Source organism: Meriones unguiculatus, chromosome 5 (assembly GCF_030254825.1).
Source record: "Meriones unguiculatus strain TT.TT164.6M chromosome 5, Bangor_MerUng_6.1, whole genome shotgun sequence".
NCBI lineage: Eukaryota > Metazoa > Chordata > Mammalia > Rodentia > Muridae > Meriones > Meriones unguiculatus.
The window spans coordinates 112,128,784-112,184,042 of NC_083353.1; the positions used below are offsets into that span (position 1 = coordinate 112,128,784).

Genomic DNA, 55,259 nt, shown 5'->3' on the forward strand with positions numbered 1-55,259 from the left:
GACCTCCCTTATCAGTGGACTTGGGAAGGGACATGGCAGAAGATGAGGGAGGAAGGGTAGGATTGGGATGGGACAAAGGAGGGGGCTACAGCTGGGATACAAAGCGAATAAACAGTAACTAATAATAAATAAATAAATTTTAAAAAGAAAAGTAATTTTTAATCTGATAATAAACAGTATTTATTACCAAAAAACACGATCCCTCAGATATATAAAAGGGACCATTTGTGGTCAGCTGCAGCAAGGTGGGGACTTCAGATCTACATGTCAAGGGGATGCAGCCCATAGTGGTGAGTAAAGCATTGTGGTTAGGGATGTTTACATCCAAGGATGCAAAATCTTGTGAAAGGGATTCCTCATCCTCCATGGCTCAAGAGGTTTTGTCTGGGCTAGAATTCTCAAACTTCACCCCTACTGCCAGCTAGGGCCCATATTCCAAAGATTTCAACACCTCACAGAACAGCACCAGCTTTGGACCGACCAGTTGCTCTAACAGCCTGATGGGACATTTTGCATTCAGACCACAGTGGAACTCCAGTCCGTCAGATAGCCAGGAATGGCACTAAGGGCCTCTCTTTTCCTTTGAAAAAGCTGTTTCTACCTGAATGCTTTATATCACCTCTTTTCCACTGTATTAGAAAATGAAACCACAGACCTAAAAATGGTCAAGTATTTTACCATCAAGCTGTGATAATTGCCTCTTGTTATTTTTTTTTTTTGACAGGCTTTTGCTGTGAAGCCCAGGTTAACCCGGAACTTGCTGAGTAGCCTAGGTTGCTCTTGACTTTGCAACTCTCCTGCCTCATCCTCCAGAAATGCTCTGACTGCAGGCCTGAATCACCATTTCTTGCTTGTTCTATTGTCTTGTATCACTGAGGCACCCATCGTGTTTTTCTTATGGAGGTAAGGTTGCCCTTGTGTCAACCTCCATGTTCTGAGGTGTGTATTATTAAAGCAGCTGGAAAGTGCTCACATTTTTAAAGTACGTGTTCTCCTGCTGGAAGATCATTTCTGTTCATTGCAAATGTGGAGAATAGTGCAAGGCACTGAAGGAGCATGGAGGAAATTTGGATCAAGTGAAGAAAGAATCAAAGACAGAGATACTTTGAACTATGTATTTATTTACCAAGCTTGTTAAGTATTTGTATTGCAGAGACAAAGGAAAATCACCATCTTGAAGGTTCCCGGGTTCCGAGATTTCAGCAATGCCTTATCCACAGATACAAGTTTCAAAAATTTGGTTTCTCTGTGTATATGGAGAGAAGAAAGCAACTCGTAGGATGAATATACTCTAAGTGGGAGCAGACAGCAGTGTTTTCAGCAGGAAAGAAAACTGTCTATGGGGGACATGGGATCCATCAGATTTTCTACCATAAGCTACGATATACTTGGTAAGGGAGTTACAAGGATCTTCCAGGGTCAGCTCGCTGATCTAAAGGTGTACATCTCTGCATTTTCACACTGTGGGAGGGATCTGAGCAAGTCTAACCAAAGTTCTGGGTAGTTGTGAAGGGAAGGAGGTCAGAGGCGGGCTGTGGGAAGGAGCGCCTGGGGCTCACCTGTGCTGCAGGGCATGCTGTATTCAGCGAAAGCTGCTTCATCTGGAAGACAGGGTAGAAAAACGTGAGAATGAAAGTTTGATGAGAGGATTCTGTGGAGGTCAGCTGACAGGCTAGGACTGAGTACTTTTCTCATTCAGGACATGGATGATGGCTGAAAAGTTTTCTCTCTGTAGACATCAGACAAACCAAGCAAAGGAGTTTCTCCCCTCACAACCACCATTTTATCCTGGGCCACCAACATGGCTTGGTGTGGAAAGGTGCTTGAGCCATGTCTGATGACCTTAGTGAGTTCACTCTTCAGGATCCAGATTGCAGAAGGAGAGAACCTTTCCCCCAAATTCCCTCTGACCTCCACAGGCACTGTGCCTGCCTCCCTTGAAATAAGTGAACACTCATGTAATACCAGAATCATTTACCCTGTGGAGAAAATCAAAGTGTGCTTATCCTATAGGGTTGGAGCAGAAAGGACTGGCAGCAATCCTTGTAGAGCTATATACCCTTTTAGATCCCTTTCTCTCTCTCTCTCTCTCTCTCTCTCTCTCTCTCTCTCTCTCTCTCTCTCTCTCTCCTTCTCTTCTGTTTTTTAAGACAGGGTTTCTCTGTGTAACCCTGGCTGACCTAGAACCCCCTCTGTATACCAGGCTGTTCTTGAAATCACAGAGATTCATCTGTCTCTGCCCCCAATTGCTGGGATTGAAGGCGTGTGCTACCACCACCCAGCCCTTCAATATTTCTTGAATTCTTCTAGTCTGAAACATTTGACATATACTTCTTCACTCAACAGAAAAAAAAACCTTAATTTTCTAGCTCTGGCTTTGTTCTCTTTCTTTGAGCATCAGTGGACACTCAGGCTACAATTCTCTCTCATCTTTTTATTCCTACTATAATTATTTGTATAATTCTTCATCTTTGCATTGCTATATTCATGAGAATATTTGTGTGTCTTTCAGCCCACAGACAGTTTTTGGTAAAACATTTGGTCCTTGGTTTCTTCGGACATGTTTGGTCCCACATGACTGTTTGGACAAACAGGTAGGAATCAGTGGCTGAATAAGTTGAAATTTTATAAACGTTTGTTATACTCATATTTTTTTTATCAAGAAGTGACTTAGTTAGTCTGGCCTATATGTATGTCACTATCTGAGAAACAATTGTTTTTTAATACTGGGTGTGATGGTATGTGCCCCTAATATCAGCAATTGAGGGGGCTGTGTCAGGAGATTTAAGAGTTTGGGGCCACACTGAACTTCATAGTGAGAAACCGTGAAAACAAACAAACAAACACCCACCCCCAATGAAAAACCAACCAACTAAACAAACAAGAAAACAAAAGAATAAAAAGGAAAAAGAAAAACCAATCACGTTGCTTTAGGGTCCTTCAAAGTCTCTTGCTCACCTGTCTCATAGTAGTCATAGACTTTCACAATGGCAGGCTGCAGATTTTTAACTGGGATTTCTTGTTGAATGATGAAGGAGAAGGCCAGGGTCTGATTGGTCACCTGGGAAAGAGAGACTAATGATCCAGACTCATGGAGGTGGACACGGTTTTTCCTCAGCAGGACTCAGTCCTTGGTATTTAAAACACAGTTATTGGTTGGATCCATTTAACCTCATAGTCACCGTGTTCCCTAATGCCACATATATGGATGGTGAAACAGAATTTAGAGTAGGGACCCAAGGAACTGAAGTGGAGGCTCCCGGGAGGATATGAAACTTTCCTAATCTATTAAACTTTTCCAAAAATCCATAATCCTCCTTAATATGCAATAGATCAGTCTCTTCATTGTGAGAGTTAAGCACTTTGACTTGATGCCTTGGGACATTATGGCAAGTCCCAGGAAAGCCAGCAGTGAAGAATGAGAAATTAAACTTTTGTATTACTGTTATTATTAATTATGATGACGATGATGATGGTGATGTGAGGGTGTGTGTGAGATGTCCATACTGATGGAGGCCAGAAGAGGGCACCGGATTCTCTGGATCTAGAGTCCCAGGCAGTTGTGAGTTGACTAGGTCCTGGGAATTAAACTCTGGCCTTCTGCAAGAGCAGTAAGTGCTCCTAACTGCTGAGTCATGGCTCCAAGCTAAAGGAAAAGAATTCAAAACATCATCCAGTATGAACAGAGGGAGCTTGCCTTTCCAAAAGACTTCCTTTAGAATTGCTTTGCTCCTGCTATATGCTACCCACATAGACACAACAAGAAAGACTGTCCACTCAGGCATGTCTAGGGAGGCAGGAAGGACCCTCCCCTGACCTACACAGACCAAGGACTTAAACCCAGATGTGTCTAGGGAGGCAGGAAGGACCCTCACCTGATCTAGATATAACAGGACATTGGTCATGCTCACTTCTGTTCTGCTCACATGCTCAGACCTTTCAAGCTGAAAATGAGAGAAAACATCAGTGTTATCAAAGGCCTCGGGGTGAAAGAGGTGTACAAATGGTGGGATTGGAGGAGATAAAAGGAAGATGTCACAAATTCATTTAAATGAATTGCAAAAAAATCTTTTCTAGTAAGAATGAAAATATACTTAAAAATTGTGAGTGCCCTCTACTGAAGGCCTGAATGAATATTGTCTGAATCATTAGCAGGTAAAAATACTCCTATATTTTCAGTACCTATCACACATTCTCCATGAAAGTACTTTTTGTCTCTTTCAGACAGGGTTTCTCTGTGCAGCCTTGGCTGTCCTGGACTCACTTTGTAGACTAGGATGGCCTAAAACTCGCTGTGATCCTCCTGCCTCTGCCTCCCTGAATGCTAGGATGAAAGGGGTGCACCACCATGCCCGGCTGCCTACAAACATCTTTCTCTCTACTCTCCTATTGATCTTAGGTTGTTGCTAATTTTCATACTTCTTAAAACCTCTTTACTACATCTACAATTTTGGCATGTACTAATGTTTCCCCTGAGTAATTATTGACCAGGTTCATTATTACACTTTAAAGGTTGTCGTTAGCCAGATTGTGGACTCAGTGAACTCAGCACCTTTTTTTTCTTTTGCTGGCTGCTGTCACACCCATACCTGTGTTAGTACTTACAGTGCTGTAACACAGGTTGACATTGTTATGATGAAGTGGTAGGCTCCTAGTCTGAGGACACAGAGAATCCAAACATGTGGTGTCTGCTTACCTTCTTCACTGTGGGTTTCAATGGAATGAAACCAGATATCATCTTCACATCAGCAATCACCATGTTGGAGGCTGGACGGCTCCCGGTGTAACTGCAGACCAAAGAGTTACAGAAGAGGCAATTTTAATAGGTCGAATCTTGCCCTCTTTGAGGTCTAGCAGTAATCCTGACACAGCCTGCATGGCTTTTCATAGTTAAATCATGTGGCCTTTACTGTCTTATAAATAGTTGTGAAAATAGACTGCATGACAGTGTCTTTTAGAGAGTGCATTAAAACGAGGTGGACACTAAGTCTTCCAGGCTAGCCAGCAGATACTGGGTAGCGGGCCCAGGCCAGTAAGACAGCTAATCTCAAAATAAGGAGTTATGGAACCTGAGGACTCTCCTGTGTCGTGTACACATGTGTGTGCACACGCACAGACCACATGCACAGGGACACACGCACACATGTATACACATAAGCATGAGTACACATGCAAACACACACGCTGTGGTGAAACATGCAGTGATAGGTTCCACTTAGGATGTCTGCTTTCCATCCGAGATCACTTTGGTTTTTGCCGTTAGATCCTGTTGCTGGTTATATTTTATACAAAGATTGTGATGAGTGTCCGAAGAAATGAATATCTTTTTTTAAAAATTATTCTTTAGAAAAACAAAATTTCACAAGACCAGACACGCTTTTCTTTTTTGGTGAAGAAAAATAACCTGTGTGAAGGTCTCATGGAAAAGAATAACATATTATTTTATTATGAGAGTGAGCAAGAAAGGAATCCTAAAGCAGGCTAACTAGAAATTGTAATTCTACAATTCTTCATTGATCACTTTGCTGAAGTCAAGTATTTTTGTTTGTTTGTTTTACAGACAAAGCAAACTTTTACTGAAGAGACTCACTTCAGATACCTCTGAACCCACACTGTGAAGTGTTTTAGGGAGACAGCGCTGAAGGATACAGAGACAGAGACAGAGACAGAGACAGAGACAGACACTCATACCTGATTTCCAGTGAGATCTGGAAGCTGTTGTGGCCTTCGGGGTTATCACAAGTTAGAGGTACTGTCTGCACCCGGAGAGCAAATGCAGACTGCTGCTTCTCCCAGTGCACGTTGTATTTCAGCGTCGTCTGGGAGGTAGTGAGCAGAAATCCTTTACCTCCATGGCACTGGGCCCTTGGATACATTTCTCCCGATTTGAGCCTCACGTGTGCAGGCAGGCTAAGGAGACTTCCCATCCTGGGGAGGAGGCTCACACCACACACCCACAACTTGCCCAGAATATTACCTGAGCATACACACATCCTTCTGTCACACTGATTTCATAGTCCCCAGGAAGGTCAGGTAAAAGGACCTGCTGCAGTAACAGGCGGTTACTGTCCTCTACTTGGAACTTTTGGGAAAACGTCCCTGAAGATTGGATGGTCACCAAAGGAGTTTTCTGACTTCTGGAGAAAGTAGCTGCTCCATATTTGGACAGAGCATGGAGGGCCACCACAGTGTCCTGAGAGGGATGAAGAAAACATTCAGGAGAGCATCAGGTGGTAAGGGCTTCTGCTCTTCCCAACATTCATTTTAGCTGTGACAAAAGTCTCATGAGGTCCTGTCTCTAATTGTTTGTTCTCTAGACTTTATTTCAGGCTTGAATCCAGGATATATGGGAAAATCAAAACATTCCTATGAATTGTCTCCCACAGAGAGTGCCCTGGCTTATGCAAACTCCCCCCAGCCAGTAGAAAATATAAACACAAAATAGATTTTCCTCCTAGCACTTACTGTTTCTCTCCCTTTGTCCCTGATTCCCATGGTGGTGCCACCATCTTCTCACAAAATCACATTCCTGCTCTCATCTCCAAACTTTCCTCTGCACTTGGGGAGGAATCAAGCGACACCAACACCATGGCAAGTGCTGGTCACGACTCTCTTATCAAATAGAAAACGCTGTGAGCTAGTGTTGTCCTTCGCTGCCTTGCTCCTTGGTGGCATACTCCAGAGAGGCTCTCTCCCTCAGGATCCTTCCTCATCCAAGACAGCTCCAGATGCTGCCTGACTACAGAGCCCAAAAAGGGAGCAGAAACTCGCAGTGAGGGTTTTAGTATCACAATGCAGACACTAAAGGAAAGACTGAAAGGACTGGATTTCAAGTGCAGGGATCCTAGTGTCATGGATAGTTTCCTGTGAACATTTTATTTCTCCTTTAGAGAGAAATAAACATGTCTCTAAACTTCTTTGGAGATTATTTCTGCATTATTTGCCAAAATTTCCAGAGAATTAATTACTGATATTGTGGTAATATTTTTTTTTTTTTTGCAGAGAGGGAATATTACCTCATGAGAGTTATATTGACCAGATGATAAAACAAATGCTTAACAGTCTAGATTGTTTCTAGTATCAAGAAGTAAACAGGGAAGCAGGAGCTCCTGCTAGCTTAGAGTAAACCTGAGGGCAATGTATCCATACATAAGATTAGGAGAGTCTGCCAGGAGAAGGAAACAGCTGTAAGTAAGGGCAGCAGGGCAATAAAGATGTGGTTTTGGACAAAGAACATCTCCTAGGTACTCCACGTGCTATTCTAGGGGGAGAGAATTATGTCTAGGATTCTGGAACCTCCAGGACTTTCACCGTTGCTTTATATTGAGTCTTGAGTCTGGGTTGGAAGTTCAGAGCAACACAGGCCTGTTTCACTATGGCATGAAGAGAACTCCTGTGGCTGGGCACCAGACCTAGGACAATTTATTATAGAATGTATGATCCTTCATTTCCTACAGAGTCAGCATACCCAAGAGTAACACTTGCTTGTTTTCCTCTCCTCTTCCTGTTTCATTTTTTCACTGTTCCAGCATCTCTTGTTCAAATCCTCTAACTGCAAGGGAACTCTGCAGGAAAGTCACTGACCTGAGTGGAGGAGAAGCCGCCATAGGAATTCTGCTGCTTTGTGAGCCACTTCACGATTCTCACTGCCAAAGCCAGGTCCTTAGGGGTTGGTGCTGGCTGAGCAGAGAGGACAGCAAGGAGGACATAGGCGTTCATCTCCACTTCAGCAGAGGGAGCCTGGGGTTCGTACAGAGACATCCCTGCTTTCCTGGGTTTCTCGGGTCTTTCCCAATGGACAGAATTACCTAGGGGTGAAAGTAGGGAAATAATTAAAAGTACGAGTAGTCAGTACATGACTAATTTACATTAGAGAGAAAGAAATAAAATGGTTGTAGTTGGTTTTATATTTTTCCATCACAGTATCCTCAGAATTAGTAATTCTCTGTAAAAGTCTGCAGTTGGTAAGATGGGTTGTGGCTAAGACCATGGACAGAAATTTACAAGATGTTAACTAAATTACATCCTCAATGGTGTGGTCTCAGAGTTGGTGAGGAGACAATAGCAGACATTAACTCCTTCACACCCAACAAAACATGGCTTGTTCAGTGTTCAGTCCAAAAGGCTTAGAAAAGTTTTCTGTTGGTTTCAAAGTTGCAAATGAAATAGCAAAATCCTGAAGCATATTTTCTTTTTTGTGTTCTTCATAGCCTTTGCTGCTCCTCTTCCTAGGTATATATGCATCAGAGAGAAAAAGTTAAGTGTCCACAGCGTTTACCTTTGCTGCAGCTGTGTACATTTGTTGATTTTGGTCACACTCTTAGAAAACACTAATGTTGGTATAATGTTTTCTTTTCTTTTTTTTAATGTATACACCTTACCCTTGTTCATTCAAATAGTGATTTTTCCCCCACCCTACCCCCAACTCTCTGGTTTCAATCTGGATATTGCATTGTGATACTCATTCAAAGCATCCTTTCTCAACTCTTGTGTAAACAGGACAAAATAAAGCAACTAGACACAATGTTGAGCATGCAGAAGCCAGAGGACAGGAAAGAGGGGAGGAGCCAGAAGGCAAGAGATGAGTGGGGGGAGAAGCGGTGAGAGGAGAGGTAGGAGAGCAGAGCTGGAGGAGAGATCTTGGGGGACGTGGAACATGAACCAGACCTAAGAATTCACAAAAAGCAAGTATAATGTGGGAAATCTAAATGTTAGGAAACAAGGCTTTGAGGTTTAGGAGGGAGTAAATATTGCCCAGCATTGTGTTCTAGGTTAACTAAAAACCCAGTCTCTGTGTGGTGATTTGGTTATACAGCTGTTTAAGATTAACAGCAAGCTTTACCAGAAGATAAACCAAGAGTAAATATTAATAACTGCCTACAACACAGTAAACAGAAGGCTTTTGTACAGAAGAAAGGCTAATTTCTTAATGGGTCAGTCCAAGGAGAACCGTCAGTGTGCAATAGGGATGGGACTAACCTGTAATACTATTTCCACACTCCTTATAATCCCCTACTTGCCATCACTAGAGCAGGATGGAGATAAACATGACAACACACATTCTTACCTTCCTTTATAGCTTCATTATCAAGTGATTCCAGGATTTCATTTCTCTTCTGCTGGTTCCCTGCCAGAGTGAAAGCATAGGCCAGCAGGGCCTTGGTGTACACAGAGTTGCTCCTTCCATTTTGTTCTGCTGTCTTCCAGGATGACTCCAGGCAACTCAGGGCTTTGGAGACAACAGGATGCTGTTGGCAGAACAATGAAACCAAAACTACGTGAAAAGGGTTCTAGCAGGTCCTGGGACATACACAGAGCTTATAGGCATTTGTGTTTTTCAAATCAATCCTTCCTCTTCCTTCCCTTGTCCTCTCTTCTTCCCTCTCTTCTATATTCTACTCATTATTGATTATCGATTAATCTATTCTGTCTTTGGGGAGCCATTCCTTTTATAAACTACGTTCCATTTAAAACAGAGACTAATAGAGACAGTATCAGAGCCTGTGTTTTCGAGTTGATTTTTGAAACATATCCAGGTTTCATTGAGTACCAGGACGCTCATCAATGGAATCTGACAAATACAAAGCATTGTGTAAACAGAGAGCTGCCATGTGGTCCAGAGAGGGTAGCAAGCCACAGGCTTTGCAGCAGTTTGGGAAGCTGGGGAAGCAACTTGGCACCTACTGTGTCTGGGAGTGAGCTCTCCAGAAGGGCAATGGTTATGTAGGCAGAGAGGGTCACTTCATCGTCTACTCCCCCCTGCAAACAAAACGAAGGGAAAAAGGCAAAATATTCAGCCAGCAGTCCACCAAATGTCCCCCCGCTCATGGCCAGTCCACTGTATTCAAAGGAAGTTCTACTCATATCCCCTTATTAAATAGTAGATTCCCAATCTACAGACGTAGTCCTTTGGTAATTAGTATGAGGGAACTCTCAGGTGTTAGTTGGTCACTGTGTTTATCATGTTCAGAACAGATCACCTTTATGTCATTGTTGAACAGTGATCCGGAGCTCCTGAAACAGCCATTGTCCTGCTGCTGCTGGGAGAGCCAGTTGAAGGCGTGGGTGATGTGTGCTTCATCGATGAAGATAAAGGCTTGAGCTTGGGCGAAAGACTTGAGCACAAAGGCTGTGAGCCTGGTGGGGGAGGGAGAGTGGGGAGATGAAGCTTTTGCTGGGAGGCAGTACCCCCATGTGTGGGTTTGCAGGTGTCCACACATGTGTTAATCGGTCTAAGGTTTTCCCAAGTGCATGCAGCTGGGCAAAGTCTCAGCTACTGTAAAGCAGTCTTCCATTGCTGGTTCCCTTGGATGTGAACACAGCACAGTTTTGTTCCTGGGGCTTCCTGGTTTTCTTTCCCATTTCTTCTATCTTGCTCCCTCTGGTGTTTTCCTAATATGCGTGCACCCACATGTTAAGTTCGTTTTCCCACTTGCCAATGATTTCCTTCTGTTATTAAGAAAACTCTCCTCTCCTACAACCGCAGCTACATATTATCTGCCTCAAAAATATTGTCTGTCTCCTTGGCTTACTTCCTGTTTCCACCAGTCTCTATTTCCTTTGTCACCTGTTTGCTTTCTCTCTGTGTGTCCCTTCTCAACAATGCATTCTTATGTAATGCAAGGTCACATGAAGAATGTCAACAGCTTTTCAAGGCTCAGTTATGAGCATCTTTTGAAGCTCAGTAATATGTAGCCAGGCATTTAATGATGAAAGATCTTTGTGAGAAATGAAAACACCAGTGGATTGAGTTCAGTAAAACACAAGATTCAGAGTCAAAGCAGATGAGGCTTGAGACAGTCTCAGTTCTGCAATACATGCTTTGTGCTATGTCAGACATTTCCCTCTCAGGCCAAGGTATCAGTTATGCTTCCATGAAATAAGTTGCATGTATAGCTGCCATGAGGGCCAAGGGTTGTACAAGGCCTGGCACACAGTGGACTCTTCTTACCAAGTGTTTCCTTGACTCTTGCCATTTCGATCCCCGAAGGCACTGTAGGAGCCATCCTTGTGTTTGTAGTTCAGCTCCCTCTGATAACCTGGAATAGAAGGATTTGGGTGTGTTTTAAAGAAACAGATGCATCAGAGAACAGTAGGATTGAAATCTAAAGCCAGAGACCCTCATAGCTGTGGCTTAAAAAATTTCCCAGGAACCCTGCTCAGCTTCCCCCTCCAATGCTAAGTCCAATTCTAGAGATAATATTTACAAGAAAAAAGTAGGGTTTGTTAGCTTTACTGACCAGCATTGAGGTAGTCAATGGCCTTGGTCTTGATCTTCTGAGTCAGCTGTTGCGTTTCATTGAGATATTTCAGTACGTAGATGTTAGGAGCAAAAAGGACCATGTTCTGCTCCCCACAGCCATAGGGCATATGAAGAAGATTTTGGATGTTTTTAATGGCTGAACTCAGGATATCACCTGGAGGTGAGAGAAGTGACATCAGAATAGCCATTATCTTCAGGAAAAAAATAACACCTTCAATAGAATCGCTTCTCAATGATGTGAAGGAGTTTCAAGGGTGAGAGGTGCTGGGGGAAAGCAGTGGATATTGAGGGGATAGAGACCAAAGAAGCATGGTAGAGGTCAAGGGTAATAGTTCAGAAGCTGCATTTGGAATCACGGTGGGGCCGGACAGTGGTAGTGACTGCTGTCCCAAGTCCTCCAGGGACGGACTGACTCACCCAGCACAGAGAAATGGGCTCTGGCTGAATCGTTCACTACTGTTGGTGGGAGCACCAGGGACAATTTTTCAGATAGCTCAGCATCTTAATAAGAAAGGAAAAAGGGGAGATAATCATCTCTGTTGTCTGCATTTCCAGAGTCCCCTATGGCCAGTCGTATTAGAACCTTGCCTTAGACTTTGATTACTTGCTTCCCCAGAAAAAAAATGATCTTGATGTAAATATCACAAATCCACATTTTCTGGAACTGCAGGTTTGTCAGGCTCAATTGTCTCCCCTTTATCACCCATTGTTTTGAAGCAAAGCACCTGTCCAAAATGAAAGTCTGAGTCTCTGTGATCTGTGTGCCTCTGCTTCTATCAACGTCTATTCAGTTAATTTAACAAACACATGAAAATGTGCTTATTCATTGAATTTTGGTTTAGGTAAATTCTGCTTGTGTGTGTATGTGTGTGTGTGAACTTTGACAAATATTAGTGTTTTCAGGGAATTAGGGACCCTCAGCTGAGAAAATGCTCCCATAGCCTTGGCCTGCAGGTAAGTCTTGGGGCATTTTCCTTTAGTAATGATTGATGTGGCAGGGCCTGGCCCAGGGTGGGTGGTGCCTCATCTGAGCTGGTGGTCCTGTGGTATATAAGAAAACAAACTGAGCAAGTCAGGGAGAGCAAGCCAGAAAGCTGCTTTCCTCCACGGCGTCTGCTTCAGTTCCTACCCTGAGATACCTGTCATGTCTTCCCTTCGTGATGGACTGTGATCACTAAAGCTGAAATAAACCTCTCCTCACCACGCTGCTTTGGTGTTTTATCACACCCATGGAGACCTGAAATGACGCACTCGGTGCATGAACTCCAGTATGTCAGATTGAGGGGTGGATAAATCCCAAGCCAGCTTTTGTTCTTCCTGAGTACCCTGAGTGGCTTTGGAGGTTTCACTGTTTACGGCTACACTGCTGTCATGGATGGCTTTTCTGTGGCAGGGTGATGGATGGAGTACTTTGTGGAAGTGTAAGTATCAGGAGAACCAGAACTGACCCGTGGGAAGAACAGTGCATTTTTATCTTATCCTGGCCACTTTTCCCCAAGAATCTCCAGTGACCCCCTTCTTGCTCTCTCTTTCATGGAAAACTTTTAATGAATTTTAGTAGTGTATGATAATTTTCTCCTACCCAGTGTGTTATATTAATTTATACCTTTTACAGAGAAATATCCTCATTTCATCTTTTGTTAACTTTCATATCATAATGGATTTTATTTTAACTTATCTATTATTCCATTTAAAAAGTCCTTTTGACCAATATGTTTTGAGCAGGCACTATGTCCACACACTAATAGAGGTCCTGGCAACACAGCCATTATTTTGAGTGGACAGCCTCTGCTCTTATGCATGTCCTTCACAGGGGACAGTGAGCTTTCCCTTGTATGACATGTTGCTGTATTTCCTTTGCGATAGTCAGCTTCCAGTGAGGAGCAGGGATACAAGAGCTGGTCATAAAAACAACCATTACAGAAAAGTGTTAAGCTAAGTGTACATCACAATGAACTAGGTTTATATATGGAATTTAATTCAGCCATAAAAATCTTTGTTTTCATTTATGATCTAAAACAAAATAAAGATGGGCCTTCCAAAGATATCCTTTATATTTCCACCCTGACTCCCTCTGCCATTTTTTTTTTTTTTAGAAATTTTAGATTGTGACTTCTTCTTAGCTATTCCCTGCCTATAAGTTTCTAAGTACTGAGATGGGATAGATGAAAAGATTTCTGTGTTCTAAAGAAAAAGGCTACAATGAACTCTGAAGTCCCAGGTGGAACTATGACTATACTCTTGATAGCTACATCAAGCAGGTGTCAATCTTGATAATTTCTAAGACTCAGTTTTGTTAATTTTATTGTGGTTACAAGGTAGATAGGATCTTGGTTTTCTCACAAGAATATTGCAGGAGACCTAAGTAGACGACTCAGTTACTCTCTCACTGCCGTCTTGAGGGCTCCTCACCTGATGCACAGAGCAGGGAACTGAAGGTGTGCTCCTCCTGAATTCCTTCAGGCTTGGATGGAAAGACACAAAGTTCAGACATGGGAAATTACTGAGTGTGAAAACACAAAAATTCTGAAGACTTTTTTTTTTTTTTTTTTGAGTGACAGTTTCTTTACCTGTGTGGTCATGGGCTGGAATTAGATGATTAATTTTCCACCTTTCAGGAATGGCGTAAATATTAAATTTGGACACGCCAGGTGAAAAAGAAAGTAATAAGGAAAGATAGCAATGAAAAGAGAGGGTGCACAATAAGATTGAAAGAAGGAGGTATAGCTCTAAGAAGATAACCTGGCATAGACCATCCCCCAAGCTTCAGCTCAGAGACTAGGAAATGAATAAAAAACCAACCAACTAAACAAACAAACAGAACACGTGCTGATGGCAAAGCATGGGCTTGCCAGGTGCCATGAAATATCTCTAGGTCACATGTTATCATCTTTTATTTTTCACCTAGACATCGTCAACATTGCTTCATTTTCTGGACTCAGCACACTGCCAGTCGAGGAGGTTACTCACCTCAACAAGCAGGACTTTGACAACTGTGTCCTTTCTCCCAGTATCAGGGACTGTGGCCACCTCAGAACCACAGGGCTCTGGGGACTGCAGTGCCTCTGCAGTCACAGAGAAATTCACATTTCCTGAAACAATGGTCCATAGAGCTGAGCTCAGATGTGCCAGGAACTTGGCATTTGCCAAATCCCCAAGATCTGCAAGGAATCCTCAGTCCTGAGCAGCTCAAGGGCTTGTCCTGTGTTGATGAAGGGGGTAAGCACGGGCCAGAAGCAGCAGTGACTGACAGCTTCCCCTTGGGGACCCAATGAGAAGGATGCAATCTAGGAGACCTGCCTACACCCACCCTTTCTGGGTAGAGTCCCCTTGCAAACTTTTCACTCACCTAGAGACTTGGGAGTCACCAACCAGGACGTGGTGTGCCTTCCGTTGGCACAGAGGCAGTAAGAATCTTGGGCTTTCTCCACCGGGACAGCTGTGAAATCTGGAGAGGCTGCCAGCTGCACACCCAGCTGTGGTCCCACAGGGGAAAAGAAATAGCAAAGATGTTACTATGCAAGGACAGCATGCATGGAGGAGGTAGGCGAAAGAGTGTGAGGGGGATTTATGTTAGAAAGAGAGCAGGAGGGGCTGGTGGAAAACATGTGCCTAAAGTGTCATATAAGCTGACACAGAAGGCTTGCATGGATTTCATATGCACATGCATGCCTAGAATGTTATTTAGCTGTCATCTGTGTATTATCTACCCAAACAATTATGGAGACAATTATATATTTCTGTATTGATCTTGGTTTTCTTTTGATGGCAGAAAGATAGTCACTGTACTAGATTTTTAACTACTGAAGTCTACACCTACTTCTTCTTTTTCTTCTGTTTTTAAATTATTTTATTTTATTTTTAATTACACTTTATTTACTTTGTATCTCTCCCTCCATTTCCCTCCCTCCTCCCCTCTCAATCGCTCCCTTCTTCCCCATTCTTCACACATGCCCCTCCCCAAGTCCACTGGTAGGGGAGGGTTTCTTTTTCTTCCTTCTGATCCTAGTCTATCAGGTCTCATCAGGAGTGGCTGCATTGTCTTCCTCTGTGTCTTGGTTATGCTGCTCCCCCCTCAGGGGAGGTGATCAAAGAGCAGGCCAATCAGTTCATGTCAGAGACAGTCCCTGTTCCCATTTGTATGGAACCCACTTGGACACTGAACTGCCATGGGCTACATCTGTACAGGGGTTCTAGGGAGGTCTCTGGCTAAAATGCTCAATCCCCATTGCAAAAGGCAAAGAGGTTGGACATCAGAAGAGAAGAAAACAGGAAACAAGTTAGGAGCCTCCCACATAGGGCCTCTGAAAGACTATGCCCTGCAGTCTATCAAAGCAGATGTTGGGACATATGGCCAAATTTTGGGCAGAATTCAGAGAATCTTATGAAAGAAGTGGGAAATGGTAATATGGAGAAGACAGGAGCTCTACAAGGAGAGAAACAAAACCAAAAAATTTGAACACAGGGGTCTTTCCTGAGACTCATAATCCCACCAAGTACCATGCATGGAGATTACCTACACCTACTTCTAATAAAAACAAAATCTATTGTAAAAGAGCCTTGTTGATCTATGTGTGGACTGTGTCTTATGACTGTATACAGAGGCCACATGGAATGTCCTGTCTCTGTCAGTACAGTATGTACTGTGTAAACATTGGAAAAATCACCTAATACATCTTATGTAGAGTCCATATTAGTAAACTCTGCTGTGTGTGTTTAGCTAGAGTCTGGAGATTAAGTGTTTGGAACCAGGGCTGCTGGCTCCAGTACAGTCCCTTTCTCCCTTTCTTCCTTCTTTTCATGTAATTCCTTGTTACAGTTTACATACACCAATTGCCTCTTCCCCTCTAGACATGCTTAATTCAGAAAGGTGTTCACCCGGATGCAGGTAGGAAGGTAGTTCAGCACATTGGCCTTGAGCGTGAAGGCTTCTCCTCAGATCACAGAGTAGGGCATCGTGAGCTCCACGAAGAAGGGCTGGAAGGCTTGGAGAGAAACCACAGGAGAGAGCCCAAGTCCAGTGTCATTGGACAGGCAGAAGGCCCCGGCCTTCCACTCAGTGATGGTGTCAGGGACTGTCACTTCCATTTCAGCCAGTCCTGAGGAGCTGGAGAGTGAGAATGTGGAGCACAGAAAGGGAGCCCGTGTATTAGTTATTTCTCAGATGGTATCAGATGGTCGTGACGAAATGCCATCCCTTGAGTCCTTCAAAGTAGTGATAGGAAGTGAACAGTGCAAACAGGACTCCAGATGGAAAATAAAAGGTCTTGCTGTAGTCTTGTTTTTTCAATTCAGATCTTAGCCTCACATCACCTTAAAATCTGTGTGGTAGTGGAAATCTGAACTTAGAGTTGAAGTTGCCTCTGAACTCCCATCTCTGAAATACCATACAACAACTTCATGGCTTCCATGGTCTACTCTATGTTTGAGTCTAGTAGCCTACTCCATGAAGGACTGCCTTACTTCCTACTCAACACGGTGTTCCTGAACGGTTTTAAGCATCAAAAAGGTACATGATAATTTTCATGTGCATTTTCTAGGCGTGATGTAAATACGTAAATCTCATCTGTGTTTTTTAAGTTAGTTATTTCCTTTGTTTATGATAGAAATTAATTAGAGAAATACTAGAAAACAAAGAAAAGTTTCATTCCCAGCCCAATAATACAAAAGGAAATTACTTACTTTACTGTGACTAAATCCCAGACCCAAGTTTCAGGAAAATATTTTCGAAAGGTCTCAATAGTTGGATCTCCATGGTAAAGGTTTTTATTTGCCACCGTGACTTCAGGTTCAAGTCTGGCATCGGCAAGATCATATTTTGTAGACCCTATGAAGGTGTAATGGACAAAATGAACATTGTACTTTAATACAATGGGATCCAATGTGCAGTGTGAATGTATGTTAATTTTCAGTTTCTTCTCGGCTGCTAAGTACTATTACAATTATACTGGAAATAATGTATTGAACTGCTCATTTTGGGAAGAGTAGGTAACATCTTTGTCAAAAGCAGAAATTATGAAATCCTGAAGGGAAAAAAAAATCAGCAAGTGTAGTTGGAGTTGGAAGGAAGGATGATGCATCTTATCTTGGGTTGCATAGTCAGGGAATGTTTACAAATATGATGTTCCCCCTAGGAGTAATGAAGAGCCATACTACTATCTCCCAGGAAACAGGTCCTGTGGCTATAATGAGAATCACTCTGGGCAAGAGCTGAATGGTGTCTACATTATCAGCAGAGATATTCTTGCAGTGGTTTTTCTTTCTCTGGATCTGCAGGATTAACCCACTATTTTAATAGGTTTTCAATTCATATAAAAACTTAAAGAGATACAAGTACAAAGTCTTGGATCAGAACTAGGAAGTTTATTACTCAAAGCATTGGTTTGTGTCTATTGACAAGAAATCTAAGATTCAAAGCTTGCAACAGAGGGTCTGTCGTCTGCTTTTTCTAAGATCAAATATGCATGTAGATCAGGTTAGAGCTTTACCTAACTATTTCCCAACTGACTTCTCAGCACTGAAGCTCTCTCCCAAAATTTTAGTATGTATACACATGGAGAGCTTAATTTCTGCCTGTCCTTCTCTGTGATGGCCACAGCCTCTAGCCTGGCCTCTGTCTTTCTCTTTGTCGTTACTTCCTAGGTGTTTCCTAGGGTCTAGATTCTTCACTCATTACTGTAAGCATCTATGGGGCAGTTGCCCAGTTTATTCACTGTCTAGAGAAGTCACAGTGTCTCAGGTCCTATCGCTTTTAGAAACTTGTGAAGATATTTCAGTTTCTTTTCAAATCACTATGAGGTAAATTCATAAAGTCCAGTCAGAATCATGTTTTATGTTAACACATTTATGTTAAAGTACATTTTAGTATGTAGAGTATAAATAATAATGAAGACAGGGATCCATGATTTTAAGTTATATTACAGAGGTAGAGTGATAAAACCAGCCTGTTACTGGCACAACTATAGATACATAGATCACTGGAACAAAATACAAGCCCCAAACATACACGCATGTAGTTATAGCCATCTGATAGTTGGCTTAGATGCCAAAGCACAGACTTACAGCATCTTCAGCAAATGATGCTGGGAAAACTGGATGCTCACACATAGAAGAAAGAAAGCAGACCTATATCTGTGACTCTGCACAAAAATCCACTCCAAATGGATCAAGTATCTCAACATGAAACCTTAAACTGCAGGAACCCTACAAAATACACGTGCAGGAAAGCACTTTCTGAATGAGACCTTTTCCTTAGAAATTAAGGACAAGTAACCAGTGGGACCTCAGAAAACTAAAATGCTTTTGCACAACTAAGGAAACAATCAAGGGGTTGAAGCTGAAGCCACAGAGCAGGAGAAAATCTTTGCTAGCCAAACACCTAAGTGAGGATAAATATCCAGAGTATATAAAGAACTAAAAAACAAAGAGTCAGGAAAACAAACAGCCCAATCTAAAGATGGGATGTGGATCTAAATGGTTTTTTCAAAAAAAAAAAAAAAAATGAAAAAGGTTAAGAAATGAATACTTTTTTTCATCATGCTAGCAACCAGGGAAATGCATATTAAAACAAGTTTGAGATTTCATTTCATCCCGGTTGGAACAGCAAAGGGCAGCCAAAAAACTGTCAGCTAGTGCTGGGTAGGAAGCAGAGAGGAGGGAGGAGGGTAGGGGAAGGTAAGGAGGTTCAGACAGGTATGTGGGGGGGACCCACATTTGCTGGTGTGGGAATGCAAATGGTGTGGCCACCCTGGAAGTGATTCCTATGAGGGAAGAGGGAAAGACTTGAAATGGTTAGTTGGTTGAAGATTGGAGCGAGAATGTGCCTTTGACTCAGGTGCTTTTTAAATTTTTTTTTTTTTTTTACTATCCTCCTCACCTTTATTTGCAATGCCTGCTTTTTCCCTCTCTTCTTCATCCCTAACACTCAGGGAATTCTCCTCACCTCTCATGACAGTCCTACGAAAGTTCTTTGGACACAAGGATTCTCTGTTACAGCAACTACTGCACTTTGTCTTTTTTTCACACTGGAGGAACTTTAACTTCTTTATAGTACCAGCAGACAACTGGGCACATTTTTCTGAAGTAAGTTTGTGTTCTTTCTCTCTTATTTGGATGCTATACATGCTCAACAATTTTATTTTACCATCTTTGATATATAATTCACATTTACTTTTTCTTAAGATACAAGCTGATTCATTATTTTACCTGTTCTTAGGCCAGAGCTGAAGTAAGTAGTAAATTTAAGATGTTTGATCTTCAAGTTGGTGAAGGCCTGTAAACCCATGTCCTAAAAGGAAATTGTTAATCAAGCAAAATATCTCAAAATTCTGAACAAAAAAGTCATTATAAAACTACAGTAACTAAACCAGTGTTCACGTAGAATTTCTATTCCAATTGTGCTTTTCTTGCTCTTTAGAGAGCGCATCGAGGAACACAGAATTCACAGTGCCGCCTGAATGTGGACCTTCTTTCTGATACAATGGTGTTACTTTAAAAAGTCACTCAGTCAAGCATGGTGGTGCATGTCTTCAATTCCACCATTTGGGAGGCAGAAGCAGAGGCATAGGAAGGCGGATCTCTGTCATTTGAGGTCAGCCTGGTCAACAAAGTCAATTCTAGGACAGCTAGAGCCACAAGTGAGAGCTTGTCTCAAAAAACCAGAGTAACAAAAAGAAAAACTCACTCACCCACTCTGTGCCACTTTTGTCAATAGAGAGAAAGAGTTAGCCTCGAACGGGCACTTTCCAAATGCAGTTTTTGGAATGCTTGGGATTGAACCCGTGGCCCACAGGTAAGGTGGGTGGCCTGACAGTGACTTAGATCCCAGCCTGACTCTAAATTTTTTTTTACCAATAAAGCGTTTCATTAAACCTAAATAATTCACAGACAGCATGTTAATGGATCACATGGCTTACCTCTATGTATTCATAGACATCCTTGTCATATTCGTCTGGTCCTAAGTATGTGACTGTATCTCCCATATTATAATGATCTTCTTCAGAGAGCTGGTGGGATCTTGGAGTAAGGTCCTTGTGCTGCATCTCTGGCAGATTGTAGATCTGAAAGACACAGGAGACAAGGGGGCCGCTTTCTTGAAAGATGCAAAAAGAACGCGATTAGTGTGCTCACTGTAAATCACTTGACTGCTCAAGAAATGGCTGTAATCATCGAAAGGACAGGCGCCCAAAGTATGGATAGGGCAGAGTGCAGAGAGGAAGGGACCGCCATCTTGTTTTTTTGTCATAACCCTTCAGGCAGTATACACATTTTTTAACTAACTGCTCATGTTTGTCAGCTGAAACAATTTGCTCCAGAATCCTCTTATTTAATAGATTTGGGGAGAGTCAGAATCAAAAAGAAAAACATTTAAGCAGTATTCTTTCTAAAGTATTTTCTGCATGTGAGTCATAAAATCGCAAAGTAAATAATATTAGATTCCAGTTTAACTTACACATTAGTTCCCAGAACTATTTGGACTAAAGATTTCTCTTTTTAAATTCACATGTCCCTTAGTTTTGAAAACATGCTATTAGGTAGAGTCAATCAAAATTTAAAGCTATTACAGTGATCATGTAACTATTCCTAATAAATCCTATTCTTAGTTCAATATAAAGAAGAGCTTTACTAGCATTAACTTGGCAAGACTCCTGGACATAGTTTACGGTTTCAGTTGTGCTTCTGAGAATTTTCAAAGCAAGTTGAGAACCTTGTATTACAAAATTTAAAACTTAAGTCATTATATTTTTTTTATTGGTAAACTCTTGAGATGTACAAGATTCCATGTGTATACACTTTCATTCAGCTCCCACCGGCAGCGTCACATCATCATGATCTTGTGAATGGCACAAGCCACTCCTAGGGTAGGAGGATACAATCATGACACAGAGGGCCTGGGTCACACACAAGCTTTGCAACTCACTCTGACAGCATTACTTTCTGGTTTGTCTGGAGTTTACTGGCTCATGTTTTCTGAGGTGTTCCTCTGGTTGTACAATGAAGGGCTCCCTAGAGACTCCCTTAGAATCAAACACAGTGTATTTACATAAAGAGCCCTGGTGGCTGATGGCTGCTTTATCAGCACCAGGACCTCCTCCTGCTCAGAGCCTCTTGTTGGCCTCCTTTGGGCAGAGGCTGATGGGGACTCACCCAGGAAGGGGAGAGCTCAGCTTCAGGCCTCAGGAGCAACACGCTTTGGTCCACAGCTCTCAGGCCACAGAGGGACTGAGGAGAAGCTGTGACACGCAGATGGGCCTGTGAGGCAGGGAGACTTCGGGCTGGGTTGAAGCTCAGGTCCACCTGTGGGAAGGGAAATCAAGCTTAGCTTATCTTCCAGCTCTTGCAGCCCTGAAGCGTGCCTTGTGGAACCGCTGTGTAACTCTGCACACACATCTGTGTTTCCAGATTGTGAGAACTATGGGAAGCTGAACTGAGGCTCTCTGCTTCCCCTTTCTCCCCTGGAATTGATGTAGGAAAACAGGAGATGTGTCAGTCAAAGTCTGAGGCAAACAAGTGACCATTTCAGGTTAAAAAAATGTTGTGCAAATTGCTCATATTTGGTATGTGTGCACATGTACATGAGTGTGGTATACACACGTGTGTGCAGGTGCTTGCACCCATGCACCCAGCCTAGGCCAGTGAGGGTGTGCTCATTCTCCTTATTCTCTTGAGACCTCCTGAGGTAATCTGGCAACCCCAAATCCCAGCAGTCTTCTGCCTCTGACCTCCACACACTGGGGTTGTAGGAGCCTCCAGTCATTCCTCACTGTCACATGAGTGCTGGTAGCTGAAGTCAGCACAGCAGGTGCCCTCACCCACTGAGCCATCTCTGCAGCCTGGAAGTTGCCCAAATTTAAAGGCCTTTCCATGTTAGGTCTAACGCCTGGGGTGGAAAAATCAGTATTCTAAATAGAGGTATGTCTAAATTTTTCTCTCCATCTCATCTCTCTCCGTCTGGCTATCTATCATCTATCATTCATCTCTCCACACCTCCAGGGGAGTGAAGCAAATAGCTGTGGGCTGGGCTGTATTGAAAGGGGATGGGTTACTGTTCTTGCACTGTGACATTAAGATGGCTCAGTGGGTAAAGGCAGCTGCTGTCAAGCCTGGTGACCTGAGCTTGATCTTCTGAACTCATGAGCAAAGAGAAAACACACTCCTCAAAATTGCTGTGTGTGTTCATATGCACATGTGCACATGTAGATAAATACAATAAAAATTTTAAGTCCAACGACTTTGAATTAGTAAGTTATTAAGGATTAGGTTCCCTTTCTTGCTCCCCACTTCCTTGCTTCTTTTCAGGATTTGTGAATTGAAATCTGGTCCTTTGGTGCTGTTCACATATTTGCCACTGGAGCACACACCTGAAATCTGTATCCTGAAAATAATTTGCACCCTTTTGAATAGAAATTTCAGAAAATAAACTCCTCACTTTGTTGAGAAGACACTTTTCAATTTCAAATTTTGCAGAATTTGCAATCACTTCTCCATCAGGCAAGATGGCATAGATGAGCATTTTAGCGACAGGGGCCATGCTGAACTCCACGGGGATCTCCAAGGTGAAGTGGCCTTTCAATGGACCTGGAGGGACTGGGAAGAAAGAAATGGTGATGGGTCAGAATCCTGACAGGAAAAGACAAATGATTGGACACAGATCCAGAGGACTACCTGCATTTGGAAGACATTCCTGCTGCTCTGTGGTCAATTGTTGGCATGCTAATGATCTCAGGAGGGCACCACACATGCACATACGTACCCACAAGCACCACACATGTAATTAAAAAAAAATAAAAAAGAGTCAGTTACTTGAAAATTGGGTGTAGCTAGGATGATTTAAGGACCAGGCTGACATTCTCCATATATTTTTGGACAGACACCAAGATAACATGTTTTGCCTTGTTGTGGTTAATCTGCATGTGAATGCATAGGTTCCTCACTTGGGGTGTATCTTGGAGTACTGTGTGTTTTCACGTGTTACATCTTGAGAATAGATATTTTACCATGTTGAATGACACTCAGTTTGCGAATCTGAAACTTTTTCCTGAAGGTCATGGTATGAGTGATAACCTTCATTAGATGGCAGAACCTTGAGTTCCTATTGAGGAGAGAGTTATGGAGACATACAAACACCATGGCAGCCTTAGCTACTCAGTGGTGAGATCCCACTGGTGAGGATGTGGGAACTCAGTTGGAGACATGGTTCTGGATGAGAAACACTTACATTCACTGGGTTCCATGTGGTGAGTGTGGCTTCCTGTATGGACGATTTTGCCCTGCGCCATGACCTAAAACAAAAAGGATTTTCCAAGCTTACATCTATATTTACCAGGATCTCTTGTAACTGATGAATCTACTGTTTGAGACCCAGGCAGAAACACCCAGCCCAGAACCCAGAGTGTCAGGGGGACATGGTCAGGAGATAAGAGAATTCTTTGCGTTTCTCAGCTTGGAGTGAAAACTCACCAGGTAGTAAAAATTGAGCTCTCTCAGCAGCAACAAAACTGGCCCATTCAGAATAAAATGTGCCTGAACTGTGTGAATCTGGCTGCAGGGCAAGATGCCAGGCTCTATCTCAAGGTAGACATAGCTCCTGCTCTCAGTATAAACTCTGTAGGCCTCATGCTGTGCTTCTGCGTATTGTTCTTCCATGCAAGGAAAAAAAAGACACAAATTTTCTTTCTTGTGGTAGACCTGGAGAAACAACAAATACTGTGCTATAGATCGCCTGCTAGGCAGAGTCTCTCTTCTGAGAATCAGCCTACTTTCAGTGATAGAATATTTTGCACATCTTAGTAAAACTGGAAGGGAGGTTCATAAAATGAATTGTCTCACATCCCAAATTTTCAAACCTGAGGCAAATATTTATACCAATGAAAAGAGAAAAGACAAGAATATTATATTTTGAGACAAAGAAAGCATTTATTGAGCACCTAATACATATGAAAGAATGTTTACAGATGGGAATTTTAGTGCATGATAAATTTGCAAAGTGATGGGCTGACTGAAACATTTTCACATATTAATAAAATGTACCCTGCTCACATTCATCCACCTTACTACCCAGTCCTGTTTCCTCCCGACTCTCTTCCTTCTTGCTAGATCCTCTCTGTTTTCATTTCTGTCCTTTCCCTAGATGCCACAAATGAGGGACAACATGAAAAGCTTTTTTCTCCCAGTGTTCTCATTTCCTCTTGGCTGACACTTTCTAAATCCACCCATTTCTCCATAGACAAGACGAGTCTCTTCTAAATATCTGAGTAAAAGTCCGTGTGCACATATTTCCACTCTTCTTTTCTCACTCCTCCACTGCTGGGCATGATGCCGGCTCCACAGATGGCTGTGTTGAGTACTGCTGAGGTCAGCATGGTGATGTAGGCGAGTCTATCATATGTCAGAATTGATGTCATGGGCACGTACAGGGACGTGGTACCCCTGGCCTGTGTACTGGTTTCATTTCAGATTTTTATAGAAGCTCTGAACGTAATAGTCATACTCATTTTCCCTCACAGCAGCTGTGTATATAAGTCCCTTAGCCTTGCAAACATCTGTTTTCCTGATGATTGTCATTTTGATTGATGAGATGGAATTTCAACACAGTGTTAAACTACATTTTCTCAATAGTCAATTGTCTTGAGCATCTTCGCATGCGTTCCTTGACCAATTGTAGCTGGTGTCTTGTAAATGGAGTATTTGTTGCATCTACTGAGATTATCATGTGATTTTTAACTCTTGATTCTATTTATAGACGTTTTACAGTTATCAGCTTTCAATTGTGAAGCCATCCCTGTATTCTTAGTGTGAAATCAGTTTGATCATGGTACATGATTTGTTTAATATGTTACTGATTCTGACATGGAAGTATTTCAGTACGGACTTTCTTTTTATGCCAGTTGGGTGAATTACTCTGAGGTTTCTAGATACCTTATCCTCATCTAGTTTTGGTATTAGAGTAATTCCAAACTCAGAGAAGGACCTAAAAAAGCATTCCGTCTTCTGAAGTTTTACACAATAATATTCCTTTTTGAAGTTTTGTTCAATTCAGTAATGGGTTCTTCCCAGTCTCAGTTCTTTATTGTTGAGGGCCCCTTTAAAATTATTTCTTCAGTTCTATATTTCATTGCTGATCTGTTTAATTGTTTTTTTTAAATACCCTTGTAGCTCACCTTTGGTAGAATATAAATGTTCAGAAATTCATTTGTTTCTTCTAGATTTTCTAATTTATTGGAATGAGAGTTTTCAAAGTATTCTCTAAGCATCCCGTGGGTTTCATAGTATGTGCTGTTATATCTGCCTCTACTTTGCTAATTTGGGTTTAGATAAGAACTAATCAATTTATCTTTGAAAAGAATCAACTTTGGTTTCATTGTACTTTTTACTGTTCTTTCTGTCTTCATCATCACTTTCAGCTATAGTTATTATTTCTTCCCTTCATTAATTTTTGTATTTGTCTTGTCTTATTATGTCAATAATTTGGGGTACGGCATAAGGTCTTTTATTTGATTGATACCTGTGTAGGTAGAATAGGGATTCATAGCTTTTAGAATTGCATGCATGATAGTCCATAGAAATTCTGATGTGTTTTTATTGAACTCAGAAATTAAAAAATTACCTTTCTGATATTGCTGTTTGCAAAGGGACATGCTTTCAACTTCTTCTAGAAAGTAGGTTACAATTTCCACCATTTAAATTTTTAGCCATAAATGTGTGTAAGACACCATTGGAATTCTTATACCCACAGTGGTTCTCAGAGAGGGGAATGCTGAGTCAGGGAAAAGACTGAAGGGCCTCAGATACCTCTGGTAGGAAGTCATGTAGTTGGGTTCTCTTCAAATGGTTCCCCCTGCTCACATATCTGACTAAGCTGTGATACACAGAGGGAATCATTGTCTAGTCCCAGTTGACTTCAGATTGCAGTCTCCTATGTTTTTGTATTTCCTCATTGCATTTCTAGTATTTGGTGAATCATGTCTCTCTGTCCCTCTGTCTCCCTCTCTCTCCCTCTTTGTGTGTGTGTGTATGTGTGTATGTGTGTGTGTGTGTGTGTGTAAAGCAAGAACTAGTGTAATGTCAATTATATTCAGTTACACAATAAATAAATGTCTCATGTTTTAGAAAATGGGCACAATATATTTAGATAATGAATCTGAGGAAACACAACACCAGTCCTTGCTTGAATTGATAAAAACAGAGTTTTAATCATTTTGGCTTAAAGGTCCTGATTTGTAATATATAAAAATGAAATAAAGTGAAAAAGACTATGGAAAATATTGTGTTAAGAAGTATGTGTGCTCATAAATTCATTAATGATCAGAAACCTATTCTATTTTGCTCTAAAATAAGAAAGTTTGGCCTGGAATTGTTTTTTCATTAAAGGACACATTACTGAGTCCAAGCTGTTACACAACCTCTCCTTGTGTCTTATGCCCTCACCTGTGACTTACTTTGATAGTGAGGTAAGAACCTGCAATGCTTGTGGTGTTGATGGAGAATTCTGCCAGGCCGTCTTGATCAGTGATAGCAGCAATGGTGTTCCCAGCTTCATGTAGTTTGATGAAGACTTGCTCATTTGGGAGAGGAATGTCGTTGACATCCACTAGGCGAACCTAAATTGAACAAGGAAGAAAAGTATAGCCCAGGAATGGTAATACTATACAGATTATAAGAGAAAAACCCGTTTCAGTATTCTATAAATATCCCAAAAGATGCATCAACTGATTCAGGATGCAAGACATTGCTTTACACAAATCTAACACTTTGAGATCTACACCAGTAGAACTGGCTGTGCTGTGAAAGCACAGGGGCCGAAGGTATCATATTCTTAGCTCCATAATAAATGCTTTGTAGGTGCTTTGTAGATACCTGTTAGTCATAAGAAACCATTGACAGATCCAGAATGGACTAAGGGAAGTAGATGCTTTGACACAGTCACAAGATACAGTTGTTGGGGCCCCATGGCAAATGGAGACCATGGATTTATCACAAATATGTAGCACATGTGGCTTCGTTGAAACACAGTGACATCTTGGGGTTTACAGTTGTCAAGTCCATAGTTTTTATAAATAAAATTATGCTACCTATATTTTAGATTCTGGGCTTCTAGGTAGCCTTTCTAAGTCTTCAGCTTAGTTCTGGGAATTGAAGTCATGCACTTAAGTGTGTGAAGTACAAGCTCTCCCACTAAGTTACACATCTTGCTTTGCAACCAGTGATGTCAGACAAGTTTAACATTGAGCAGAATGCCCTTGGTTGAGGAACCCCCATACAGCTCAAGCATCTGTGAACCAAAAGCACTCTACTTTCATACGGAATGGAATCCCAGGTCTAAAGTCTGAGTCCGCTTTCACAAATACTAGTTTGGTTGTGGTTCTTTCAATTTTAGTTGTTCCAGATCCACTGAACTCGAATCCTGAAAAAGAAATCAGCAAGAACATTGGAAGTTCAATGCAGTTAGGTTATTGCTTGCTTTCTACATCTTTTTTCTACATCCTTTAAATCACATCTTGGTGTGAACAGACATCAATTTTCACAGCTTCCTTTTTTATATTCTGAGTTTACTTATATACCTGTCCCTTCTTCTTTGACATTTGCATTCACACGAAGATACTTGTAGTCATCATAATTTTTCTTTACTTGGAACATAGTGATGTTTTCTTCTTGTGTGATACAGCCATTTTTTTCTAGCTGATATGCAAGATAAAAAAAGGTAATGTGATGGTCAACTCAAACCCACATGTGAGGACTTCTTTCAGAAAAACGAGTCCTTACTGCTGTACAGAATGGCATTCTGACTATAAGCATGGGACTAAGCTTATATTATTAGCGTCTTTAGTTAGTACTAGTATTAATCTATTCCTACTACAAAGATAGTAAGATAAATAGCATCTGAACATGCAATAAAATCATAGGAATAAGAAAATAATTAACAATAACCCTAAATATAAATGACTTTAACTCTTTAAGAAGCATGTCTAGCTAATAAGAATAAACAATGTCAACAAACACACACACACACACACACACACAAATGAAAGGATAGAAAGGGATTGATTAGAAATATTCAAGCTGAGAAGAGGAAGGAGTATCAATACTAATATTTGATAAAATAGACCAGTGCAAAATTATGACAAGAAATAAAAACCTCACTACCAATGAGTGAAAGGAATAAAAAACAAACAAACAAACAAAAAAGAATGTGGAGTAAACATGTTAGTACATCCAATTTCATAAAAAACAAAAAACAAAACAAAACAAAAACCTAAAAACTACAAAATAAAAGACAGACAGATCCAGACGCAATAATAATGGGTGACTTTAGTACTACAAACTCATTAATTGATCATCTGGGCAAAAATAATAACTTTCAGAGTGTTGTATAGAAATTTTATCTGAATTAAATATTCAATTTATGAGGAGGTTCACTAAGACTCAGGAAATATAAAAACTCCTAAAGCTCAAGATGTAAACAACTCACAAGGCTCAAGAAGTTCCTAAAACTGACAAAATTATAAGGCTATAAGCAGAGTAAAAGAATTCATATCCAACAAACCAGCCCTATAGAGAATACTAGAAACAATACTTTGAATTGAAGACAGGAATAAGCATAGCTAAGAGGCTCTAGAAAAAAATCAAATGAAGCTACAATTACTGAAATATAAAATAGGATTAAATATAAACAGCAACAACAACAACAAAATGACAGCAATCAACATACACGTTTCAATGATAATCTGCAATATTAACGGCCTCAATTCAAAGCACATAGCATAATTGAGTGGCTCAGAAACAAAATCAGTCTTTTTGCTTACAAGAAACTCATTTTGTCTTCAAAAATAGGCACCACCTTAGAGGGAAAGGATAGAAAAAGTATTCAAAGAAAATGACCAGAAAGCAAGCAGACATTCCTATTCTAACATCTGACAAAACTGATTTCAATCAAAAGTCAATCAGATGAGTTAAAGAACACTTTATTCTGATCAGGGGAACAATTTACTGAGAAGACACCACAATTATAAACATATACGAACAAAACTTTAGCACCCACACTTTCATAAAAAGCATACCACTGGACTTCAAGATGCAAATGAAACCCAAGTCAGTAACTCTAGTTGATTTCTATACCCTAATTTCTCCAATAAAGCATCTGACCAAAAAATAAAAATAATCACAGAATGTCATCAGAATTCAATATCATACACCAAATGGACCTAACCAGTATCTATAAAATAACACCTAAGCACCAAAAATATTAGTCTTTGAAGTAGTGAGTGGAAGTTTCTCTAAAGTAGACCACATAATGGGAAATAAAACAAATCTGAACAAATACAGAAAAACTTAAACAACCTAATGTGTCCTATATGACCACAAAGCAATCAAGCTTAAAATCAACAGCAAAAGAATTTCCAAAATTACATAAATTCATAGAAATTCAACAACACACGGTCGAGTAGGAAAACAAATCAGAGAAGAACTCAATAAAGAAAAATTTTAAAAATCTTGAAGTAAACAAAAATGAAAACCCAATACAACAAAACTGCTGGAATACATTCAAAGCTGTCCCAAGTAGGACTTTTACATTCGGGGTGCTGGTAATGAAAGAAATGAAAAGAAAAGAAATGTCTTAATATCACAAGTCAAGGAGTTAGAAAAAAGAAAGGTCAAACCAAACTCAAAACTCAATTACTGAAACAGAAATAAAGAATACAAAGAATCAATGAGTCTAAGAGATGGTTATTTGAGAAGATAAGCTCAAGAGGCCTTTCGTACAAAAAACCAAGAGAAAGAAAAAAAGAAAGAGAAGGAAATAAAGAAAAAGAAAGAAGGAAGGAAGGAAGACCCTAAAATTAACAGACTCAAAAATTACAGGGAAACATTACACAGACATTAAAGAAATTTGGAATCCTGTAGGGGAATACTTCAAAAACCTGTACTGAATTAATTTAGAAAACCTAGAAGAAAATGGACGGATTTCTACATCCACCCAAACCACAAATGTTAAACCAAGAAGAAATGGACAGTGTTGACTGTCACGGAGACCTTAGAGGACAACCAACAGCTCCCACCATTCTCCTGAAACAATATATCTTCTTACTACATTGCAGAGACATGTCGTTACCCTTACAGGTATGTGTAGGTCTCACCTCATCAAAGACTCATTTTTCAATAGATAGAAACTGTTATAGAGATCCACACTCATCAGAATGCAGAGCATTGCCTATGATATGTGCAGTCCCAACGGATACACCTCCACCATAACCCCCACCTCGAAGGATCAGGGAAAAATCATGAAACAAGGATCAGAAAGATTGTAAAAGACCAAAAAGCCTTTTGAAAAAATAGTGTCTTTCAGACACAACAGGAAAAACACCCATAAAATTCTCAACAATGTGGTTGCCTGAACAAGACTTACACAATGGTAGAACAAGTTAACCTGCCAATGTGGTGAAATGGGGAAATTGCTCAGAGCCCCACTCCTAGAACAAGAGCTACAGCTACAGGTGATCATTGGCTGCTGAGAATGACTGAGATGGATATAAAGGTCTGTGGGAGTCAGGAGTAGCCTGGTCCTGCAGGTAGCACAGAAGTCTCCCAGGCTGTTGCAAAGTACAAGTGCCATCTCCCATAAGGAAGGATTGTACTGACTGAGAAACAGTGCTTAGGATGAAGGTCTAGAGGGTGAGTCTGGGTAGATTCGGGTGTGGTCTGAACCTACAGATGCAGATGACCAGGGTGTTACCTACATCCATCCCCAGCCTTTTGGGTGGTAAACAGGTCTACATCTCCTCTGTTGAGGAGAACTCCCGGAGTGTTTGACATTCCTGGTTTCTCTAATGCTTATCTGTGAGCTCAGCACCAATGCTCTGCACACCTCACGTGCTGTGGGTAAGACTACAACCTAGTATAGAAGCTCCTCAGAAAAGGAGAGGTCAAAGTACCACAAGGTCAGCGGTGGGGAATACGGAAACGAAACCTGGGTCAGCATCCCCACACCTGTTCACAGGCAAACCTGTCATCTCTGTGATTCACAAACAAGCGAGCCCATCAGCTGATGGATGGGTAATCAGAACTGAAGAGGAGAATTTATGGGCACAGAGATGATCACCTTTCACCAGATTTACCAGACTCAGACACTCGATGGCACATGTTTTCTGTCATATGTAAGGGAAAAACAAAACAATATGACAGCAACATGGAAGTTGTTCCCTTTGAGAAGAGGAAGAGTCTGGCAGGAGGAGGGATGGAGAGCATACGGTAGGTAATGAATGAGGTGATCAAGTGTATGATACACATGATTGAATATATTGCAAGGAAGCCCATTGTTTTTCACAATTTACTTACATTTCATACATGCTAATTAAAAATATACTTTCAAAGAACAGTCTATAAGGCATGAAAGTAGAGGGTGCTATGTAGGAAGAGGAGAAGTACATATGGGAGTGAGGACACAGAGAGCAGAGGTGGCAAGGGGACAGGGGAATGTGGTTAAAATACATGATTCTCATGTATGAAAATGCCAAACCTCCCATTTTGTACAATGATTTACACAAAAATAAAGTTGGTGGTCAGCTCAAGTTGTTGAAACATCCCTTTAATTATAGTGGGTCTTAAGACTTTCACTCTTGTCAGTTAGGGGCTCCTGGGAACTGCACATATGCCTGGCTGGTGCTCCATCACTGAGCTACACCCCAAGGTCCAGAATATCCTCTTTCAATGCCTGGTTATGCATTTCCTCTCAGCTGTGCTGTATGCATTGCTGTGTCAGTTAACCTGGATATTAAAAATAGGCCTGTGAACAGTTTTCACTCACCTGGTAACTGACTTCTTTGCATTCAGGCTTTTCCCCAAGGCTGAAGTACAGATATTTAAGGCATATACTTATCTTTGCTTGTCCTGGGACAGGCTTCCCGTAGGTGTATCTGTCACAAGATAAATGCACACACACCAAGAGTGTTTCTGAAGCAGAGACTCACTGTTTTCCCACCCATAGTCCACACTGCCAACTTGAAGCTGCCAACTTGAAACTGATTCTATCCAGTTTTGTGATGACAGCAAATACGGCCCATTATTACCACTTGACACTTTATTTTAATGACAAGCAATGTGAACTAAGGTATGCCTTTTCTGTCAGATTTGGGCATATCTGCAAATTTCTCCAGTGGGCTTTGAATACCTGTGATTAACATTGAAATAGCAGTTTTACTTGCTGTAGAATAATATCTTTATTTTTGAGGTACAGAAATGCAAGTAAAAACCCCTCATGCTTTACAGTTAAACTTGGGCGGGAGTGGCTAGAGCTGGAGCCAGACTGGGAGCCATAATTTAGTGTCTGTGTTCTCTTTACATGGGTCACTGTTTCTTCTTAGGTACCTTTCTGTCTCCAAAAACCAGGACTCTTTACTGCCTCATACAATTGATTTTATTATTGGTGTCATGAGAATTACCATCAGCAACACAGGCAGTGAGTGACTGAGCAGGAAGTGATGCAGAGTAGAAAGGAACACAATGGAGAAAGGAACACCACAGGGGCCATTCCAGGTGGGAAGGACACGGCCTTCACATTTCTACATATTCTACAATGAGACATTGTCCCAGGTGATTCCGTGCCCAAGTACATCCTTCAAGTTAGAAGAATTGAAAGATATAACTCACACTGCACATGCCGTCACATTTATTTTTTCTTCTTGCATATAGATGGCCTTTGGGACCTTTACTTGAACTTCAAATCTAGGAAGCACTGTTGGGAAAGAGAGGATAAATTCCAGGTGAAAAATGACTTTTCTAGTTGCCTAAATGATCAGTCTCTGTCTCAAAATGGTGATTTCACATTGTGAAGGTGAGTCCACCCTCTAAATAAAGTTAGAACATTGAGTGGTTATAGATTATATCATTTCTTGAAAATCACTGAGGTATCTACTTAAATGAGAAAAACCTAGTAATTTGCTCCTAAAATCCCAGAATTTGTTGGAAGTTCCATGTTGCTAGGTGGATAGCCTAGCTTCAGTCAGATGAACCCCAGCCTTGCACATTTGGACCTCAGTTTGTTCAAAAGAATTCATCCTGTGATCAGTAGAAACTTATAACATCCGATATCCCTATCCAGTCTTCCCAAGCATACCGAATTCCTCTACGGTGAAGGAGTGCTCTTTCTTCACTCCCGATTGTTTTTGTATCACTATCTTGTAGGAGCCCAGAATGGGCTCCAGTGACAGACTGAAGGACAGTTGCTTAAGCCCGTTCTCTGTGCTGATATTCTGCCACTGCATAATTCGGTTCGTTTTTGGATCCTGTGAAACAGGTTGCAAGTTTTCTAATTCAGTAAAGTATGAAGAACAACAAAACATCTAAGACCACTGTGCTCATGGTGGAAGCATTTGGGAGCCTGCTAATATTCTTCTGGGGGAGAGGGAAATAAAGGAAAGGTGGGACTTAACCAACCAGTTATCTCGAATGGCAGAAGGCTGCTGACCCACAGTAGTTCTATAATACCCCAGCATCAAGGTACTTTCAGTGGATTGAGTTCTCTCTGAATATGAACACTGAAGCTTCTTACCTCAATGTAAACCACAGGAAACTGAAACAAAAGGGAAAGCACTGTTAGTTCAGAACAGAGGGCGGTAACCCCTTTGGCAAACCTGTCTCCAAAACATTATGCTTAAATCAGTAACTAAATTACAGTTATGAAGTAGCAATGAAAATAATTTTATGGTTGTGGGTCACCACAACATGAGGAAGTGTATTAAAGAATCGCAGCATTAAGAAGTTTGGGAACCAATGGTCTAGAAATTTCACACAGACAGCAGATTCCATACATTTATAGACTGGTTCTTAGGACAGTAGTTTCAGTTAGAATTGGATGGACTTAATCTCCATTACAAAGCCACTTGCAAGCCAACTAACCACCACAGAGAAAATTTAAGTATATATTATAGAACTACCTGAGTTGTTCCACTCACTCAATTGATAGGGACTCAGAAATGGAACTGTGGGACATTATCTGTAAGATTTCTCTGATGTGCTGTGAGTCACACCCTGAGCCTTTATAGTCTGGAGATTATAGAGTTTAGTGTTTAAATCAGGTATATTTGCAGTGTGAAATGGAGTTATTAGTTTTACGTATATCTGTTGGCATATTTTTCATGTGTCCAGTTTACCCTTGTTCACTCAAATGCTGACTTCTCTACCCCACTATCTGCTTTAAATCCAGACATAGCATTGTGACATTAACTCTATGCACCTCCTGTCTCAAGTTGCGTAAACATGTCACTGTTTGTTTTCTGTATTGCCAATAAAAGTCAACTTGCCAATGCTGAGCAGTTCAGAGAATAGGGTGGGACATCCTGGTCTGATGAGGGGAAGAGAAAAGACAGGAAGAGAGGATGGATCCAAGGGGAGAGGACCAAGAAACATCAGGAGAAATGAACTAGACCTAGAATGTGATCAAAAAGCAAGTAAAATTTGGAAATCTGAATGGGAGAAAGCTCTACTAGCTTGGAGTTTTAGGATGGGGTAATATTGCAGAGCATATCACATTAGGCTAATAAAATATTTAAATAAATCCTGGTCTCTCTGTGTGGTTATTAGGGTATATACCTCGTTAGGGAGTAACTGCTGCTTTACTAAAATATAAACCAATATTAAATATTAGTAATTTGTACTGTATATACAGTCAAATTGTATAACTTGAGGGTGTCCTGGGCAAGGCACTGGATTCCCATTCTTCATCTAATGGGCTACAAAGGGATTAACATGTGTCCTCAACATGCATCACTTGAAGAACTTTAACAGATGCCTGACTGTTGCCAGAGTAATATAAAGGAAGAAAGGCCTCAATAGCTTCTCTTGCTTCAAAGGAGAATTGCTGCTGACCAAGCCAAGAGGGGCAGTTTCAGAGGTTTTGCAGGAGACATGGTTCTGATTGATTAGATGAAGTCTACAGAGTAAAGACAGACACTGACAAGGTCGTTTAAGATTCTATTGTAACTGAGCTGTCTGCAGAGGCAAACTTATTTGAGGTGACCTCAAACTTAGAGAACACAGCCATTTCTAGCAGCTGATAAGGGAGCAAGCAATGGCAGTAGTAAGGGAGATTTAGTGATATAGGACTCGTTTCTGAAAGTACAGAAAGATAGGTCATGACAAGGGATGATGAAAGTGTGGCACATGTGTACACAATGAAGGTCTATTCAGTTATAAAAAAATGACATCACAAGATTTTCAGGCAAATGGATGAAACTTGAAAAAATTATAATTATAAACAAGGCTCAGAAAGACAACTGCTGTGTGTTCTTTCCTATCTGTGGTTCATCACTGCAGACATGTAGAGTTATGTGTTAGACCTTCAGTATCCGTGGAAACCAGGAAAGAAGAGGGTCACTGAGGTGGGAAATTCCTCAGGGTAGGAGAGATGCTTGATGGAGGTGACGTCAAAGCACAGGTGGACTTAAGCAGGGCTGATGTGTGGGATGGGAGAGAAGAGAGGGGAGGGTCGGGGGGTTAGCAATGAAAAATAAGGAAATCATGAAATTTGCAGGCAAATGGTGGGATCTGGAAAGGATCATCCTGAGTGAGTTGTCCCAGAAGCAAAAAGACACACACGGTATATACTCACTCATATGGACATACAACATAAGACAAACCCACTAAAACCTGTGCATCTAAAGAAACCAAACAAGAGAGAAGACCCTAACAAAAATGTCCAATCCCCATCCGGAAAGGCAAAGAGGATGGACATCAGAAGAAGAAGAAAACAGGAAACAACCTAGGAACCTGCCACAGAGGGCCTCTGAAAGCCTCTGCCATGCAGACTGTGAAAGCAGATGCTGAGCCTGATGGCCAACTTTTGGACAGAGTGAATGGAATTTTATATAAAAAGTGGGAAATAGGAAGAGATGGAGAGGACAGGAACTCCACAAGGAGAGCAACAGAACAAGAAAATTTGAACATAGGGAACTTCCCAGAGACTCATACTCCAACCAAGGACTATTCATGGAGATAGCCTAGAACCCTGACAATACAGCCATTTCTGACGAGAACTGATAGACTAAGATCAGAAAGGAGAGGAGGACCTCCCCTATCAGTGGACTTGGGGAGGGGCATGCAAGCAGAAAGGGGGTGGTGGGACTGGGACGGGAGGAGAGAGGGGCTTATGGGGGGATACAAAATGAATAAAGTTTAATTAATAAAAGTTAAATAAAAAATTAATTAATTAAAAAAAGTCACTCTACATTTCAAAGTAAGCAAATCTGTGAAGTAAGAAATTTTCACTTGGCTACTGAGCTGCCATGGGCTACATCTGAGCAGGAGTTCTAGGCTATATCAATGAACCGTCTTTGGTTGGTGTATCAGTCTCAGAAAAGTCCTCTGTGCTCAGATATTTTGGTTCTGTTGTTCTCCTTCTGGAGTTCCTGTCCTCTCCAGGTCTTAATATCTCCCTCCACAGTGTCATAAGATTCCCTGCACTCTACCCTAAGTTTGGTTTTGAGTCTCAGCATCTGCTTTGATACACTGCTGAGTAGAGTCTTTCACAGGCCTTCGGTGGTAGGTTCCTGTCCTGTTTCCTGATTTTTCCTGTCCATCTGAGCTGAATGGCTGGCTCTTTGACCAATCCCTGTTCTTCTGAGTGGGAAGCAACCTTACCAGGCCACAAAGGAGGACAATGCAGCCAGTGATGATGAGACCTGATAAGCTAGGGAAAGGTGGAAGGGGAGGAGGACCTCCCCTATCCGTGGAATTGGAGAGGGGTATGGGAGGAGATGAGGGAGGAAGGGCAGATGAGGGAGAAGGAATGAGGGAGGGGTCTACAGCTGGGATACAAAGTGAATAAACTGTAATTAATATAAAAAAATTAAGTTCATACATGGAACACAAAAAACAATAAAAATTTAATTAAAAAATAAACAAATAAAATGTACATTCAAAGTTTTCTCATAAGCAGAGTGCTGGTTATATATGAGATCTGATGATTACAAGTAACATTTTCATATGTCTATTTTATAGTATGTGTTAATGACTGCATAAGAGATATATTAATAAAAATATGACATACATAAAAAAGCAATTTTCACAAATCTCCTACATATGATATCTTTTAATATTTATCCTGGATGCCCTGGCCTATCTGGACAACAAAGAAAACTATTATGAAAACTGTGAGTGAAGAAGTAAAATTGTTACTATTAGACTAAAGAATGAAAATATTCTACCAGTTCCTAGTAGGTAGATAGAAAGAGGCAGCACAAACAGATAATAAAAATGGTGGAATTCTCCCTTCCTCCACACACTCCTGGTATGAGACAAAAATCTAAAGGCCCAGCACAGGGCTCTACCTCCTAATGCTAAGGCACCTCTGCAGCGACCAGTCTGACACACATGGTTCTAAGCCAAGACCAGGATAGACTAACCCTAAAGTCTCTGTCTTTGTTCAAATGGATCACTCCTAAATGAGGGAAGGAAGACATCTCAAAGATGCTTCAGAACCCAGCCTTCAGAGAAAGAGAGGCAGGGCTTCCCAGGCCCCTCTGCAGAGGGCCCTCCCACCCATGTGCCTGCTGTGTGCTTGTTTCTTCACCTCTGAAAAAATCCTTTCTCCACTGACTGCTTCTGCCTGCTGTGTTAAAGGTCTTTCCTCTCTTTAATTCTTTAACTGGAAGAGAAATGAACCCTACACATTATTAGCAAGATCACTTTATAACCGGCACACAAAACCTTTTGGAATCCAAGATAAGTCAGTTTGACTAAAGAATTCAGCAAGATCAACATGGAAAATGAGTAATCATATACATAGAAAAATCTTAATTGCATTAAAAATGAAGGCAACAAATTATAAATTCTATAAACTCCATTCATCAATGAAAACTCTGACTTGGGAAATAAGTCAATTAAGAAGTTGAATAGGACTAAGAAGAACATTGCAAACTACTAAGGAATCTGTAAAAGGAATCTAAAATAATGGTTACATATATGTGTACTAGCAGACACATGTGCTATTAAATGATTCCTACTGTTCCAAGGCAATATATATACTATTAAAATACACATCAAATTTCTAGTCTGATTGTACAACTGCAACCTGATAGTAAAATCTATATCAACATCTCAGAGTAGTTGATGAAATTCTGAAGAAAGGATTAATTCCTGGAAGTGAATTTACCCATCATAAAAATGAAAGTGCTGTAACTATGATGAATCCGGGAGGTGAAAGACGGGAGAGAGAGGCAGTTGGTCACATGTGAGCTGCTGTGGAATAAGTACCTGGTCTTCATCGAAGAATCTACGTAACAAGCAGGTACAATCGCCTGCTGTAGTCCTAGCTGGAGAAGCAGAGACAGAGAGCTCTAGAGGGGTCATTGGCCAGGCAGCCTAGCCAGACCATCAAGGCTAGGATCATCAACCCAGGCTAGGGGGAAACTCTGACTTAGAACTCAAGGTGTATGACACCCCAAACTGACACCCAAGATTGTCTCCTGGCTAGCATACACATGTGTATACACACACATGTGCAGACAAGTGAACATGTGTTACACAGAGACACACAAAGAACTAGGAAGTGATCAACAACTGTGGTGGTTTGAATGGGTTTGGCCTCCATAGACTCATGTGTTTGACTGGTTGGCCATAGGGAGTGGCATGATTAGGAGGTGTGGCCTTGTTTGAGTAGGGATGGTCTTGGTGGAGGAAATGTGTCACTGTGGGGGTGGGGCTTTGAGGTCTCAAATGGTCAAGCTACACCCAGTGTGGCACACAGTCTTTTCCTGCTGCCTTCAGATCAAGATGTAGAACTCTCAGCTCCTTCTCCAGAACCATGTCTGCCTGCATGCCACCATGCTTTGTGCCATGAGGATAATGGACGAAACCTCTGAAACTGTAAGCCAGCACCAAGTAATTATTTTTTGTTTTTGTTTTTAATATATAAGAGTGACCATAGTCATGGTGTCTTTTCACAGTAAACAATAAAACCTTAACTAAGACAACAACCTACACTGGAACTTTCAGTGTCAGAGCCTACAGAGATAGGTAAAGGGATTAAGGATTGTCCAGAAGAACTATATACATGTGTATACAATGAAGGATCAAAATAGAAAAAACACTATGAGTGAGGCAACCCAGACCCAGAAAGACAAACATGATATGTACTCACTTAAAGTGGATATTAAGTATAAAATAAATCACAATCACACTGTCGTCCACAGACCCACAGAGTCTGTGTAACAAGGAGGGCTTTACGGGGATGTAGAGATCTTCCTAGGAAGGGAAAATAGAATGGATCTTTTGAGTGGGGTAAGAGTGGAGGCAGAAAGGTTCAAGCAGGGGAGGGATGAATGAAGAGAGAGTTTGGGGAGAGATGGAGAGATGATCGGAACAGGAGGCATTTAAGGTGCAGTATGGAAATCTATTGTGGTGTAAACTCCCTTGAACCTATGAAAGTGACCTCACTGAGGACTCCTAGCAATGGAGGATTTGACACCTGAAAGGCCATCTTTTGTGACCAGTCAAGGCTCTCAGAGGTGGGACTGGGCCCAAGCCACAAGAGGCAGCTTATGCCCCATACTGCCTGTGTGGCCAGGAATGAGATGCTGGATGACTGGATGGCTCTTTTGCCTGCTCTTGGGAGCCCTTTCCTTTTACAGGGTTGTCTTACTCAGCTTTCATATGAGGGCATGGGCCTATTCTTATCGTATCTTGTTGTGATGTGTTCAGCTGATATCAGTAGATGGGCTGCTCTTTTCTGAAGTGAAACAGATCTGGAGAAGGAAGTTTAGGGGAGAGACTAGGGAGAGTGGAGGAAGAGGAGGCTGCACTTGTGACAGAAGAATAATAGTAGAAAATAGAAAAAATTATCCTTGGTAGAATTACACAGAAGACTATTGGTTAAATACAATGTTTAGACTTGCCAACAAATGGTGTCTATAGTAATTTCTTATTTTCAAAGAACTAATTAAGTAAAAGTGGATTATGATTTTGTTTACTTTTTAACTAGTTCTTTGAGATTTTGTACAGTGTTTTAAGATGATAGTCAACCCTCCCTCCATTTATACTAGATCTACCACCCTTCCCTACTCATATGACTTAGGGTTCTCTATTTTTTTTCACCCATTAATTTGTTTTGAACTGCCCATTTATTCTTGGATGTGTGGACTTCCATTGGAATATGGTTGACTTACCAGTGTCTGCCCTCTTAAAGACAACCGACTTTTTCCCAGTAGCTGTCAGTTAACAAGAGCTCCTCAGCTAGGAGTGGGGCTTCATGTACATCTCCCCTCTCCATGCTAGGCTTTGGTCGGGCTTGATAGTGTATGTGCTTGTGCCTGCTAACACAAGTGTAAGTACAAACGTGCAGCTGCCATATTGTGTTTAGAGGACTGTTCCCTGGTATTTATTCTGGCTCTGACAGTATTCACCTCTGCTTCTTACAGTTTTTCCTCCTTCTCTGACACAATTATCTCTGTGCCTTTGGAGGAGAGGATGTGATTTTGATGTCCAATTTAGGCTTTCACATTCTACAGTCAAGCTGGTAGTGACTGGAATCATCATCCCTACTAGCCACCTTTCATAGTGTGGCAAGAAGATACTTAATCAGGAATCGACTGAAAAATAAGGACTTTCACATAAGGAAGACATAAAATGGCCAAATGTAACTGAGAAAGGGCATAAATAGGCAAAAGATCAGAATCAAAACCAGATCAACTCATACTTTAGAAAGGGGCTGGAAATTAGAATATTAAGGTGGCATTTTGTCTTGATGAACTCACCAATACCCACTAGTGAAAGACTCACCAACTCATTCAGAGGGTGTAGATTTTTATCCATAGAGACAACCCTAAAGTTGACTGGAAAGAGAGAGAGAGAGAGAATTTTCTAGTGAGGTCCAGAGACTCAGTCTTCTCTTGCCATGCTCAGGACGGCATCTTAATTCCTTTGCCCACTCTGTAGCTTCATACCTGACTGTCCTGGCTTGTACACTGGTTTGTCTGTCTGGAGAAAGACAACGCTTTCTTTGTTCTTCACCAGCACCACCGTCTTTTTGCTGAATTCATGTGCTGGCCCTTTGATGTGGACAGAGAGGGACACCTTCTCCTCAGAAAGGAAAAGTCTGGGGAGCTGAGAAAGAGAGGAATACAAGACCCTTAACTGTCTGACCCTCTGCAGCTTTTAGATTTCCTTTTTCACTTCATCTGCTTCCACATCACAGGAAGGAGATGGGTCACGTCAATTTTTGTTTAAATGTTATGTAGAGGATAAAAGTGTCAGAATAAAAACTAGAAAACACAATTGTATGTGATTCAATGGAAGCACCAAACAGTCATTTTTATGGAGTAAATATGGTCTTGATTGAAAATTAACTCTAACTCTGAAACTGATGTAGAGGGAAAGACAATACATTAATGGTGGTAGAAATTAGGAGATAATATATTAGTGGTGGTAGATACTGTGTCTTGAGGATAGGCCCTGAACAAGAAACCAATACTTATTCAGAAGAGTTGTGGACCTTATTAGCTCAGTGTTACTTGAAAGTTCGTGACTCACTAGCAAAATGTACTACGCATTGGAAAAACGTCTGTTTCTCTGGGTGGTTAAACTTTTGAGAAAATTCATTGGGAAAGCAGCATAAGTACAAGAATTGGCTCTTCCCATTTTAGGTGTGAAAATCCATGGTATTTTTTAATTCGGTAAATTTCTAAGTTTCTCCTGTCTTGAAGTCAAAGATATGTTTCTAGAGTGATCTTTTTTAGAAATCTGTATGTGTATTATAGATGCATATCAACACACATATGTACATGTATGTATAAACAAATCAGAACAGGTTTCTGGTACTCACAGTAAAGGACACACAGCGGAACAAGTCCTTGTCGACCACAAGCTCATTGAACAGGCTTCTGTTTCCCCAGCCATACAGCAAGGTGGCTGTGACTGTCACCGTCTCATTCAGATGGTATAGATGGAGGCAGATTTTCTCAGGGGTCTCAGTGAGGAGCTGGGAAGGGACCAGCACCATATACTTCCTGGAAAGGAAGGAGTTTGGGCCAGCCCAGGACAGATATCAGTGTTTAAGAGTGTAGTTTCATCACAGTAACCCCTGCCATCCATATTTCCACAGTCTGAGATGGCAGTTGACAGCATGATACAGCAGAGTGGCAGGACGATTATCGATTTTTGTAGTGGTGATAACTCAACTTCTGCTGTGTAACCCACCAAGGCAGGTTCAAGTGACAGGTGGTCCCTGCACTAAGCAGCCAGCATTCAAGTTCTTGCAGGTTTTTCTTTTCTTTAAATGAAGATATGGAGGGAAAATTTATATTTTCCAGAAACATTCATCAGAACTGTTCTTCATTACCATTTTTAATTCTTGGGAAAGAACTTAGTACTTGTTTTTATTTTTGGGTACTCTCCATCCTCAATTTATAATATGACTGTGAAATTCAGAGTTGCATAATTCACTTATGTTACACTTGAGCATGAGTGAAAAGCTCTCTGTAGAAACCATTCTTTCTTTTCCTAGCATTACAGATTTTGTTTCAAAATAGCTAAAAATCTATGTGATCACTGCTGTACCACAGTATCACCAGGTTCATAAATGTATTTTTCTGATCTCAAAAGAGCAAAAAAAAATTTCGCTAACAATGTAATTCTAATAATGTGGATACTTTGGACACCAAACAAGTTCTACTGGTAGTTTAATCCAAGCCCTTGATCCTAACAGGAGTGTTGTTATAGGACACAAACATCCACCGAGTTCTGGTGTGCTCAAAGTCTCACCTGCACCAAGGTTAGACTGTAGCCTATTCGTTTCCAACCAAGAGTCCCAACAGTTTAAATGGTCATTTTCCAAGTGAGTAAGAAGGTTCAACAAATAAGAATTTCTCTGACCACTGGGATTTTAGATATTCCTGGTATCTAGGAGGAATGCTGTTCTAAATCACATAATACCTCAGTTTAGCCACACTGATCCCTTTAGAGTTCTAAAAACAAAAAGATTATACATAATCATGTAATGCTAGAGTTGGGAAACACACACACATATAATTACTGTTTGTTAATTTTATAGCAAAAAGACTTTGGGAAGGTTTTCCGGAGAAGGGACTGTGAAAGGAAAGGAATGGTTTTGATTGGAGGAGGAAAGATATAGGAGAGTCCTTGGTGGTACTCACGGATCTGAATGGATCGAGGAAGCAGAAGGCAGAAAGACAAGAAGAACTGAAATGAGACATGGCAGAGCCTGTCTGTTCTTCCACATGGTGTAGGAAGAAAGGACAGGAGGACAGGGCTTATGGTGTCCTCTTTCTTAACCCTGTTTCTAGAGATTTCCCCAATCCACCCTGGCTATTTATGAGTACTCTGTGCAAACAGGAAGCTTTGCCAAAGGTGTCTAAATAGAAGAGTGGAATTTCTGTAAGAGTTCTTTGTTAGTGTCACTGCATTCAGTGATGGCCTCTGGACAACTCAAATAAGTTACAACAGTCTCAGGAAAGGTGCCAGATGGTGGATGGTGCTGGTAAAGGGTCAAGGCCATGCAAACCCATAATGCACATAGACTTGCTTGGTTTGAATTAGAGAAGGCTTTCTCAGCCTTAATGACCAATAAACCTTTGCAGTACATGACTGTGCTGTGATTGTGTGACATTTGTCACCTCACTGCTTCTACTCACCTAGAATCTCTTAGCACTACTTTGAATGAGACCTCTCCATTTCTCTCTTTCCTCATTTAAGAGTAAACAGGAGAAGTCCAGGTTGGAGATTTTCAGTGTTCTTTTATCTGATTATTCAATAATCTGTTTTTATTGGTCTTTTGTGTAAAAAGGAAAACTGTGGATACTAAGATAAAAATATCACCTATTACAAGTCACTGTACCTAAATCTTGTTAGAACAGAAGTCCCCAAAGCTCATATAGAGACACACTTGCAAAGTCTTATGGCTATGGGTTGCTAGGAAGCCAAATATAATCTGAGCAACTAAGGTAGTTGCTTCAATTCTGAAGTGATTATTATTCAGGATGCAACTCAGTTCCTTTGGAAGGACATTAAGGTATGAGTTGGGAAGCACATTAACATTTCTATTCTAGATCATAGGGATGTTGATTTTTGCAAAGATCATACCACACTGATTTTTTAAGAAGGTTAGTATAAATGAAAACAATTATAATCTTGAGACATTAAGGAAAAGGAATAAACCTGCTAGAAGGGGATTCGGGTAAGCATGTGAAGGATGAAAAAGAAATACAACTTCTGAATTTCATTGATTGAACTCTGAACCCTAGTTAATCATCAATAGGAAGTCTCACCAACTCCTGAACTGGCCCCTTTTGTCCAAATTCCACTGAAATAATAATTACATTTTTCCTCTTAACTTCCTATTTATTATTATTATTCTTTTTTGAGCATGACAATGCATAGCTTTAACTTCCTGATAGGTGATGGTAGAAATGATAGACACAGAAACATTAAGAGGTTCTAACACTGCAGGATAGTATCAAATGGCAGGGCATGTCATCTGAGATAGTGCATAATCCAGGCTCAGAACTCACAGAGATCTTCTTGTTAGAGAGCAGACATGCTATCCTAGTTACTTGAAGTTTTAAAGTAGACAGAGAAAGTAGGGTACAGATCTGAGTCTTGAGAAAGCTTATGCAATGGGTAACATAGGCATGTCTGAAATAGAAAGACTTTGTTGGAATAACAGTGCTGAGGTAAGCCCAAGCTTTAAGAGGTCCCATAGGAAATAAGACAAACAAAAACTTGGAGTATAACATGAAATGGTTGAAATAATGAAAGCATATAAAAATACTGTTTAGAATAATAGTTCATGTGTTGGCATGAGAGAATGACCAAGGGCCTAGAAACCCTAATGGATGGCTGGTGTAGTTATCTGAACATGCTGTCATGGTGTTACAAGATGAGAGAGGAGGAGTCAGACAGACTTCCTGGCGGCAGACAGATAGGGACAGGAACAATGCCTAAGCAAAAAAGGTGGCAAACCCCTAGGGTGACTGTCTTCTTCCTTAATGGGGTTGTTGGCTAAGATTGGCTCCTATGGCCTTTTATTTGAGTGCCAAGTCAGCAGGGATTGGTACTGTTTGAAAGAAGGAGAAAGCCTGGGAAGTGTGACCTTGTTGGAGGAAGTGTGGTGCTGTGGGTGAGCTTAGAGGTTTCAAAAGCCCATGTTAGTCACTTCCTCTCTGTCTCTTACTCTTCTTTCCCTTCTCTCTCTGCCAAGGAGGATGTAGCTTCATTTCCTTCTTCTACACCATGTCTTAATGCATATGGCCAAATTCTCTGCCATGTTGTCAATGGCCTAAATCTCTGGAACCGTAAGCCAGCTACCAATTAAATGCTTTCTTTTATAAGAGTTCCCTTGGTTGTGGTATCTCTTATATTTTTGGTTGTGAGCCTAGCCTTTAATGGCTGAGCCATCTCTCTAGTTCTGGTTGTGGTATCTCTTTACAGCAATAGAGCAGTGACTAAGACAGAAGTTGGTACCAGGGCCTGGGGTACTGCTGGAACAGGCCTGACCATGCTGCTTGTTGGCAGAATGTGGACTTCTGTACTCTGGATTGAGAAAGCAGTTGAACATTTCAGGCAGGGCTGGCTGGGCCATCCTAGGAACAGGGAGACCCATGCTGAGGGCTGTGTAACTATGACAGCCCAGCTCAAGAAGTGTCAGAGGGGAAGAACATTAGTAGGCAGCCTTGAGACCATTCTTGTCAAATTTTGGAAAAGAATAAGGCTGGGTGTTGCCCTCGTTTTAAATATGCTTGGGGCTAAATTGGAGAGTTTTGAATTAATGGCCGAGGAGCTTTGAAGACAGCCAAGTACTGACTCTGCCATGTGGTCACGGTGGCCACTCTTCTGCAGCTCTATCAGGAAAAGGAGCGACCTGGACAAAGAGAAATACAAAATGTGCACTTTGAGGAGAGGAGGAGTACCAGGAAAGGTAATGGAACTAAGTCCAGCACTCAAAGAGATAAAAAGTTTAAAGAAGAGCCTGATGCTAAATGGTAAAAGAAGAGTAGGGACCTCAGGGCAATATTCCACCAACTAAACTTCCAATTGGTGAAAAGAAATGAAAGAAAACCTTAAGTCCTGATAGAAAACATTTACAACAGGAAGCCAATGCATGTGTAAGTGAACGAGGAGAACCCAGTCCATCTCCATCAGGGAGCAGAATTTGGTAGTGTTAATCACATGGTCCTGTCTTTAGAGTCAAGGACACAAGAAAGGGAGCGTGGAATCTTCCTTCATAGTTGGGCAGAGTTATTAAAGGCCAGAGGTGTGTCAGGGATGACCCATCTTGGAGGCCCAGAGAGGCCAGTATGTGAAGTTGTGAAAGTCAAGCCTGGATTTCCTTGGAAACACTTGTTATGGAGTCCAAGGCAACAAGTGAAGACAGACTGGACTTAGAATATCATCAAACGAAGGTATTAATCACTACTAGCAGGCTGACAGACTTAATCCCAAAGAGAAGATGTGTTATGCAGCACCGGCTAGAGGAAAGTTTTCAAAGGTGGGTGCCACAGTTACCTGATTTGAGTGACATGTGAAGATCAGTAAGAAACTGCTTTTACTCCTCTGAGCTGTGAGGAGCTGTCTCTCTCTCTCTCTCCCAGTATTCACTGAGAAAGGAGCTGTTGCACTCCCCACTTCACAGTGATAAATGGGTTTTAGAAAGTCAAAGCAATCTTTTACTTATATTAGTTTTACAAGTTTGAGGAATGGGCAAGGAGTCAGATTTGCAGTGAGCTCACATTTTAGAAAATTAGAAGCTCAGAATAGCTTCCTAGCACACAATGGAGTTTTTCTCAGCCATCACAAACCCAGAGGTTGGAGATGTTGGTGTAATGAATTCAGCCACATAATTCTCTCCCTCTCTGCAGTGCAGTCTGCAGTATTTCCATGCAGACATGAGTATCTCGTCTTTTCCTTAGCTTTCTGCAATCATACAGTTACTCCACAGTTGTGTGACCACGAAAGTCAGAAACAGAAGTCAGATATGCTTTAAGATTCATTTAAGATTTATAATTCAAAGTATGTGTGAGTATCTTAAACAAAAACAGTAGAAGAATACACGAGGTATTTTCTGATTTTAACATAAAAATATTGGTTATTTCTGAGGTATATAGTTCAAGAAAAACATATTTCCTAGACATACTGAAAACAAACAATCAGGAAAAAACAGAATATTGTGGTCATGACGGGAACTTTATGTTTAAAGCTTAATAATTAATGTGCTTAAAAGAAATAGTAAACAAAAATGCCTCTAACCTGTAAGCCCCATGTGCCCAAGGACAGATTGCTTCCAGGAATTCTGGAGCAGTTCTTGTAACGGCCTGATTTGTTTATGTAAGATAAAAAGCCACGTGTTTTCACTCCTGTGAACAAGTTTACTTGCCCCTGCCAGCACGTGGGATGTGTGCTTTCCTGTAGGTAGGCAGGATGTGTGTCTGATTGCACATAGACAGAAAGTATGCCGCTCTGTGATTTTAACCCGGATTGCAGGAAGGCAGGAAGCACAGAGCCTTGTGAGGTTTGCTCTTAGGAACCCTCTTAGGAATTGATGTAATTCGGAGCTGCATCTTGAGAGTGCTCCCAGGGCAGTCCTGGCTCCATGAGGACCTGGTGCTATATCCTAATAAAGTCTCTTCTTTGTTAGTTTTTATTCATGCAAATTTCATCATTTCCTTGTTTTTTTTTTTCATTTCCTTGTTTTTTATTGCTGAGTAATATTCCATTGTGTAGATGTACCACAATTTCTGTATCCATTCTTCAACTGAGGGACATCTGGGCTCTTTACACTTTCTGGCTATTACAGATAAAGGTGTGACAAACATGGTTGAGCAAATGTCCTTGTTGTGTACTGGAGCATGTTTGGATATATGCCTAGGAGTAGTATAGCTGGATCTTGAGGTAGCACTATTCCTAATTGTCTGTAGAAGGGCCAGATTTATTTCCAAAGTGGTTGTACAATTTTACCTTCCCACCAGCAGTGGAGGATGGTTCCCCTTTCTCCACCTCCTCTCCAGCATATGTTGTTACTTGAGTTTTTGATCTTAGCCACTTTGGTGGGTGTAAGGTGAACTCTCAGGGTCATTTTGATTTGCCTTTCCCTGAAGACTAAGGACGTTGAACCTTTCTTTAAATATTTCTCTGTCATTCAATGTTCCTCTATTGAGAATTCTCTGTTTAGCTCTGTACCCCATTTTTCAATTGGATTGCTTGATTTGTTGTTGTTTAACTTTTTGAGTTCTTTCTATATTCTGGCTATTAGCCCTCTGTCAGATATAGGCCTGGTGAAGATCATTTCCCAATCTTTAGGCAGTCATTTTGTTTAATGACAGTGTCCTTTGCTTTACAGAAGCTTTTCAGCTTCATTAGGTCCCATTTGTTGATTGTTGCTCTTAGAGCCTTTGCTGTTGGTGGTCTGTTCAGGAACTTGTATCCTGTGCCAATGAGTTCAAGGCTCTTCCCCTCTTGTTCTTCTAACAGGTTTAGTGTGTCTGGTTTTATACTGAGGTCTTTGATCCACTTGGACTTTAGTTTTGTGCAGGGTGATAAGTATGGATCTATTTGCATTTTTCTACATGTAGACATCCAGTTAGACCAGCACTATTCGTTGAAGATGCTGTCTTTTTTTCCATTGAATGGTTTTGGCATCCTTGTCAAAAATTAGGTGACCAAAGCGTGTGGGTTCATTTCAGGGTCTTCTATTTGAGTCCATTGATCCACCAGTCTGTTTCTAGGCCAGTAAGTACCATGCAGTTTTTAGTATTGTTGCTTTATAGTACAGCTTGTGATCAGGGATGGAGATACCTCCAGAAGATCTTTTATTGTAGAGGATTGTTTTAGCAATTCTGGATTTCTTGTTATTCTATATGAAGTTGCAATTTTTCTTTCATTGTCTGCAAGAATTGTGTTGGTGTTTTGATGGGAATTGCATTGAATCTCCAGATGATCGGTTGTTGTACAGGATCCTTTAGGAAATTCTGGTATATAGGAGGGCTTCTGATTTTTTTGAGTTGATTTTGTATCCTGCCACTTTGCTGAAGGTGTTTATCAGCTGAAGGAGTTCTCTCATTGAATTTTTGGGGTTGCTCATGTATACTATCATATCATCTGCAAATAGTGACACTTTGACCTCTTCCTTTCTGATTTGTATCCCCTTGATCTCCTTTAGTTGTCTTATTGCTCTGGCTAGGACTTCAAGTACTATGTTGAAGAAACATGGAGAGAATGGGCAGCCTTGCCTTGTCCTTGACTTCAGTGGGATTGATTTAAGTTTCTTTCCATTGAGTTTGATGTTGGCTATAGGCTTGCTGTATATTGCCTTTACTATGTTTAGGTATGTGCCTTGTATCCCTGATCTCTGCAAGACTTTAAACCTGAATAGGTGTTGGATTTTGTCAAATGCTTTTTAGGCATCTAAGGAGATGATCATGTGGTTTTTCTCCTTCAGTTTGTTTATATGGTGCATTTCATTGATGGATTTCCATATATTGAACCATCCTTGCATGCCTGGGATGAAGCCTACTTGGTCATGGTGGATGATATCTTTTATGTGTTCTTGGATTCGGTTTGCCAGTATTTTATTGAGTATTTTTGCATCAATGTTCATAAGAGAGATCGGTCTGAAGTTTTCATTTTTTGTTGGGTCTTTGTGTGGTTTAGGTATCAAGGTGACTGTGGCTTCATAGAATGAGTTTGGTAATGTTCCTTCTGTTTCTATTTTTTGGAATACTTTGAAGAGAATTATAGTTAACACTTCTTGGAAAGTCTGGCAGAATCCTGCACTGAAACTATCTCGCTCAGGCCTTGTTTTGGAAGTGAGACTGTTGATGACTGCTTCAATTCCTTCGGAAATATAGGACTATTCAATCCTTCTACCTGATTTGGCCTTAATTTTGGTAGATGGAATTTATCAAGAAAATTGTCCATTTCCTTTAGATTTTCAAATTTTGTGGCATGTAGGCTTTTGTAGTATGACCTAATAATTGTTTGGATTTCCTCTGTAAGTGGAAAGTGTCTGTAGGTGTGTCTCCCTTTTTATTTATGATTTTGCTGATTTGCATAGTTTCTCTCTGCCTTTAGTTTGTCTAGCTTGTTGATGATTTCAAAGAACCAGCTCTTGGTTTCCTTGATTCTTTGAATAGTTTTATTTGTTTTGAATTGATTGATTTCAGCCCTGAGTTTGATTATTTCCAGCCATCTGTTTCTCTAGAGTGCTTCTTTTTTTTTCTCCCCTTGGGCTTTCCGTTGGGCCATTAAGTAGCTTGTATGAGATTTTTCAAACTTCTTCTTGAAGGCCCTTAGTGCTATGGATTTTCCTCTGAGCACTGCTTTCATTCTGTCCCATAAATTTGGGTATGTTGTACCTTCATTTTCATTGAATTCTAGGAAGTCTTTAATTTTTTTCTTTATTTCTTTCTTGACCCAGCTGTCATTGAGTAGCAAGTTGTTCAGTTTCCATGTGTGTGTAGGCTTTTTGCTATTTCTGTTGTTATTGTGGTCCAGGTTTAGTCCATGGTGGTCAGATAGAATACAGGGTATTATTTCAATTTTTTTGTATCTGTTTAGGCTTGCTTTGTGGCCAAGTATATGGTCTATTTTGGAGAAGGTTCCATGAGGTGCTGAAAAGAAGGTATACTCTTGAGTTTGGGTGAAAAGTTCTGTAGACATCTATTAGGTCCATTTGATTTAGGACCTCTGTAAGTGCCTTTATTTCCCTATTTTGCTTCTGTCTAGATTATCTGTCCCTTGGTGAGAGTGGGGTGTTGAAGTGTCCCACTGTTAAGGTGTTGGGATCGATGTGTGATTTCAGCTTCAATAATGTTTCTTTTACAAGTGTAGGCGGTCTTGTACTTGGGGCATAGATGTTCAGAATTGTGATGTCCTCCTGGTGGAATTTTCCTTTGATGAGAACGAAGTGTCCCTCCTCAACTTTTGTTGATTAATTTTCATGGAAAGTCTATTTTATTAGATATTAGGATAGCTACCATAACTTGTTTTCTGGGTCCATTTGCTGGAAACACTTTTTTTTCCAGCCCTTTACTCTGAGGTAGTGTTTATCTTTGTTGCAGAGGTGTTTTTCTTGGATGTAGCAGAATGTTGAATCCTGTTTCTGCAACCATTCTGTTAGTCTGCATCTTTTTATTGGAGAGTTGAGTCCATTGATGTTGATAGGTACTAGTGATCAATGAATATTTCTTTTGTTCACTCCTATTATTCTTAGATTTTGTCTTTTCATAGTGTCCCTGATTTCTTGGATGTTTTCTCTTTGGGAGTTTTCTGATTCTCCCTTTTCTTTCTTTTTTTTTTTAAAGGAAGAACTAGTAGGTTCATTAAAATATTTTGGGAAGTACAATAATGTTGAGACTGATTGATATCTCAAGAGTAAATACTTTGTGAGTAAGTTAAATATCCTTTTAATTAATTAATTAATCAGGCAATTTGGTTTTTTAAAAGATTCTTTATTAATTACACTTTATTCACTCTGTATCCCCCCTGTGGTTCCCTCCTTCCTCCACTTCCAATCCCTCCCTTCCTCCCCCCTCTGCACTCATGCCCCTCTCCAAGTCCACTGATAGGGGAGGTTTTCTTTTCCTTCCTTTTGATCCTAGTCAATTAGGTCTCATTAGGAGTGGCTGCATTGTCTTCTTCTGTGGCCTGGTAATGCTGCTCCCCCCTCAGGGGGAAGTAATTAAAGAGCAGGCCAATCAGTTCATGTCAGAGACAGTCCCTGTCCTATTACTATGGAACCCACTTGGAGACTGAACTGCTTAGAAGAAAAAGTGATTTTCCTTTTTCTCTGATAGACGTGTCAATTTCTGCAGGTGTATCTTCAGCACCTGAGATTTTCTCTTCCATCTCTTGTATTCTTTTGGTTATGTGTACCTTTGTGATTCCTGATCTTTTCTCTAAGTTCTCCATCTCCAAGGTTTTCTCTGCTTGTATTTTCTTTATTGATTCTAATTCTGCTTATATGTCTTTCACCATTTCCTTCATCTGTTTTAATGTGTAGTCCTGTTTTTCGATGATGGCTTCTACTTTTTTTGTTTATTTCCTTTCTATGTGCCACTAATTGTGCCTCTACTTGTTTGGCTGTATTTCTCTGAGAGCTTTGTCCGTTTCCTCTCTATTTGCCTCTACTTGTGTGGTTATTTCTTTGAGAGAGTTGTTCATTTCCTCTTTATGTGCTTCTATTTCTATGGCTATTTCTCTGAGAGATCTGTTTATTTCTTCTTTATGTGCCTCTAATAACTGGATAAACCTAGTTTTAAAGTCATTTTCTTGTGTTTCCGATGGATCGAAATGTTCATTGATTTTGGTGGTTGCTGGTGAAGCCATAATGTCCTGATTTTTGTTGGGTGTGTTTTTACACAGGCCTCTGGCCATCTGTAACCCTCACTGTTTGTTTGTCTGTACTTCAGACTGCCTTTTTCTGGTTTCTGGAATGTTTTTCAAGAAGATGAGAGAGGTCCACTGTTTGTGTTGGTGTTTCATCAGCACCTAAGTGAGGAATGTGACTCTGGTACTATTCCCAGGTGTTGTTTATGGGGCAGTGCACAGGCGCAGATCCCTGACTGCTTCAGTGGCTTACAGGCCACTGGTATGCAGATCTGTCTGGGCTCCAGCAATTGTTTGCCTGGAATTCACTGGTAGACCCACAGAGCAGGGGTTTCAGTGTTGAGAACGCTGTCCCAGGAATCCCTATGTTGCCCACAATAGGGGTGTGGATGGTAGGGATCTTTTGTCTGGCTGCGTGCTTAGAGAGACCCTGGATCTGGGCCTCTGCAATCACTCCCTTGAAGGTGTGCTCACACTCCAGCAGGACCACTTGGAAAGCACAGGGGTTCCCCTTGTTCTCTACTCTCCAGTTTTATCCTGCTGGGGCAAATGCAGGTGTAGGCTAACAGTCAGCTCAGTGGTGCTAGAACAGCAGGTCTTGGTGTCCACTGGCATTGTGCCCTGTGTTGGGAGTTGCTGGCACTAGGGCCTGGCACAGTGCTCTGTGGTGGATTCTGCAGGTCCCCTCAGTAGCCTTCACCTCTGCCAGGGAAAGATTATGGCGCCTTTCCCTGGGGATGTGCCAGAGGGTGTGGGGGCAGGGAGGACTGAGTATTCTGTGTCCTAGATTCCAACCAGGGTTTCTTTGCTAGGAGCCACTGGCACTTGGGGACAGGCACAGTGCTCTGTGGAGGAATCTGTAGGCCTCCTCTGCTGCCTCTAAAAAGAGGGAGTAGGGAGGTAGATATGAGGAAGTGCCTGGGGATTGAGCCCGCAGGGGAATTCCACAGAAGAGTCTGCTGCTTACCTGAATCTAAATGGTCTCAGCTCACAGTTAGTCCCCTTTCTCCCTGGAAGCCAAGATGTCACTGTTCTTGGTTCAGCAGCCCCTCCACTCACCAAGTTCGTGGTTTCAGAATCTTTGCCCCTCAGATATGGTGCTCCCTGGTCGCCACTGCTTGGATCCTCCTCTCCTCACATTTTTGCCTGTGGCCACATTTAAGTTCATGTCTGTGGGTAACATTTCCTCCCCAACTGCTCAACTTACCCTCATGGGTACAGAGATTAATAACTGTAACAAGTTTGATTGCACAACACATTTTATCTCATGCCTGTCCACAAATGCACACAGAGCACACATTGCTTCCTCATGTTGAACAGGCATATATACAATCACTGCCTGGTTCTTCATTGTGGATATCATGTGACCAGCTGCTTCGACCTCCTGCTGCCTTGATCTCCCAACCATGATGGACTACACCCATGAACTATGAACAAGCAGAAACCACGTTTCCCTTAAGCTGCTCTTGTCTGGCTTGTTCTTTTAAATCACAGCAATAGAACTTGCATTATGTGACTAGCAAGTCCATGACAAGTTCCAGGGCAGGAAGAATAGAGATGACTTTTGGTCCATACTGGAGACTCTTGAAGCCTAGAAGCAATGTTACAGGCACAGAAACTTCAAGAAGAATTTGTGTCTAGTCAAAATATCAGACACAGGGAATCTTGGTGATATGGACTAATTTGCCTGACTTGCAAGGTGCCCTGGAAGAGCAAAACTAACTGTTTTACCATGAAAAAACAAACAACAACAACAAAAGTCACAGTTCAATGCACTTGATATTGTCTACTCTGTGGAATCTGCACTTAAAACGGGGATGTTTTTACCTTTGCTTAAATGAAGTGGGAAGACTCACACTAATGTGATATGGCACCATCCCATGATCAGAATTCCTGGACTGAATAAAAAAGAGAACACCAACTGAGCACCAGTATTCATTGTACTTAGCCTTCTGGTGACAGACAGGAAGTGATAAGCCACCTGACGCTCTGCCAAGATGCCTCCCCCATTGTCGTAAACTGTGAAAGGTCTCAGATGCAGACTCAAGGGGTTCACTGAAATGGATTGCTAAGACAGGAAGAAGTTTAGTAGAAGAGTCATTGACTCCATGGATAGACAGACAGACAGACAGCCAATAGTATAGTGGAGGTTCTGAGGAGAGTTGAAGCCTAGCAACAATGGACCACAGCATGGTGAGAGTACCAAAGAGAGGAATCTGGGCCTACATGGCAGAGCCAGGGTCCCTTCTTATCTTTGACTCCAAGAAGGATTCAGGGAAGGGGTTGGGAGAAGGCCTGTGGCCAGCAACATCTTCTCTGACATGAACCTCACATCCCCAGGTAAAAGCCAGGGCTCTTGATATCCATTAGCTAGGGATAATAGACAGTGTTAACACCACTTGTCACACCACTTGTCTGATGTGTGTGACAAGAGAAGGTCAACTGCAGGACCTAAGCATTAGCAGCAGTCGGGGTCTCTTCTGAGTTTACAGACAGTGTCCTCGGGGTGAGTCAAAATGAATTCTGCTTATGTTGCTTTTGTCAAGTACTTTGTCATTAAGAAAAGTAGTTTTTCGTTCTGTTGCTCTCCTTGTGGCACTTCTGTCTCCTCCGGGTCTTTCTATCTCCCCCTTCTTTCATAAGTTTCCCTGCACTCTACTCAAAGTTTGGCTAT

General features: G+C 41.2%; 1 pseudogene; it reads right to left on the reverse strand.

The window, feature by feature from the left end:
* Positions 1–1,101: 1,101 nt before the first annotated feature.
* On the reverse strand, positions 1,102–43,559 carry LOC110546073 (murinoglobulin-1-like; annotated as a pseudogene).
* Between the last annotated feature and the right edge of the window lie 11,700 nt (positions 43,560–55,259).